This window comes from Grus americana, chromosome 3, assembly GCF_028858705.1.
Source record: "Grus americana isolate bGruAme1 chromosome 3, bGruAme1.mat, whole genome shotgun sequence".
Classification (NCBI taxonomy): domain Eukaryota; kingdom Metazoa; phylum Chordata; class Aves; order Gruiformes; family Gruidae; genus Grus; species Grus americana.
This window is the reverse complement of record NC_072854.1, coordinates 47,342,140-47,414,228: the sequence shown is the minus strand read 5'-3', so window position 1 is coordinate 47,414,228 and position 72,089 is coordinate 47,342,140.

Genomic DNA, 72,089 nt, shown 5'->3' with positions numbered 1-72,089 from the left:
AATTGAGAGTTTTTGTCCAGGGAGCTTAAATTTAAGTTCGAAATGAGAGACAGCAGGTGGATAAGACAGATGGAGAGGAAACACAAAAATAGCAGTAAGACAGCTGTAACCAGTGCAATAAGCAGTGGTCGCACCAGCTGGCTAATCACTGACAAGTGGTTTCTATCATTGCCACAAAGACAAGCTTGAAGGAAGGATTTAAAGTGGAAGTAAGGATTTTTTTTGAGTCGTTTCCACACAGAAATGGCAACATGAGAAAATGACATTGTTTGTGTGAAAAATGCAACAAATAGGCGATCAGAAGCCAGGATTCCAGCCAGCATGTCAATGGGAATTTGCATCCTTGATGTACATATACAGCTGCAGATGAGGTGGGCATTAACCTTGAAGGGTTTTAAAAGTGATGATAAGGAGTTGCATAAAATGAGAGCTCCAATAAGGAGGGTTTGCATTAGCTGTGTTTGAGGCAATGAACAGCACAATGATTTTTAGAAATCCACCTAGAAATATTTCAGATGGGTCTAAAGGATACAAGTTTAAATATTATTAAGAAAGAGGAGGCAAAATTTCCTTCCTCAAAGGGATACAAAAACATCTTGACAGCACTGATTTCAGTAGTGGGGATCAGCAGGCTGAGTGGGACTTAGAAACAGATGTTTTAGAGGATCGGCATGTCTGCCTTTTCCCCTCATAAATCAAAGTCAAAAGGCTTCTTCCTGTTACAGCGCATGGACCTCTGTGGTCTCATGACATGCACCATACATAGGGTGTGTGGAGACTCCTGATGTATGATGTGCCTTCCCCAGACAGCAGAGACAGCCAGCTCTGTCACCAGGGAGTATTCACTGTTTCTTTCTATCAGCATCCAAAAAGTGTTCTTAGTTAAGAACTTATTTGGAGCAGATTTGCTATTTAAGAACGTAGTTTTTCAGTTTTGGTACTTTATGCTGGTCTCTGAAACCTGTTTTTCTGTCTCTCTGTATCTCTCTCTTCTTCACAGATGGTTTCAACAGCTTGAGCTCGCCTCTTGCAGGTGATGCCAGATGCTCCCTCTCTACCAGGCAGTTTTAGTTCTCTCTCACCCACATACACACAATCGGGTGATACCAGGTGCCCCCCTCAACTTCAGGCCTCAGCCAAGTCAGTGCAAACACGCATACATGAGCAGTACAGTAGATCTGCATATACTAAACAAACGAAGCCAGGTATGTTTTCATGAGTTAAGGCTTGCTGGAAGAACTTCACCTTTCAGTGGCTCCTCCAATGTCCAATGAATATTTACTCTTCTCTTGCTTTGCACTTATTTTTTCCCTCCTTCTAAAAGAGCTGTAAATAGATTACAATTTAATACTTAAAGGGCTAATATAAGGTAGTTTAGTTTACACACAGATCACAGATTTACAATAAGGTAAACATTTATCCCATTTCTTTTTGGATCTGTTAAATGTGTTTATTCAACAGTTATTGGAAAACTACTAAACCCACCTTTTGTTTTAATGAAACAAATCATGTATATACAGCATTTCCTGTGGAAAAATATATATATTACCCCCAAAAGCTGTAAAAACATTTTATGCTCTACTGCAGGAATACTGCAAAGTTAAAAATGTATTTCTAACTGACATTTAGTACCCACTAAACAGTACCTACATCGTATCTGCTATTATTGTAAAAAATGTATAACTGTAAGTGAAGGGTGTTAGGGAAAGAGGATTTTCCTCTGCTGCCAATTTGTTTATTTTATATCCTTTCAACATTTTGCAGATATCAGTCGAACCTTTGATGCCAGTTGGTCTCAAACTGGTAGACAGAGACAAGTGACAGTTTGAAACACATTAAACGATGACAAACGTTGTCTTGTCATCTTGTTCCATCTTGTTCTGCAGGTGGTCCTACTTCTCCTGAGGTTCCCCTATATAACAAAATCCAAAGAGCTAGATCTGATGACTAGAAGAAGCCTATTAGGCTCTGCACAGCTGCAAGGGTCCAAGCATTGACATCAAATTGCAGGACTGATGGATTTATGTTCTGATATCAATAGCTTCTGATATCCAATAGCTTCAAAGGACTCAGATCTATCAGTGCAGTGCTCACTACAGGACTGGTTTTGCTGCTTAAATGATTCAGCTGGCACACCCAGAATATTATAGAATATAGAATATACAGAATTCTATAGGAATGTAGAACAATACCTTGAAAATTTTGAGGGTCTGCACTGTTTAAAAGGCAACCCCCAAAAATTTATCTTGGGATGGTATATAATGAGTAATTAACCCTGTATTAGTATCCTAGAAAATATAAAGAGTCAAGTAAAAGCAAGTGAGAGGCTTGTATAGTCTCTAATATTCATATTATAAGATGCAGGTTTTCCTTTATAATTTTCTGCATTTTATCCTCTCTTTAAAATATATTGTGTGGCCTATAAAGTGTTATTTCAAGGGAAAATTATTTACTTGAGGAGCACTGGATGTTTTCTCAAATACTATGAATAAATTAGCTAATGTTCTGTGAAACTTCTTGCAGATAATCCTATAATTCAATTCAGAAAGATGTGAACAAGATGTTTTATATTGTCTGGCTTTGTTGAGAAAATAGATTTTTTCATCTCTCCAGTATTCTGGACACTTTTTAGCATGATTGGTGGGTTAGTCTTAGAAGATCATTAGGCATTTCTGGTAGTCGCTCTGAGTAAGCTGATCAGCACCAGTAAAAAAGTCTAGGACGAAGCACCTTCAGAATACAAAAAGTAGTACTGAAGCAGAAGAAACAAAATGAGAGAGAAGAAAGAATATTACAGTGCCCAGGAACAGATATAAAGTTAGAAGTGGCTCAAATCAAAATAGCAAATTATTACTATGACTGCCCAAATGGTTGGTGGTTTTCAATATTTCCTTCTTGCTCTATGATGACAGTGGTTCTGATTTATTTTTCTTTATTATACCTGTCCATATGGAGTGGAAGTGAGACACTCAGTGCAGGAAAGCAGCATTCTCAGAGACTTTTGCTTTGACTTAATCCATATGGGTATATTTTAGTCACAGATTTGCCAGACCATGAAAAGAGCCATCTGGAACACATCTAATTAGAACTCTTGAACCTAGATAAAGAGAAATCTAAAAGTTGTATGCTGTTTGAATCGGTTCTTCTGTCAGAGCAAAGTGTTGGCTTAGAAAGTTTCCTAGAGCTTTCTTGAAAGCATTGGAGTGTCTGAGCATCCACCTGGTTAGGCATGTCATCAGAGACTTGATGCTATACATGTACAGAATTCTTTGTGTATATTTTAAACACATTCAGAATGCCTAGATCTAGGTTTGCTGGGCTTTTGCAGACCACGTGAAGATATGCCATAGGTCCAACATGTCTAGTGTCAGACCTTTAAACACACAGTTTATGAGATGTCTTTCAAAGCAGGGCTTTTTGATCTAGTTATTTTGGCTTATACGGTAAGGTTGTAGTGAGGTCAGAAACACTCCAAGTGATCGCTTTAGCACTGGGATATTCTAAACAGAATATCTTCCTGACAGAGATTGTAGACTTAACTCAATCTTTTAAAAAATAAAATAAAATTTTAAAAAAATATCATAACTCCTGTCTAAATTCTTCACATTAGATTCCAGGACCAAGGGATTCAGGTTACAGTTTAAATATCTGAATTCTTCTTTAGTCTATTCCACACACATCAAATTCAAAACTATTATACACAATTATCTCTTCTTGAATGAGTCATACCTCAGTGCTGTTGTTCCCTTGAGATTTTGAAAATAACAATTTCAGTGCCCAGTAACATGAAAGTGTCCAGAAATGATCCAAAACGTAAGCATCAACTTAATGGCAAAAATACAGACCCTTGATCACTGGGGATGTTTTAGAGCAGGCTGGATAGCTGGCTTCCTTTCTGTTCTAAAAAAGCTTATATCTTGTTTTAATAATCTCATTTCTCCTGCAAGTGAACTTGTCTCAAAATGCTAAGACTGTTATTGTGGGACTTAGTTGGTTTTTTTGTTTTTCTGGTTTTGGATTTTTTTTACTGTTGATGAAGCTTTTATTTGTAAATCATTAACCTGAGGATGATCTTGCACAATAAATATTGCACCTTTTTTTTTTTTTTTTTTTTTTAAATCTGCTCGCTTTTCAGTGACTGGAGTATGAAACACAGTAGCAATACTGACCAGATATGATAAATTTTGCATTGAAAAAATTATAAAAAAATAATTGTGCACGACATAAGGCTTCTTGGAAACAATAAGTGTTTAAAACTTGCTTCTGGTTACTCATTATGTAAGAAAACTGTCTTTAGACAGCAATGAATCCAAGTAATCTTAATAGCACAGATGTTGGTCATTGGATAAAAATTGTACACCAATATTCAAAGAAGACTCATAATTGTCCTCCTGGAATGACTATATAAAACTTGCCAGTGGTGATGTGTGGAAGAAAGAGGAGAGGGTAGTAAGAGTAATCTTATATGAGAAAACAGCAAATGGAGGAAAGCTGCAAATGTGGGCTGCTGCTCACAGAAAAGATATAGATAAAACCAAGTTAATACCTACAAATATGGGGAAAGGGAAATTACAAAAGGGAGAAAAAAAAAGGAGAAAAAAAAAAAAGAAAATTATATCTGAATCACCTAGGGCTGAACATTCAGAGTAAATTTTTGCAGTTTTGTATGGTCTGAAACATTTGAACAGAAGTGACTGCTGTCTTTACAGAAACATCATGTATGGAAATACAGAAAAAGTGATGTTTCTCAATGACTATCATACTGTTGTCTCTCACATGTTTTTTTTGCTAGAGACTCAGTCTATTTTGGATTAGTTTGCCTCAATTTTTAGTCCTTTGTAGAGCTGTGCCTAACAGTCAGAGCCTGTCTAGAGCAGGAAATCAATGAAGTGCTTAGAACAATGACAATGTCTAGCGTTTGTTTCTAATGAGTATGACAGTGCAACCTCCTTTAGCTTGTGTTCTTTTTGGGCAACATGTGGCTAAAACGTTCCCAATTACACTATTGGCTTTTGAAAAATGGAGAGAGTGACTCTAAGACTCATGTCAAAAGGTAATACTGCAAAAGAAATCCCAGTTCTCTGTTCAACTTTTTCAAGTCTATTTTCTTAGGAAATGTAGTTGAAAACTTGATGAAATGTCAAGTCTTCACAGGTTTGCCCTTAATGAGCAAAACTTCAATTATACTTCAAGGCATTCTATTTCTTTGAGGCTTTTTTTTTTTTTTTTTACTTGAAACTCTCTGTCTCCAACAGTTAAAGTCATGTTTCAGACACCTAGATATTTTTGATTTTTCTTTGCCAAAAGAAGATCACTACCTTTAGGCAAGGTATGAATACTAGCTTACTGCATTTTTTGCTTCCAGTTTCTAATTATTTTGTGTCCTAAATCTATGTGACATTATTTACTATCATATGTTCAGTACAAATATTAAAAAATTATAAATTCTACCTTCCTTCTAATGTCACAGTTATGCATCACAAATAACACTAACAAAGCTAAGGGGTTTATCCAGGTTTATTTTGATGCAAAGGACAAGAGGGCTTGTCTATGGTCCAATTCACTGATTGTATAGAATTAAACATCTAGTTTATATTTTTTATTAAACTTGAAATTTCTCTGAGACAATAATAGGCAAGTACAAATTAGTCTTTTATTCAAAATAATACATAATAATTTCCTTACTATGTCAGATGCATAACCTTAGCTCCAGAACTTCATATAGATTTTTAGAAGTTTTTTCTTTCAATTTCAATTTTTAAAATACTGACATAATATTTTATCATACACAGGAAAATGCAATGTAGATATTAAATAAGGTTAAGAATTTAGAAACAGTTGCAGCAACTTTTCTTTCCACATTGAGTATATTTGTTCTTAACTGAGGAGCTTTAACTAACTGACTTTTCAAATTATTTCACATGATCATCCAACATCTGAGGAAATGCACAGAAACACTGATATTTGGTCTTGCAGTGTTACAGTGACTGACTGCAAATTTCAAACACTAAAAAGGATCTGAATTCAAGTCAAATCAGTTTTCAATGTTAGAAATATAAGGGTTGGAAGATATGATCTTGGAGTTAGATACTGGAAAAAATGAAAATGATTATTATAAGAAGTTTCAAAAGGAGAGAGATAAAAATGTTTGGTGGGGTTTTTTGTTGTTGCTTTGGTTGCTTGATGTTTGTTTTTTCTGGAGAAGACATTGGAGGCAGTTCCCTTTTTGATAATTACCTTGTGAAAATGTAGACATGTTAGGAACACTGTCAGAAGATTTGGGGGTTGGTTCGTTGGTTATTTTCCCCACTTTTTTCTAAATTGCATTGTTAATGCTTACACAAGAGCCAAGAATCTAGCAGGAAACAAGGCAAATGTACAAGATGACAGATGTATGATTTTAAGAAATTAAATAATACTTACTTTATTTGAATACAAAAGATGATGTACATAACCTTCCTTACAAAACACTAATGATAATTTTATTATTTATTTAGATTTTGTTCTCTAGCCCAGATCATGATTCCTTTACTTGGAGAGTAAAGGAATCAACCATGTGTAACGTACAGACAGAGTGCAGAATAAAAGAAGCATAATTGCCCAGTTTTATAGGTCTGAAATTTTGGGACCAAGTGAATAAGGTCCAGATATTCAAAACTATTTATGAAACTAAATGGAAAACATTAGTCTCACCTAAATATGGCTATCTAAGGGATAAGTGTCTAAAACTAATGGCTTAGGCTCTAAACTATTTGAGCTTGTTTCAGGCTCGGTTAAATTCACACAAGACTCCATAAAATCATGTGTGAGAACTAGGGACAGAGATAAGTATTCCAAGGCCCTCGTAATGCACCCTGGTTGCAAGGCTAACCACAGATACGTAGTGTGACAAACGAGGGACTCTCTGGTGCACAACATTAATTAGATGGTGCACTTACTTAAACACAAGTGTGTTCTACTAATATATGAAAATTTTTCTGCCTTCTCACACCATAAAGACACTGGTAGAAAATCTGAATGTGTGTACAAATTCAAAGGGAAAAAAAAACAAGAGTAAATTATCTCCCCTGTCCAAAGCACCCCAAACATTTTCTCACAAGAGCTATTCATGTTTAAGTGAAGAAATGCAAAGCAAGTCATAACACAAAACTAAATCTGCAAAGATTGCTTAAAATTTAGTTGCATAACAAAGAATATTTAAATCTCACCAGTGAAAGAGACTAAAGGATGCAAAATAGATGTAATCTAAAAAATTTCTTTATTGGTGTTAACTGTTATTACATTTCATTGCTGTTCAAGTATCTTAATAGCATTATATTCACATTATTAAATATGCCTAGAAACATTTATTCATTGATATCTGTGGTTATAATCTATATCGTTAATACACTGGATAAATTTGGTAGCAGGAAAGGACCAGGCTTATCCTCCAGATAAAGAATATTTTAAATAGTCCATCCATTTAAATAGTCCATCCTCAGGTTGGATGAGCCTTTGGGCAACGTGGTCTAGTGGAGGGTGTCCCTGCCCATGGCAGGGGGGTTGGAACTAGATGGTCTTTGAGGTTCCTTCCAACCCAAACCATTCTATGATTCTATGATTTTTGTGCAGGAAGGAGGGCATCCCCTTAGTGGTTACAATGTGTGCAAGAGGTCTGCAAGTCTTTTTACTCTGACTGGAATTACAGATTCAGAGGAAGGCAAAACAATTAGAAAACTACACACAAAATTCTTGCAATTTTAGACGCTGATAGGTGTTGTTATTTTTTTTAATGGACTTTACAGGTAGAGTATGGCAATTTACATATGTTATAATTCTCTTCCTCTTTCTGTAGAGAACTTATAAAAATATTACCTTGTACATTCCAGAAAGATGTTTTGATTATCAGGGTTGGTAGATGAGACATTCCAAGAGGCAAAACTAAACATCTCATCAGGAGAAAAAGGAATCAAAAGTTTGGATAGCACAGGAAGAGATGCAAGATTCACAGAATATTAACTTGACTGTAAATGTATTAGGTAGGATACCTGCAACAGGCTACCCTTCTATAAGGTTTGGTTGAAGCAGAACTAAGGTAATGAGTTTTTGGAGAACTATGGAGCCAAGAAGACCTGTCTTCTATTGTGTCTTCCAAAACTCCTGTCAGGCAAAATACTTGACTTCAGTTGCAACTGTGGAAATTTTCAATTTTGTAGAACAAACATTTGCTGATAGTCTTCTGTAATAAAACAATCATCAGATGTAATAAGTAGACATAAATTAACATATTCAAAGACATTTTCCGCATGAGGACAGTCAATGAGACAGGTTATCCAGAGATGCTATGCAGTCCCCTTCATCAATAGTTACCCAACTGGATAAAGCCTTGAGCAACCTGGTCTGATCCCATAGCTGCACAGGCATGGACTAGAGACTTGCTGAGGTCACTTCCAACTTATATTCTCCTATGATTCTTAGATTCTTTAAAATGCAACTGCAACTTACAGGTACATATGCATATTTTTGGTCCCAGAAAACACAGATATGTCTGATTCTTGCAGACTCAACCCCATATATCAATATCTGCCCACTTTTTGCTTCAAAATATCTTGGAGAATAACAACATGGAGTACTTTAGGACTATTGCTTGAAAATTCTCTTGCTCCTGAGTTAAGAGCCACTGACATAAAATGGCTAGGGAGGGCCTCCTGATTTTGATGCTTCTCAGTTTCTTTCGGTACTTGGAAATGGAAACACAAGACAAAACCATCCAAATTATTGTGCAACTTAGCTCTGAAATGAAGTACTTCTTTCACAGAATGTTTTCTTATTATCATTACTTCAGTAATTGCTTATAAATTAAATTCTTCATTTCATAGAATCATAGAATCATAGAATGGTTTGGGTTGGAAGGGACCTCAAAGATCATCTAGTTCCAACCCCCCTGCTGCAGGCGGGGACACCCTCCACAACACCACGTTGCCCAAAGCCTCATCCAACCTGGTCTTAAACACTTCCAGGGATGGGGACATCCACAACCTCTCTGGGCAACCTGTGCCAGTGCCTCACCACCCTCACAGTGAAGAATTTCTTTCTAACATCTAGTCTAAACGGACACTCCTTCAGCTTAAACCCATCACCCCTTGTGCTATCACCACATGCCCTTGTAACCAGTCCCTCTCCAGCTTTCCTGTAGGCCCCTTCAGGTACTGGGAGGCTGCTATAAGGTCTCCCCAGAGCCTTCTCTTCTCCAGGTTGAACAACCCCAACTGTCTCAGCCTGTCTTCACAGGAGAGGTGCTCCAGCCCTCTGATCATCTTCGTGGCCCTTCTCTGGACTCGCTCCAACAGCTCCATGTCTTTCTTGTACTGGGGACCCCAGAGCTGGACGCAATACTCCAGGTGTGGTCTCACAAGAGCAGAGTAGAGGGGCAGGATCACCTCCCTCGACCTGCTGGTCACGCCTCTCTTGATGCAGCCCAGGACACGGTTGGCTTTCTGGGCTGCAAGCGCACACTGCCGGCTCATGTTGAGCTTCTCATCAATCAATACCCCCAAGTCTTTCTCCTCGGGGCTACTTTCAATCCATTCCTTGCCCAGCCTATAGTCGTGCTTGGGATTGCGTCAACCCACATGCAGGACCTTGCATTTGGCCTTGTTGAACTTCATGCGGTTCGCACGGGCCCACCTCTCCAGCCTGTCAAGGTCCCTCTGGATGGCATCCCTTCCCTCCAGTGTGTTGACCACACCATGCAGCTTGGTGTCACTGGCAAACTTGCTGAGGGTGCGCTCAATCCCATTGTCCATGTTGCTGACAAAGATGTTGAACAGTGCTGGTCCCAGTACCGACCCCTGAGGAACGCCACTCGTCACCGTTCTCCACTTGGACATTGAGCCGTTGACCACAACTCTTTGAATGTGACCATCCAGCCAATTTCTTATCCACCGAGTGGTCCATCCATCGAATCCATGTCTCTCCAATTTAGAGACAAGGGTGCCGTGTGGGACAGTGTCAAATGCCTTGCACAAGTCCAGGTAGATGACATCAGTTGCCCTTCCCTTATCCACCGACGCTGTAACCCCATCATAGAAGGCCACCAAATTTGTCAGGCACGATTTGCCCTTAGTGAAGCCGTGTTGGCTGTCACCAATCACTTCCTTATTTTCCATGTGCCTGAGCATAGTCTCCAGGAGGGTCCACTCCACAATCTTGCCAGGCACGGAGGTGAGACTGACCGGCCTGTAGTTCCCTGGGTCTTCCTTTTTACCCTTCTTAAAAATGGGGGTTATGTTTCCCCTCTTCCAGTCAGTGGGAACTTCACCGGATTGCCAGGACTTCTCAAATGTGATGGCGAGTGGCCTGGCCACTTCATCTGCCAGTTCCCTCAAGACCCGCGGATGCATCTAATCAGGTCCCATGGACTTGTGCACATTCAGGTTCCTTAGATATTCTTGAACCTGATCTTCTCCTACAGTGGGAGGTTCTGCATTCTCCCAGTCCCTGCCTTTGCCTTCTGCGACCTGGGCAGTGTGGCTCAAGCATTTGCCAGTGAAGACTGAGGCAAAGAAGTAATTGAGTACTTCAGCCTTCTCTATATCCTGGGTGACCAGGTTACCCATCTCATTCCGGAGGGGACCCACATTTTCCCTCATCCTCCTTTTCTCACTGATATACCTATAGAAGCTTTTCTTTTAACCTCCCTGGCCAGACTAATTTCTATCAGGGCTTTGGCTTTCCTAACCTGATCCCTGGCTGCTTGGACAGTTTCTCTGTATTCTTCCCAGGCTACCTGCCCTTGCTTCCACCCTCTGTAGGCTTCCTTTTTTTGTTTGACTTTGCCCAGGAGCTCCTTGTTCATCCATGGGGGCCTCTTGGTGTTTTTGCCTGACTTCCTCTTTCTTGGGATGCATCGCTCCTGAGCTTGGAGGAGGTGATGCTTGAATATTAGCCAGCTGTCTTGGGCCCCTCTTCCTTCCAGGGCTTTGTCCCACAGTATTTTACCAAGCAGATCCCTGAAGAGGCCAAAGTCTGCTCTCCCGAAGTCCAAGGTAGTGAGCTTGCTGTGTGCCCTCCTCGCTGCCCTGAGGATCTTGAACTCCACCATTTCGTGGTCACTGCAGCCAAGGCTGCCCTTGAGCTTGACATCCCCTACCAGGCCCTCCTTATTGGTGAGAATAAGGTCCAGCATGGCACCTCTCCCTGTGGGCTCCTCTATCACTTGGAGGAGAAAGTTGTCATCGACACATTCCAGGAACTTCCTGGATTGCTTGTGCTCTGCTGCATTGTCCCTCCAGCAGATGTCAGGGTGGTTGAAGTCCCCCATAAGGACATGGGCTTGTGAACATGAGGCTGCTCCTATCTGCCTATAGAGGGCTTCATCTGCTTGGTCTCCCTGTAGCAGACCCCCCACTATGATGTCCCCTGCCCCAGCGCTCCCTTTAATCCTGACCCATAAGATCTTGGTGGGCTCCTCATCCATCCCCAGGTGGAGATCCATGCACTCCAGCTGGTCATTGACATAGAGGGTGACACCCCCTCCTCATCTGCCCTGCCTGTCCTTCCTAAAGAGCCTGTACCCTTCCATCCCAACACTCCATTCATAGGAGCTATCCCACCACATCTCTGTAATGCCAATAAGGTCATAGCCTTGCAGGCACACACACACATCTCCAGCTCCTCTTGTTTATTCCCCGTGCTCCGTACGTTCACATAGAGGCATTTCAGTTGTGCCCCCAATGAGGCTGACTTACTGGCTGAAGTGGCTGGGATTCTTTTGATGTATCTTCCCAGTGTTTCCCCATTTGTCCCTGTTTTCCTAATTAGACTTCGCTGGGCTGACTATGACTTAAGTGTCTGTCCTCCAAACCCCTGCCTAGATACATCTCTAAAGATATGAAATTAAAGACTGCCAGATGCTACTACAAGTAAAGCTGTCTTCTTCAATGTCCCAGGCTTTTTGGACAGTTCCCAAATCTTGTCAACTTATTAGCAGCAGAGGATACCTGCCTCTTTACGTAACTCAAATTCCAGTCAATATAGACCATTGAAGAAAGCATTTGACTTTGAACTGGCAGCTGTCCTAACCTAATGGTTGAAGTGAAGACAAACCTTATATTGCCTCTTCAAGCCGAGCCCTTCAGCCAAGATGGCGGTGCCTTTGGGAAAACTTATTTAAGAAAGGGGAAAACACTACCTGGCAGTGAAGCATGAGGTGGGAGAGAAGTGAGAAAAGAAGGAGTTAGGTTGATTCTGGGAAAAAGGGGTGGAGGTTGGGGGAATGTGTTTTAGGTTTTGGTTTTGTTTCTTACTATCCAAATCTATTTTAATCAGGAATTAATTACATTAATTTTCCCCAAGTCAAGTTCATTTTGACCATGATGGTAATTCGTAAGCGATCTCCCTGTCTTTATCTTGACTCATGAGTTTTTCATCTTATTTTCTATCCCTCTGCTGTTGAGGAAGGGGAGAGAGCAGCTGGGTGAGTGTCTGGCAGCCGGCCAAAGTCAACCAACCACAGCTCCATCACTCAATTATGAAAACACTTTTTTACTTTCAGTGGTCAAACACTGGAACACTTTTCCCAGAGAAGTTGTGAAATCTCCATCCTTGGAGACATTCAAAACCTCTCTGGACATGATCCTGGACAACCAGCTCTATCTGACCCTGCTTGAGCAGCAACATTGGACTAGAAGATCTCAAGAAGTCTCTTCCAATATAAACAATTCTGTGATTTTGTGAATAGTTAAATATTGTAGCCAGGAATTACTGAAAATTCTTCAGCAGTTCCTTCTTCGAGATGTACTGGTTTGGGCTGGGATAGAGTTAATTTTCTTCATAGTAGCTTGTATGTTGCTATGTTTTGGATTTCTGGACTAAGTTTTGAAAGACAATAAGGGAGTAGGACCCTCAGATCATATTCTTCAAAGAGTTTGGGGAATACAGTTCTCTAAGACATTTTTAGAAAATTCCAACTTACATATATTTGTGACCAAATTGAGAAGGCTCATTAAAGTACCAGTGAGAAGACTTTATCTTCCTGCTTGCTCTTTGAGAAAATAGTTCTGATAAAGATGTTAAAAATACTTTTCACAAATTTCATCAACTGTGGCTGAAAGGAAAACCTGATAGGCGGAAGAGGAAAACCTGTCTCTACAAAGATATTATAAATAAGTTCATTGCATTGTAAAACATGAAGAGACAATAAAGCTTGTACATCACTACATTTTGAGCAATTTATCACATTAAAAAGGATCAACAGGTGACATTGTCCCCAGTTACTCTACTGAGACACAAATAAAGAGGAGAGAAGGAGAGAAATAAGGTGTTTGGGAGGTTTGGGATTTGGGGTTTGGGGGGGTGTTTGGGGGGTTTTGTTTGTTTGGGTTTTTTGTAATATTTTTATTAGAGCTTAACAAACATACATATAACTTTCAACTGCTGTAATACAAGCAGTTGACAGGTAATTGCAAGGCAAATCCTAGGAATAATTCATCATATTTATGTCATCTTTGTTTACTAAATTCCCAGAAAATCATCTGTGAAGGTGGAACCTCACTGACTGAAGGTTTTAATTTTTGGTGATTGTTCAAATAATTAAAACCAGCTGTAAATGTAAATGAAGCATTAGGTTAACATTAATATAAATTTCTCAGTCATATTTCAGGCTAATTGATATTCAGCTAATTATGAGCTATAGCAACATCGGTAACAATTATTGTAAGGAATTAGCACATTGGTTTACTCCAACCAAAGAAGTAATTTTTCATGACTTCTGTTGAGTATGAGCAAAGCAATGTGTTAAGTCAGTTTTTAAGATCTTCATTGATGATGTGGGAAAAACAGAATCAGTGTATTAATTAAACTTATGTACACAGTTAAGCCAACAGCCTATAGTTAACATTTAGAAGGAAAGTAAGGAAATAAAAGATGACACAAAGTTAAAAGAGACTGTTTTATAGAAAATTATTTCTGATGTTAATAATATTTTTAAATAATATGGAGAATTAGTCAAAATTCAACAGTTACTGTTGAATTCTTGCAGAGCAACCAGACTGGGGCATAAAAAAGACCTGGCTTCATAAGATAATTATTCATTCAGCTAATAATGAGCTATAGCAACACTGATAATAATTACTGTAAGGAATTAGCACATTGGGTTACTGCTACCAAAGAAATAATCTTTCATGACTTCTGTGGAGTATGAGCTGAGACATAAAAAAGACCTGGTTTCATAATATAATTCAGGGAGGGAGGGACCTCAGGACATCTCTAGTCCAACTCCTTGCTCATATGAAGGTCAGCTCTGATATCAGACCAGGTTGCTCAGGGCTGTATCCAATCAAGCTTTACTAACCACAGGGTCACAGACTGTAAAGCCTCTAGGAAACTTGTTTCCATGTTTGTCTGTCCTCATGATGAAAAGATTTTTCCTTAATTCCAGGATGAACCCCTCTTTTTTTCAACTTATTCCCATAGTCTCTTGTCCTGCTCTGCACCTCAAGTCTCTTGTCTCTTGGTAGTCTTCATTAATTGTAAAGTGAGGAAATGGGAAAGGAACATTCTTCTTGTATTAATTAATACACAGAGATTCAAAGTAAGATTTTGTAATAAGTACTGAATTGAGTTTGCTGAGTGAAGCAAGAACAGAAAGGTAAGGAGAGTAAGCCAGAACATCTTCAGGTTTCTAGTTAAAATGCTTTTTCAACTTAGTTCCCAAGATAGATGATTTAGATGAGTGTGGGTGGAAGACTGAAAAAGTTAAGGAAGAAGAACATGGGCTTTGGCAAGAAAGGGTCAGAAAGGACCTCCCTTGACCAAATGTGAGCAATAGTATCTCTTCTCCTTCCGACAGCTCTTAGGGCACTCTCTGTGAAGCCCTACTTCTCATAGGGAAGTGTTCTCGTACAACTGGAGTAAGGAGAATGAGACATTTTAAGATCCCTCCTACATGTACACACCCTCTTGCCCCATGCACTTTCTCATGTGAGGACCTACAAAGAGGAGTTGGGCTTGCTATTTTGCTTTTATGGGATCTGGAAGGGCAGCTTCAAACACATCTGTGCCCTTCCTGCATAGATGTACCAAAAGCCCGCTGCATGTACAAGGACATCTGGGATTCATTTTCAAATCAAGCTAAAATGTGCTAGTTAAGGAGAACTAAGCCAGGGCTAAGCAGGGAAAAACTCTCTGAAAGCACACGGCAAAATTATGTTTTATACTGGAAGCTAGTTTAAACGTTTATGTTGTCCAATATATTTTTTTTTCTTGACAATTGAATGGAAAAATAATGCGTGATAATGTAGTTAAGGAAGCACGTGTAAAAGGAGATAAAATAAAGAAAAATTCTTTGCACAACAAGTAATTTCTTCTCTTTAGAATTCCGCCTTTGACAAATAAACAATGATCTTTTTATTTAGTACTATCAGTCATTTGTTCTAATATGGAATGACTTTTCTGAAAACATGCTTATAGTTAGGAGTGATTTGCTGGCACGTGGTTATTGGAATAACTGATTTTTCAGCTCAATGAACAAAAGTATGTGTTCAGAGACAAGATTTTCAGATAGACATCTTTTAGATCACTTGGGAGAAAGACAACTTGTTTCACTTTAAATAAAACCAATGTTCTGTATTTAGAAGAGACTTCAAATCCATCTGTCATCCAAAACAAGAAAATGAATTGTCTTTCATCATTCCTTTCACCTCCTTGAACCCCAGACAAATCCATTGAAATTTCTTTGCTTTTTGCCATCTTCTCTTTTTAGCCGTTTAAAATAAGTTTATTAGTCATTCAATGCCATCAATGCACAGGTAGTTTGTAAAGCTTGTAGTCTTGACCTGACAAACCATTCACTGAGACTGTTCTAGTTCAAAGCATTCACTGTCCCTGGGTCTGTGAGACCCATGAGTGAGCCCTGAATATCCCTGTCTCATCCTCATGAGTTCTTTCCTTCAACAATTTTTCTTAATTAGTTTACATTTAATTATTTTAAATACATTACACAATTAGTAACTTCAATCAAAGGTCCTAATTAGCAACTGTCCACGAGCACCATGGTTAGGACAGTTAGCTGATGCTTGTGTTCAGATTCTTGCTCTAATGAGAAGCTGTCCTAAGGGCAACAGCTCAAAACAAAGGGACTGAGAAGGAAGTGCACTTGACTACTGCATAGGACATCATTCAATCTCCGGACACCAAACAGCCAGGAGACTTGCTGAAGGAGAACCTGAGGGGTGGAAAGCACACACGCTTAAGAAAAGAAAGACTTAGCTATTAGAGAGGAGGAAAAGGCCTCTATACCCATGAAGAGGGCCGAGACTAGCAGGGTTTTGTCCTTCCAGGCTTCCCATTTTGAAATGAGACAACATGGGGAGAGGATGCCTCACAAGAGCCTGGTTCACCAGGTTCATGGGCTGCAGAGGAATCTGGCAGAGTTAACATTCACCTGCCAGAAGTCAGATGACCTCTTGATGGAACTTCTAGTAATGTCAGGCGATGGTTTAATAAATAACTCATCCCCAATTTAAGACAAAAGCTGAAAAAGGAGAAAGGAAAATTATGAAAGTTTAAAACAAAAGGAGAGAGAGAATTTTACAATCAGATGGGAAGAAGAGGAGAAAAATGTATATTAAAAGGCCAGAGATAAGTCATTAGCATCCTTACATGATTGGTGACCATGATTTGGGAGTAAAGGTGAACTGCTACTGTGTCATGCTTACTCATTGAACTGTAAGGATAGAAAAGTAGGCAGCATCATCTACTGTCTTTGTTTCCATCTCTTCTAGAATGAATCTAAAACCCTCTTGTAGTCATGGGAGGTGGATGATGGCTCTGAGAGACATTGTACTGTGGCAAGAGGTAGACCTTGGTCATCAGTCAAAGGTCCTCAGTTCTTGTTCTTGCCAGAAACAGTAGTGACTGAACTAATACATCTACATCTAGCTCTAAGAATTTGGTGTTTTTGCAGGGCACTGATATTTCAGGAGACAACAGAAACTTCGGAGGAGAGAGCACTTCTTTTTGTGGTGTCAGAGCAGAGAACAGTGAGTGTCATTTGCTGCAAGCAGGTACTACCCCATACTATGTAGGGAGGTATGCCATTTCTTATAACCCTCTGGCATGCTTGTGAGTGCTAGAGTGTGCACCACAAATTTGTCACAGTCTTCATGCTCCTTAAACTGCTGATCTAGCTGATCAAGCACTCAGTTTGCTCATCAAAGGTAGACTTCTCAGCAGCCACTTCTACCTGCTTTTCCAATGAAGCAAAAAAGAGAATACTCTGAACTGTCTCTCATCATTGGCATAGGCTCAGCTGAAATTTTTGTGTTCACACATAAAATAGTAGCCCTAGTGAAAGAAATCACTTGTCTTTAGTCAATAGTGCACCCTAACTCCCTCCAAAACAGGAAAAACAGTGGCCATTCAGCAAGAATCACCTATGTACAAGTATTACACATTTTATTCCCCTTTGGCAGAAATTATTCATTAATTCAGCCTAAATTAAATAAACTTCAGTGTAACTTCTGATTGCATTTTCTTTTAGTAATTACAGTATTCACATTTTTTTCTTAAAATACTTCTAATTTTTATTTAAAAAAAAAATAAATCCCAGAACTATACAGTTGAACTGTACTAGTAAGTTTGTCAAATATGAGTGTAGCTCATGATCTCCCAGTTACTAGAATTAGTAACAAGTTACTTTTGTCTGATTTACTCATGGCTTCAGAATATCACAGGGAATTAAAATTTAACCACTATGAGGTGAGCACTGATAAAATAGAAGGAAGGGATTACAAGCTCAAGGAAAGATGTTCACTTTAAGGGATACTGAATATGTGAATAATCAGGTGTAAAGATTACAGAGGGCAGAGACAAGTATCTAATGTATATCAATGTTTTAAAAGAGAGGATCTGTAAAGTATTTTTGAGGAGAAGTACTGCTGTAAAGCTGAACGTAAGGAAGTTCAACACAGCATGAATATTTTTCTTCAGCTTAAGCCAATTAAGGTTGCTTCAGCAAAGGAATGAATTGGATATGGCTTCTTCAGTTTTCTGTCTCAAATGTTTGATGTGTGTGCTAATCAGTTTTGCCTAAATACAACTGTCATCACCATGCCCATAGATATCATATATTGACCAATCCATTCAAGATACTTTGTTTTCTGAAATCTCACTGGGAAAATTAAATAAACATCAAAAGAATAGCATCACTTCCAACAATGCCTATCTGCTTCTTAGAAGTGTTGGAATTGGGTTATTCCAATGTCATTTCAATTCTTCTTTCTTTGTAACAGAACTATCCCTAACAATTTGCTTAGAAAGTGAAAGCTTCTTATTGCATTAAATTGTCTTTCCACATTATGTTGCTGTCAAAAAATGATGATTTATATAAGCCATCAAACATGGCAAATTTGTTTTCATTAGGAAGATTTTCAATTGTGTCTGTGTGTTGTTTCCTAATCTTCTTATATGTAACCTCTAGGAATTGCAGGGAGATGAGAGACGCACAGATTGCCTGCTCGCTTTTTATTTCTCCTCCTGAGATTTCACTACTGTTTCCAGCAAGTTTAACATAATCTTTATGCAAACAAATCTTGTCTTTTGTCTTACTTAGCCTTATTTATCCAGCCCATTTCAAGAGTGTGGATATGAGCAATATAATGATATGCACTTTGAGATGTTATAAGCTATATGGAGGACAAGAATACTAATGCGTCTTATAGGAACATATAGAAAATGGGTGCCATACTGATATTTCATATCCTGCTTTAAAACTATATTAATGCATATTTGTGATCTGATAAATCCTTTAATTTATACAGAAATCAGAATAATGGTTGTATTTTATGAATACAAAACAGGGACAAAACATTTAAGGAAAATCTAAACTGATAAACATGAAAATAATAAACATAGGTTTTCTTTTAAAAATCTTTTGTGAAAAAATGTGGAGCAAAAATATTTATGAAGGGAATATACAGGTTCTTAACCTATCCAGTTCTGAAATCTTACTGAGTTTGGATTCATATCAAACCAGATATTTTTCTTCTCTCATATGTACTATTTTTGTATTATTTTATTAGCAGATAATCTTAAAAAAACATGCCCCTGGGGGTGGTAAAGCAAATTTACCCATTACTTTATAGTGGAGATCCTCAAGGGGACTTCAAAGTTTTTCAGAACCAGCACACTGTATTTCAGAAGCCTTAGAAAATGGTTTATGTTCATATTTAAGTTTTTTTTTTTTTTTTTTTTTTTTTTCCAAAAGGACCTTGCATATATTCTAGCTATGATTTACTCAACTCCTGACAGGTCCCTAGTTTAAAAGTATACTCAAAGAAGCACATGTATATTCATAAAGAATAAACTGTATTTGGGCTGGGGAAAATATTTTTTATTGCATTTATATTTCTTTGTAAGTTTGGGGGATTTTACTGTTCATGAAAATGAGAGATTTATAGTACATGCTGGTTCAAGGCACAGTGGTGACAGGTGCTGTGCATTAACATCTCTATACATCTCTGCAAAAGGCACTCCGCTCCTGACTTACAACACCTCTGCTGCTCTAATACCGGTTGCCTACATTTTCCCTGTGCCAAGGCTGTCAGATTTGTGTTGTGTGGTGGATTTCAAACCAGCCAGCCTTCCACTGAGGACTACAATAAGATCACCAAACCTAATTCACTTTTTCTCTAACTTGGAAGTAAAAGTAACGTAAACCAAACGTATTAGTCCTCCCTTTGGCTACTTCAGTGACCCTACCACTCACGCTCATTTCAAAGTGAAGATGTGACTACTGCACTTTCACACCTTCCTGAGTGTCAGTCAAACCTCCTCTGAATGAAGCACCTAAAGTTGCTGCAGAAGGATGTAGAGTTTAGGAGATTTTTTTAACTTTCTGTAATAAAATAAGCGTGTACATAGGAAATCTGGAATTCTTTGGAGACCTCATTATCTACTTTGTTATGCCAACAAAAAAGTTGTATTGTTTAACTACAGTACGATATCCTTGCTTAAGTGTAATATAAGTGCTATTAAAAAATCTTTGAGAGTAAAGCTCTCTGGAGCTGAAGGTATGGGGCAAGAAGAACTGAGAGAGTTTGGCATTTCAGGCCCATGAAAGCCTTTGACACTGAAACTTAGCTATAGTTGTTGTTTCTTATTATTTCCATGTGACAGAGTCCAGTTTCACACCAGGTAAATAGACAATCAGTTTGTATGTCTTGATGTTCCACTTCACCTTATGCAACACATTTGTGGAAAATTTAACCCTTTTCTTCTTTTGTAGTTATCATTTGAGGATCTGATTTCTGATCCTGCTTGATACCTGAACCACATAACCTAAAATGACAGCAAATATTTGAATACTCCAGATTATAAGTTTCAGTCAATCAGAGCAGAACAACTTTTTCAGAATTTATAAACCATTCATACAGAGATTAGAAAATTCCCTCTACTCAAAAGTTCCTACAACTTAGCTTCTCAATGTCCTTCCTATACCCTATTTTCAGTGATACACACTAGAAGACATTTGGATAAGTGGGAAAAAAGAAAAAAAAAGGTAATATTTTTTCCAGATCTGCAACCTTTTGATTTCTAGAGTAAAAAGCTGGAAAAAAAAGTACGTATACATACACATAAGTCAGTATAATGGAATTCCAGCCTCCCCTTCCATTTTAAAATATGCAAGTTAAAATTTTGTGTATGAGCTGATGGTTTCACAATGTTCACTCATTTTATTTTTATTTTTCTGCTCAACAAGATGATATTTAATACTCTGTTTTGAGAATGGAGTTACATTTCCTTATTCCTCTTATTTTGGAAGAATCTAAAGTAGCCAATTGCACAGCTCTGGCTCCTTCACTCTGACTCAAACTTGTTTATTTCAGCACAGTTTATTTCTAGCAATGACTATAAACTTTTCTTTGACACCTTAAATTGCACCCAGTTTCATTCTCTTCAAAACCCTTAAATTTTCACCTGGTTCATCATAAAGTGAATCAGTTTTATTCATTTTGCCCTACAGTCTCATAACTCTTTCATTTCTTTTAAGATTCAGCTTTACTGGAGGGGAAGAGAGAAATCCAGTTGATTTCCCATAAATGGTTCCCTTGGTTTGTAAAATGCATTGAGTATGCATTTAACTAAGGTACACATTTATGGAATAAAAATTTAGCAGAAGTACACACAGTTGGCCTGTTAAATGCCAAATATAAAGCAATTTAGATTCTATGAATTGCTTTTATTTGAGGGTCTATATATTTTTTTTTTCTGTGATCAATGGGAATGAAGAATGTTAGCCCATCATACTTACTTGTTTTACTGTGTTCAAGTAAAGAAAGATTATGAACACAAAAGGCAGACTTTTTTAATTAAGATACCAAAAATATTTTTCCTTGACTTTTAGAAAATTTACATACATCTTTTCTTATTTTATACATGCAAATATATATCCCTTTCCATACCCATATCCATATCCATACATTCCTGGGTTTAGAAGTTAGAAAGTTTGATAGAAAATAACAACATGATGTCATCAATGAAATTGGCATTTAGGGATTTTCATTTTATTAATTCTACATAAATATAAAGTCATATTGTATAAGCAAGCATTTAATTTACTCATATGGTCAGCATTCCTGCTGCCAGGCTACATGTCAAACTCAGAATCTACAATTCATTTCAGATTATTGCAGGGAATATTTTTTCACTCACATTTGTTGGATAGCCAACAGACTAAGTTCATCTAGTTTAAAGCTTAAAAAAATTCTTCTCTTTAAGGCTCTGTTCAGACAGTTTCCTGCCACCAACTTGAGATTTGACATTTTGCTGGCACTCCAAGCTGCACACCAAAGCCGTCTGTGTGAGAGTTCCTGGCACTTCACTGTGTGGATCAGTTCCTGTGCAATCTAACAGCATGGTGTAATCCTTCATGAAGTATTTCTGGGAGAGAAAAGGATTGATTTACAGCAATAACTGCATCCTTCCCACTTCTTCTCTCCTGCAAGGTCTGAATGTCAAAGGCACTAAGAAGAGTATCATGGATGTTAAGATTAGCTTAATAGAGATGAACTGGAGTCTCCTTAATGCCTTTTATTTTCATCTATACAGTAATAACTGGGTAATTTTTAATGTAAATTACCTTTAGAAATCATAACATATACTTTTGAAACAAATATTTTTAAAACTAAATATATAAATGTTTAATGATAAATAGTAAAGGTTGAAATATAAGATTATATAAGAAATTATAGATACAAAGCTTTATTGAAAAGTATTTGTTCAATTACATGAATTTGAAAAACACAGAACATGGCCACCTGCTTTTAAGAAAATGGATGAACATTGCATTCTCAGATGTTGTTCTATTTGAGAGGTAATGATTTAGTTAAATAAGCTCCAGAAAACAGATTTCATTTATTGTAAGACAACTCTTAACACTATCTAAACTATGAAAAGCTTTGCAGGTTATCATATACTTAATCTAATCTGCAATTTAAAAAAACCCAACCTAGTAAGTATTGCACTTATATACATATATTGAAAGGTTGAACGTTGAAAATAAGATATTTTTTGTAGTAGCATATTCTGTATAATACCTCAAGTGCTGCAAACTATTTGAAAGTATCTACAGAGATAAGAAATTAATTTGTTATGATACAATAGAAAATGGTCTTCTAAAACTTTTCTCAATATTAATATGAGAAACAAAAAAATTAGACTTCACATGTTATGCTTTTTTCTTAAATTGCTGCCAGCCAGATGCAACTCTTCGCATGTAGTTTCTGCCATGAATGAATTTTCTCTTACTCTTGGGACTGAGGCTAGCTTGTTCTACATATAAGAAGAACTGGCAAGTTTACAAATGTTCCCGTTACAGAAGACAGATGTCACGCTATGTTCAAGTGTTGTAACTCAGAAGGAGGTAGACTGCAAGAGCGGGAGCCATTGCATGATGCAGACTATGCTTTTGCCATTGGTACTTGAAAGGACAGACCTCTACTGGAATAGAAAAGTTAAGTTCTTGACACAAACTGGTAAATTAGTTATTTTGAAAGTATTTAAATAAAATTGTCTTGCATACTTGTTTATTCAGTAAGTAGTCTGACTAGATAATTTTTAAATTCACTAGGAAAAAAGAAAAAAAAGATGCTATTAAAAACCCCTTTGATAAATGTATGTGGTTTTTTCTCCCCTATAGATTACAGGAATTAATTAATCAAAATTCTGATTTTCCCTTTTTCTTCCGTACAAGACCATTTCATAGTTTGCTAGGGATATATTTTAGTGTCTGTAATGTGCCTGAAGGAAGTACTATGTATAGTTAAGGCACACTGCAAGTAACAATCATAGCATTAATTTACCAGTCCAAAATTCATATAGTACCTGTCTTAATCTCGTCCCAACACACTATCTAGGATAGAGAACTTATTTTAATGATCCAAGCTGCAAGCTAATTGAACATCTAACCTGAAGCACAGTGGCTATATATGTATGACCATATTAAACAGTTCTTATTCACTGGTATATAATTACCTACACTGTTAAACTGTTAAAACAGAATTTAATTTACTGGCAAGATTCAGATTCAGATAATCAACTAGTTATCTATAACATAAGTGTCTACAAGTGAGATGGGTGTCTAAGCTCCTATTATACTCAGTAAAGATTTAGTAGATGTCATTGCTGGAGCCTACAAAGCAATTTTGCTCTCTTTAAATTAGGTAACTAGTAGAAAATATCAGTTTCCTATACACAGGAATCTAGTGTCATTTGAATTGCCCTAAGATGTCCACTGGCTGGTAAGACAAAGAAATGAACAGGAGATCATTGCTTGGTGGACTGACAGCTAGAGACCAAACACCTTGTGCACAGGCCACTGAATTCCTCTAGGGAGAGATCTGAATCCCCCTAGGGAGACATTCAGATGTCTGAAAATAGGCATTTAGTGCTATTTGTATTGCTATATTTGCCTCAATCTCTTGCTGGAGAAAGTTTCAGATCTCTTTTATGTCTGATATCTGTAATCCCTTTGTAATCCTAACTTGGGATTCTTAGGGAGTCACAGAGAGGACTAGATGCCCATGTGTAGGCAAGTAATTGAATTAGCTGAGTCAGTCTCTAGATTCCCTTAAATACATAGTTAAACTCTGCTGACTATAAAGAGAGTGTAGGTATTTAGCAAATATTCAGGCACATTGATATCAAAATGTAGGTGTGTATCTCAAATTGAACCCTAAGCCCTACACTGTAAACACCTAGATGTGATAAATTTAAAAAAAAAAAAGTCAACGTTTCTGCATCTGGAGAAGACTATTCCTCTCTTATTCCTGTCTTTCACACAACACCCTTCTATGGACGGCCTTGGAGATATTTATCTGACAATATTTCAATGACTACAGTAAGCCGTGTTATGCTGTAGAGCACACATGTGCTGCATGGAGGTCTTTCTGCCTAAGAAAAAATAAGATCCATTCATATGTTTTTAAGAATTCAAAACAAAATATGTGTATTTTGTTGAACCATCATTTTGATTCATAATAATCAAAGAAATTTTGAAGGTTCACAAACAACTAAGAATTCAAGGCTAAATCTTGTGGGGATAGAGTTTGAGCTGTGGATGAGACATAAGTTCTTTCACTTAAAAAAAATAATACTTTCTGTGTAAGTGCTTCCTGTGACTCATGCTAAAGCTCTGACAACTTTTGTTGAAAGATATGAGTCAAGAAATAAAAGTAATTCAACACATCAACATTTAATAGAAAAAAAAATCTTCAGTTTAGAGTTATTTTCTAGAGGAAGCTTTCTCATTTAAAAATGTAGCTGGGATATAACTATCGTTATAGGTCTAGAGATGAAATGCTCTTGGTATTTTAACAAATGTGTGTAATACAAAGAATTTACAGTGCTGAATCCACAACCTTTTCTCCAACACTCTGTGAAAACCAACAAAACAAGCAAAACCAAAACAAAACAGAATAACCCCGTCACCTGTGTTAGTTGTTTCTTGTCTAATAATAGAATCATAGAATGATGTAATGGTTTGGGTTGGAAGGGACCTCAAAGACCATCTAGTTCCAACCCCCCTGCCATGGGCAGGGACACCCTCCACTAGACCAGGCTGCCCAAAGCCCCATCCAACCTGGCCTTGAACACTTCCAGGGAGGGGGCATCCACAACTTCTCTGGCAACCTGTTCCAGTGCCTCATCACCCTCATAGATGATTCCTCATAGGAATTTCTTCCTAATATCTAATCTAAATCTACCCTCCTTCAGCTTAAGGCCATGACCCCTTGTCCTATCACCACATGCCCTTGTACCCAGTCCCTCTTCAGCCTTCCTGTAGGCCTCCGTCAGGTTCTTGAAGGCTGTTATAAGGTCTCCCTGGAGCCTTCTCTTCTCTAGGCTGAACAAGCCCAACTCTCTCAGCTTGTCTTCACAGAAGAGGTGCTCCAGCCCTCTGATCATCTTTGTGGCCCTCCTCTGGACTCCCTCCAACAGCTCCATGTCTGTCTTGTACTGGGGCACCCAGAGCTGGATGCAGTACTCCAGGTGGGGTCTCACAAGAGCAGAGTAGAGTGGGAGAATCACTGCTGGTCATGCTTTTTTTGATGCAGCCTAGTTATTACATTACAGCAATATGATTATCAAATGAAACAACATTCACCAGTGAAATAAACAAGAGTATTCACAAATTGAATGAACTTGCTAGTATCATCTTACAGAGTTAAACTTTTGTATTCTACTTTGAGGAAATAGAGTCCTAATTTGTAGTTCATGGGAATTATGAATATTTTATGCAGGTGGAAAGCAAGATAACGAATATTCAGATAAGAACTGATTTCCACCCTACACTATTTTTAGGGGGTTTTTGTCCTCTATTTCAGCAGCACTATAGTATTATGCCTTTGTTACGCTTCCCATTCTCCTTTTATAGTTTCTGCCTTGGCCCATTTGTGGGTTTGAATGGGGTTTTTTGGTGGGGAATGTCTGAAATGCTACCCTAAATTCACTAATTATCAGAATTACTCTGAGGCTATTGAAAAAATAAATGTTTCAAAATTAAAACAAACAAATAAATAAACAAAAAGCAATGAAAAAATGACACCATAATGGTTCTTTACTTCCTAGCCATCCAGAAAGCCTAAACTCTTGGCTCCAAAGTGTCCTTTCTCTTCCTCCTCAAGTACTGAGTCATGCAGTAATTTCCACCTGAATTTCAGCCTGTTGCAGGCACGTCAGAGGTACATCTAGCTTCACTCAGAGGTTTTAAGTTCATTACTGCATAAAAGCTGAGACAGGCAAGTTTGTCTCTATGTTCAGAGAATAGGATTACCCATTAGAAGTTCCTAAGGTGACTTACAGATCCTCTACCTTCATGAAGTAAAGGTGTTTCAATCATGCTTGCTTACCAGAATTAGCTGCTTACGACAGAAAATTCTTCAGTGTTCATTAAGAAGCAAGTTCAGATGCTAGGAAAAAATTTAGCTGGAATAAGGAGAAAAGGCAGTTGAAAAATGGGCCATTTCTTCCAATCCAGGCAGCGCTGTAATGTTGAAAAACATATTTAATTTCCAATGTATTGCAAAGAAGCTTCCCATTCCATAAATAAAGATGGATAGGCATTTGTTTCTGCTTCTTGTGAAGTGATTCTGGAAAGTTTATTAAGATGAGTTAAAAAATGGCACCAAATGGGAACCTCAACAGTGAATAAAGTAAATAGAAACTCAACTGTGCAGGAGACTATCAAATAGGCATATTTCCTTTAATTTATGAAGAATACAAAATGTATTTTTAAGACTTCTGTCAATTTCACTAACTGTTGTGAATTACCTGTTTCTTCTTTAAACCATTTATTTACCATTTGGCATACCTGTGATGCATATTACCTTATTTTGTAGCTCACTGGTTTTGGTCCACAGCTTTCTGAATCTCTGAATCTAACATAAGTGATTTTATTTTATTGATCCCTCTCTTTCAGAGAAGAGAGAATTAATGTTTTGTGTTGTGGGTTTTGGTTTTGGTTGGGGTTGTTTTGTTTTGTTTTGTTTTGTTTTGTTTTGTTTTCCCCCCGAGATTTCAGCAATGTGTTAACTATAATCTGGAATGCAAAGTATTAATATGTGGCAGAATTTCATTGCGGTCTTAATTAAAATGTTCTAAATGATGGATAAAGCTCCCACACTCCTGGAGCCTCTTATTCGGTTAATCGGCTTCTAATGCATAGCTCTGTTTGTTTCCAGCCAAAGATTAGATGTATAAACACTTCTCTGAGTTTTATTTAAAGTCGTGCAAGGTCATTTTGGATATGTTTCAGATTGTTTTTAGCTGAACCACAACTCAGTGCATCAGCTTTTTGTGACACAAGAAAATGTAGCTGCATGTTCAGAGCCTTAAAAATGGGATATATAATTGGACTGAGTTTCTCTAACTGATTTCTCCATTTAATGTTTCCAATTAGCATATGCTTTAGTTTTCCTTTGTAGTATAAATGAAGCAGAGGGAGCAGGAGCAATCTAATTTGAGTTTATCTGAGATACTCAGGCCAGATAGTGAGTTCCTACCAATAGCCATCCTTGCAGTGAGCTCCGCTGCCTTTCTAGTTGATGCCAACGCAGGTTTTCATCCTTATCTGCTTCCATAAACTGATATGCATGTTTCTGCACAGTGCAGCATACAGCCATGAAGGTTTTGCCATCCAGCCCATAAATGGAAATAGCTCCCATGACTAAACACATCCTTCTCAGCAGAATTTAGAAGTACTTGGTATTTAAACCCATATTACCTGTGAAAATACAGTATCCGTAAAAAAAATTAAATAAAAAAATAGATAATTAAGAAACTTGATTATTAATGTAAAATACTAAGTCCCTGGTCTCTTCCAAGCTAATTAGTACAGCTAACACAGACTGTAACAAAATAGACAGGCAATGTAGGTCCTTTCCTTTCTTACTCTGGAGGCCATGTAGTGAAGAGAGATTTATTACCCGCAGCTTTAAATCTTCGATTCCCTTTGCTCTCTCATCCCCTGCTGCAGTACTGGCTTCATATCCATTTCTGGCACCTCACCACATCTTCTCTGTGTTTCTCCAAAATTGCTGTGAGTGTGACTTAGGAGTTTTAGAGGAGCTGGAGGTGTACTGGCCTAAGAAAATGAGTGATTTAATTGTCATGGCAAGAAAGTAAGAGATAGAGATCAACTTGAGATAGTCCTGATAAATCTGTTCCTCACAGGAGTAAATTGTTACAAGATGTGGTGGGTTGACCCTGGCTTGAGGCCAGGTGCCCACCAGAGCCGCTCTCTCACTCCCCTCATTCACCAAACAGGGGAGAAAAGGTATAACGAAATGCTTGTAGGTCGAGATAAGGACAGGGAGAGATCACTCACTAATTATCGTCACAAGCAAAACAGACCGAACTTAGAGAGGGAATTCATCTAATTTATTACTAGGCAAAACAGAGTAGAGGAATGAGAAATAAAATCAACTCTTAAAACACTTCCCCCCACCCCTCCCATCTTCCCGGGCTCAACCTCACTCCCGGCTTCAACCTTCCCCCCCTCAGCGGCACAGGGGGACGGGGAATGGGGGTTACGGTCAGTTCATCTCACGGTGTTTCTGCCGCTTCTTCATCCTCAGGGGGAGGACTCCTCTCATCGTTCCCCTGCTCCAGCATGGAGTCCCTCTCACGGGGTGCAGACCTTCAGGAGCAAACTGCTCCAGCGTGGGGTCCCCCACGGGGTCACAAGTCCTGCCAGCAAACCTGTCCTGGAGTGGGCTCCCCTCTGCACGGGTCCACTGGTCCAGCCAGGGACTTGCTCCAGCGTGGGCTTCCCATGGGCCACAGCCTCCTTCAGGTGCCTCCACCTGCTCCGGCGTGGGGTCCTCCACGGGCTGCAGGTGGAATCTCTACACCCCCTCATCCTTCCTCCATGGGCTGCGGGGGGACAGCCTGCTTCACCATGGCCTTCACCACGGGCTGCAGGGGGATCTCTGCTCTGGTGTCTGGAGCGCCTCCTCCCCCTCCTTCTGCACTGACCTTGGTGTCTGCAGAGTTTCTTACATCTTCTCACTCCTCTCTCCGGCTGCAAAAGCTCTCTCTCTAAGTGTTTTTCTTCTTCTTAAATATGTTATCACAGAGGCGCTGATTGGCTTGGCCTAGGCCAGCGGCAGATCCGTCTTGGAGCTGGCTGGCATTGGCTCTATCAGACACAAGGGGAGCTTCTAGCAGCTTCTCACAGAAGCCACCCCTGTAGCCCCCCCACTACCAAAACCTTGCCACGCAAACCCAACACACAAGAGTATAACAAAACACAACTTATTTTTATGCTTACTTATTCTTCCTATTAATGGGTTAATATCTACATTTTGCAGAGCCAGTAGAGCACTAGATACCATTTTTTTCCAATATTAAATTATAATTATGACCCTATTTTAAGAACAGGGACAAAAGTTAAGCAATTAGGAAACTACACTATATTAAACTTTACCTCAGGGACTTTGTTGTTGTGGTGGATTGACTCTGACTGGCAGCCAAACACCCACCCAGCCTCACGCTCATTCCCCTATCCTGTAGGATGGGGAGAAAATTAAAAAAAAGGCAAGAATACTCATGGATCAAGATAATGACAGTTTAATAGGGAAAGCAAAAGCTGTGTGCGCAAGCAAAGAAAAAGAGGAATTAATGCACTACTTTCCATCAATAGGCAGATGTCCAGCCACTTTCTGGAAAGCAGGGCCTCAGTGCACGTAACAGTTAGGAAGACAAATGCCATAATCACAAACATTGCCTCTTCCTCCTCCTCCCCTTGAGCTTTCCTCGCAGGGCATGATATCATAGGGCATGGAATACCTCTTCAGTTAGTTAGGGCCAGCTGTCCAGGTTGCGTCCCCTCCCAAACTCACACTCCCAGCCTACTCACTTTGGGGCAGGGAAGGGGGAAAGAATAAAAGTCTTGATGCTGTACAAGAACGGTTCAGCAAAATCCAAAACATTGTCATGTTATCAACACCAGTTTAGCCACAAATACACTGCACAGCACCATATGGGCTGCTATGAAGGACGGTAACGTAATCCCAGCCAGTCCTAGTACATTTGCTAAATTACAGCTTTAGCAAATGCACATACCGGTATGTGCAGACTATGTTTGTTGGTTTGTTGGGGTTTTTTTCAATTTTTAAGTATTATAGTTATTCCTGGGAAAAATATATCCCTACATGTGCATACACAAACAGAAATCTTACTGAGCACTGAGAAGAAAAGACCATTTGTTTTACCCAATTTGAAAAGAAGATACATTAAAAGTTTCCATTTACAGTTTAATTTTATCTAATGCATCATCTTGCAGAAAATTTTTACTGGTTATTCCTTGATCTTTGGAGGCAAATAGGTTTCAGGAACAAATTACATCAATAATTACCACGCACTTTTAAATGTTATAGAAATATCTTAGAATCAGACAAATCAGGAAATCAGAAAACAAAGGATATATACAGCTTTAATCAATTTAAAGCTTATGTTTTGGTTATAGAAGTAGAAATAAATGCTTCATTAAGCAAATGACCTTGAACTTGGTCCATGATGGATACTGTAGTTAATTAAACTATATATTGAGGTAATATATTTTATTGTATATGAAAGCATTTAGATGAAAAAGTGGGTAATGGATTTTGCTAGTCCAGTTTTTGAAAGCACAGTAATGAAAATAACTCCTCAGACAGATGAGGTTACTGTGCAGAGTTTTGCATGTATACACATATCAGGGTAAATTCTCAGGGGGGCTGGGGGTGGGGGTGGTTCAGTGGCTTCAATGGTATTAGTCAGATAAGCATGTATATATATTTTTACAGGAAAACTTCAGAGAAAACTTTTTTACTCCTATGCAAATTTTAAATTATTTTTAAGTCTATAATTAAAGAAAATAATGATCAATTAATTAATAATACCTATATATTAAATTGCATTTCTTTTCACTTCCTCTTTCAGTATCCATTTTCTCTCTGAATACATTACAGTCATCTCAGCTACTTTTTGTTTTGTTTTGTTTTTGTCTCACTACTATAATTTTCTTTTCAGTTAGTATTTCATTTCAGAATCTTTAATTTTTGAGAAAGACATGTTTTATTTATTTTAAATTACAATAGAGAAATGTAAAAATTAAAGGGGGATACAGAAAAAGTGAGAAGAATCGTAAATATGAAACCTCTTGTTGCTTAGGGTGGCAGATGCATCAATGCAGATAAAGAAAAAATCTTAAAATGAAAAGTAATAGAAAGTTAAAGAAAAAAAAAGAAGAAAGTTAAATAAACATGAACTTCATTTACCATGCATCATGATCTGCAAATGCATCAAATATGTATTTGATCTCATTTCAGAATTATATCTGTTCATATTCAAAAGCTCTTTTCACAATTAAAATACAAAATTAAAAGTGTTTACAATCTCTGAACATTATATCTTGTCTATCTATCTAGATAAATTAACAGCTAAACATGCATTTGTATAAAAGTAACCTCCATTCTTAAATACAGCTTGCCTAACCAGGTGCTAATTATGATAAATTATTGATCTTGAACCTGGTCCAAGACATATAACATAATTAATTAATCTGTATGGCCTTGTAACGTGCTTTATTCTATAATGTAAGTAAGAATTATAGGAACTAGAACTATAATTCAAATAACATAAAAAAGTAAATAAACTTCAACCCAGTTACTGAATGGAGAATATCAAGGAGGTATGAAGACATCAAGGAAAACACAATGCTGGGAGGAGTAAAAAAACAGCTGCTTTCAAATTATGTTAGGAACACAAGAAATCTTAGAAATAACATAGTCTTATAATAAGAGAGAGGTGGTAACAGTTTTCACAATGATTAAGAAAGTGCTGATAGAACAGCTAGAATTTTTCAATAAATAATTTATGTATTTGGAAGGAAACAGGAATATATCACATAAAAATGATAAAGTGCTTTATATTCCATTAGTAAAGGAATGTAATATTCCAAGGGGGATTTATAGGGGATAAACAATTTTAAATCATCAGAACTTGATAACTTGCATGTGGGACTTATAAAAGAGCTGAATGAGAAGATATGTGGCTTGCTGAAATCTATTTTTAATGAATGTTGATATACTATGGAAATTTTGTTAAACAGACATAGAGCTAATGTTGTACAAAATACTCAGGAAGGGCAAACAGGCTGATTCAGGTAGTGATAGCTATTATATGTTTCCATTAACTGCAGAGAAATATTAATATCAGATTTGTTAAAAATAATTAAAGAATGGTATACAATAGATTACTGTCAATGTAATTTTAAAAGACTGTTGTAGAATAAATTATTATAAATGTAATTTATGTATCAGAAAACTTGATACAACTTTTCTCTAAGAATATACAGCAATATATAAAAAAAAAGTTGGCGGTGTGAAATCTTCACTGAATTATAGGAATTTTAAAAATGCTGTATGGTCTAGAGAGACCGGTGCCACTCATAGTTTCATAAGTGATGAGAAAGTTAATGTAACTTCACTGTACATGATTTCTGGATAACAATAAGAAGGTAAGGAATAATTCAGCAGTCATATTGAAGAAATTGAGACAACCTAAGCAAACAGCATTTTAATGAAGGTAAAAAAAATGTAATGACCTATGAAAAAGAAATCAGGGTCATACAGATGAAATGGAGATGGTTTCTTTTAGAGAGGGAAAAAAAGAAAAAATTGATGACTAATAATGTTGTTACCAGTGCAATGTTATTGTAAAAAAGAGCTGATGTTGTCATTGGCCGAGTACAAACAACAAAGTACTAAGTAGACTGAGAAAGCAACATTACTTATGCTGAAAAATTATCATGGAAACTGTTATCAGTTCCTGAAATGTAAGCAATATACCTTGCAATTGTGAGGGAAAATAATATTTTTAATTACAACAGAACTTCATATCTTTTTGTTTTTGAGGAATTTTTTACTTACAATCCATTTTACAAAGCTTGAAAGTAGTATTATCAGTAGATCAGCAGTAATTGAACAAAGTTGTAGAAGTATTTTCTTAAAATATTATGTGTATGATAAGCTGAAGTTTCCCAATGTCATTTAGCAGATACATGAAAAACACTAGTGTTATGTGCTCATCTTTATACGAGAACAAATTAAAAGTTATGTAACTACAAATATATATATATTGCTGAGAACAAAAGAGAATTCTTAGAGGATTGGTGACATGAGTTATTGACTGTTCTTTGGTCGTAGTGACAATATGAGTTGACTTACATCAAGATAAAAATAATACCAACATGAAAAAGAGATTAATTTCAAGGTACTGGTCTGTATCACCTTACTTTTGTTCAATGACATCTGAAGGCAGCTTTTAAGATGAAGTTAAATGACAATGCATGGCAAGACAAGCAGCTAAATGTTCTCACACTTCTGGTCCCCTGCTAGACATCAGCCATTGAAGATATTGATTACAAAGGAGAATGATGCATATTGCTAGCAAATCTGACCGCAACATTCTCACGCATCATTCAGTATTGAATAGCATAGAGCTACTTGTCAAAGCATAAAATGTCTCATCTAAGTTTCTGTCCACAATGTCTTGCCAATTATTATCTGTTTCATGAATTTTAATACTGTAAAGAATAGTGAATATCTTAAAGTTCTGTCAGAAATACTATTGTGGGAAACGAAGCATGTTTAAGGATAGATTGATCTAGAAGAAAAGTGCTTTGCATGTGTTATGTGAAATTGCCCTAGTGTTTATTTTTTCCCAATCCTTTCTTCATGTGTTGTATGTAAAAGGACATCCTTTCTTTCTGAAATATGCCTAATGTTTCTGACCACAGCAGCTTTCAGATCATTTTAAGGATTGAATAAAGACAATTTTCTGTCTTCGTCACTGCGGCATATTAATTTGTCTTTTGTAAATCATCATAAAAAATGACTTAGAAATGGCCTTACTTAATGTCCAGTGGGTGTTTAATCCAATTAGTGTTATCCCTTGTCCTTTTCATAATGAAATGAGTTTTACTTTCAATACAACCCATAGATTATTTCTTTGGATTTTTTTTAATATCAGTTTTTTAATTGCCATTTACTCTTGCTATTATTATATTATCAGGAGATTTAAATAAAACAAACTGCTCTCAACATTGTTTCACTGTCAGGCAAAAAAGACAATATTGAAGACACAGAGTGCTGCACTCAGAACACTGTAGAACTACTCGACCCTGCTTATTATCTTAGCATTATTTCAGATACCATTAAATCAGGGTAAGGTTAGCAGGTTAACAATGCATTGCCATTACTTCAATTTTCAGTGAACAGAAAAATACTTTCCAACTTCTAATGGAGCTCTTTCTTTTCTATTTTCAAAACATATGAAAACCATGATCACATTGACCACTGAACTATTTACTGAAAAATAAAAATTAAACTAACCTTTTAGCATCCTGATGCTCTCCTGAAACCTTTTTTTTTTTTTTTTTAATTGGGGGGGAGAGATTTATTTCTATTGCATGATAACCTGTATCACTTTAAAAATAAAAAAACAAACAACACAAAACCAAAAAAAACAACTCTTGTGTTAAATACATTCTCATTATACTCCTTAAGCAGATAAGTTTTCAATGCCTATTGCTTTACAAAATAGAAGTAAGGGGAGAGATAAAATGAAGATATATTATTTGTCAAACCTTTTTGTTTGGGGTTTGGGTTTTTTTGTGATGAAAATGTCTCCTTCCAGGAAAAATAAAAAAAAAGTTCATTATTTGAGAAACAGAAAATATGTATGCATTACTACAATGCAGCATCCAGAGATGAATTAATGGTGCTAAAGGGTGTGGGTGTGTTAGGAATCTAGCAGCACTTTAAGTAATGGAAATATTAAATACAGTAACACAGTAATTATGCAATGTACTTACCTCAAGTCAATAGCTTGTTTCATTAGACCAGAATAGACAACTCCACAAAGTAATAGCCAGTCATAAATCTATTAATTAATCACATCAATGTCACAAAAAATATTCCTTTTTTTCCCCTTTCACTCATCTTCCAACCACAGTCCTAGGGCAAAACATGTGAAAAGCAGCAACAGATAAAAAAATCTGGTATGTAGGTGGTTTATTCCTAATAATATAGACAGATAATTTGCAGGGACAATGAAGAACTCACTACCTACCTGACTAAGATTTTTTTTTTTAAAGAGTGACAAAATATAGGTACCTTGGATAAATAAATTGGGAAATTTAAGTTCAAAACACATTGTGACATTGTTATAGCAAACCTGGTTTTGCTTTCTTAGAAAGCAAAAAATGTAGAAATTTGTGGGAAACATCTACAGTGACGTCTTTTCAGAAAAAAAGATACACTGAAGAGTCAGTGTTATACCTCATGACAGTCTATTCCAGTTCCCAAATACTTTTAAGGAATTGACTTTAACCTCTGAAAGAGATAAGTAGGGAAGAGCTAATGGAAGTCATGAAACAGATCTACCTTACATTAGTTATGTCATTTGTTCTTTTAATGGTGAAATTGGTGTAATTTCTTTACTAGACTTATCCTATTTGTGTGATCTCGACACTGGGCACAAAGAGAATAAGCACTGTTGTTGTAGTTTGTTTAGCCTCAGAAAAGAGAAGTCAAAAGCTAAAATTAACTTCTCTTTAGTAATACTGTGTGTTGTTTCCCTAAAGCTAACACAGCTATTAGTATTATTTAAAGTTCAAAAAGAGTCCTTATTAACTACAAAAGGGACAAGGTGCTCCTGAAACATTAAGAATAAATAATACATGATTTACATCACAAGAGCTTTACTTAATATTATTATAAACAGTAAGGCAGGTGATAAGAGCAAAGTAGGCATGGATAGATTCCCCATATGCTTTGTTTTTGTCTTCTGATGTAGCATTACCATAAGAATAATAATAGCATAAATTGTCTGCCAAGATGAATTAATATGTAGAGAGCCAATTTAATAAAAGCTCCCAGTGGTTCAAGAATTAAATTGTAGAAAGGAATTTGTTCTACTTAAAAGTAAATTTATGAATAACACCTATTAACTGCAATGCAATGCATTATTAACTTTAATGGTGTGGGTGGAAAAAAACCTGCCCATTGCAAAAAAAAAAAAAAAAAAAAAGTCAATTTGAAGCAGTAAGACTTGTTATGTATTTGAAATTTTGGTGGAAAAATAGTTAGGTACTATAGACATGTTCTTGCAGTAGCCATACTGATGGTTCAAGGCACTGCCTTAATTTTTTAGTGAAGGTTACTGTTTTATTATGTCTGGTTGATTTTCTGGTTATTGAAGACTAGAAATGGTAGGTCAATAAAAGCAATGACTGTATAATCTGTCTGTTTTCTAAGAAGACTTAGGGATGATCTTAGAAATGTTCATTTTAGCTTGAAATTATTTGGTAAGTTGTTTGCAGCACCGGTGTCTATTTATTCATCATCATATTATTATTAGTGTTCTTGTTTATATTTGTGTTATGTCTTGTTATTATTAATTCATAACAAAATAGGTATAATCAGAGGATGCAGAGCAAATACAGAGCAAAGCAAGATTAAATAATTTAAATAAACTTGGTAATTGAAAAGCTCTGAAGAACACTACATTTGCGTGAGCTGCTTTCTTTTGGGCTGTGCAGATCTATGTGGCATAGCATGCAAGGCTGCAGTTAAATGTCACAATATAACAATATCTGAAAGATCTTAATGTTTACCCAATAAATCAATAAAATCATGCAGTGCATGACTAAACATTTCTTAAATGTTCATTTGCTATGGTTCTGGGAGCTATAATAACAATGGATGGAATTGCCTTTTAAGGAAATGAGTGTTTTCATCAAAAACATTTTTTCAGGCTGGCTTAGGTTTTCATTAGCAAGACCTGTCAGTCCTTTACCTGTGCTCTCCTTTAGCTAGTTACAGAAACAGACAGAAACTCACATACGGAATACCCACAGCAGCGCGCTCTGCGCTCGGGGAAGCGTGAGCGAATTGATAGCTTGCTCCCTCAAAGACAGGACCATATCTGCCTATCTGCGAATAACCACTGAAGTCCTCCATTGACACAGTAAGGAGAACACGCTGCAATACATAAGTAGATCTAAACCACTGTGTACAACTCTGTCTGTTGGTAAGTTGCACAGGACATTTTTGCCCTGTTCTCATCATCCTCCAAATGGTGCAGTGAAACAATTTTTTTTTTTTTTTTTTTTAATATATCTAGGTAAACTCTTCTGGTGTTTGAGCTAATTAAGTTCTCTGTGTTTTCTTTTATCTTTAGTCCTCTGAGGTATAATAGAGCATTGTATCATTGTTTTTTCTATAACTACATTTTTATACACCTAGAACATTATGTGTTTTTCCATCACATTTAATTACTTTTCATGTAATAGCTTTACAGGCTTGGATTTCTTTTTTTTTTTTTTTTTTAATTTTTTATCAAGAGCACACACTGACTCCCAAATAAGGCTGTAGAACTTATTTGCCATAAAATTAAAGACATTTGAAATGTGCAAATTTCCAAGTTCATTGAACTGGTATGATCAGGCTGTTTCATGGAAAATGGTGCTTTCTTACCACTGAAAAAAACAAAAGTCATATTGATTTTAAAAGGTATTGTTCTGCCTTCTTGATCAGGAAAATGTAAGATTACACTCTTTGCGATCAAATGAATATAGATGTAGCTGTCTCTGGTACTGTTCAGGGATGTAAGATCACCGGTTTACTAGATGATCAGATATAAGCTTCTAGATTATAGAATTGTGTTTAAATCTTGTGAAACAAGTGAAGTGGAAGATGGTTGCTTTTCAGAGAAGTCTTTGGTGGAAAGCAGTGATAAAAGTCAACTCTCCTTTTATCTTTTATTAACAGTGGCAAACACTGGCCTTTTTATTTTAAGGAGCTAAATCACAGGAAGCTACTCATATTTTCTTGGAAATGTGATTATCTTATTATTCTGTGCAGGCAAGGTATGATGCTTTCAGGATAACTGGATTTATCAGTACTAGATCTAAGTACTAGCTCTTCAATACCAGGTTAGAGATGAAGGATCAAGTGTCTATTGCAAAATCTTACACTTCAGTCCATAAGTGTGTCTATGTTTATGTATTTATTTTAGAGTCAGGCTATGGAAGAGTATGGAATGTATTACGTATCAAATGATGGCTCAGTTTCACTGCTGTCACCTCTAACAATAAGAACAATGACAAAGAATTTATCCACCTTTAGCAATCCTCTTACTTTCATGTAGGTTTTATTTTTGTATTTTGAATGAAGACTCATTACTGCAATTGTACGTAGCATTACTGTGACAGGCATGATTTGGGGCAATGCATGCTGTCCCCAGCTCCAATGGGCATTTAAAAAGTTCAAGTAATCATGTGAAGTGATGAAGAAAATGCAGCTATGTTGCATAGATCTACTAATGTCATGTCAATCTACAGGGCCAAGAAAGCTGCATTTTACAAAATTTTACAAAACAGGAAAACATTTTGTTGTCTTCTCACCTTTAGGCTTAATTATCCATTACCCTGCTCTCACTCTCTAAAGAGAAACTGAACCTCTAGCATACTTATCTGATTACAGAGGCAACAGTTTCTGATGAAAACACCTAACATCTCAGGACTGGATAATATTTCGACAGAATGTAACAAGTGGGGAAACTTGTAGAAGCTAGAAAATAAAAAAAAAAATATATATATAACTTTGGAGCAATATTATATTTATGATGCAGAAAGCTAGTATGCTTTGAACTTTTCTATCTCAATATTTATCTATCCCACTGGAAAATCACATTATTATTCTATGTTTCAGTTAATACAGCATAGTAAACATTAACTTAATTGATGGAGGAAGAATTATACTCAAGGACATTCCACAATGTCAATTGATTGTAGTTTCTTTGGAAAAAGAACTCAAAATCGTGGAGCTTGCATAGACTTTCAAGGCATGAAATATGACCCTCTGTATAATTTTACGTTTTTAGACGAACAATAGTGCTCAGAATGTGCTTTTTCAAAAACTGTGGTTAGGGCAAATAAAACCCAGCAAAAATAAATTGTGTTCGCTTCTTTTTTGTAGTTCTTAGGGTAGATATTTAACATTATGTAATGAGGCCTGTATACAGCTGTATTGGGTTTGCGTGGCAAGGTTTTGGTAGCAGGGGGGGCTACAGGGGTGGCTTCTGTGAGAAGCTGCTAGAAGCTCCCCCTGTGTCTGATAGAGCCAATGCCAGCCGGCTCTAAGACGGGCCCGCTGCTGGCCAAGGCCAAGCCAATCAGCGCCTCTGTGATAACACATTTAAGAAGGGAAAAAAACAAGTTAGAGAGAGCTGTTGCAGCTGGGGAGAGGAGTGAGGAGATGTAAGAAACTCTGCAGACACCAAGGTCAGCGCAGAAGGAGGGGGAGGAGGTATTCCAGGTGCCGGAGCAGAGATCCCCCTGCAGCCCATGGTGAAGACCATGGTGAAGCAGGCTGTCCCCCTGCAGCCCATGGAGGAAGGATGAGGGGGTGTAGAGATTCCACCTGCAGCCCGTGGAGGACCCCACGCCGGAGCAGGTGGAGGCACCTGAAGGAGGCTGCGGCCCATGGGAAGCCCACGCTGGAGCAAGTTCCAGGCCGGACCGGTGGACCCATGGAGAGAGGAGCCCACACCAGGGCAGGTTTGCTGGCAGGACTTGTGACCCCGTGGGGGACCCCACGCTGGAGCAGTTTGCTCCTGAAGGTCTGCACCCCGTGAGAGGGACTCCATGCTGGAGCAGGGGAACGATGAGAGGAGTCCTCCCCCTGAGGAGGAAGAAGCGGCAGAAACACCGTGAGGTGAACTGACCGTAACCCCCATTCCCCGTCCCCCTGTGCCGCTGAGGGGGGGAAGGTTGAAGCCGGGAGCGAAGTTGAGCCCGGGAAGATGGGAGGGGTGGGGGGAGGTGTTTTAAGATTTGATTTTATTTTCTCATTCCTCTACTCTGTTTTGCCTAGTAATAAATTAGATGAATTCCCTCTCTAAGTTTGGTCTGTTTTGCTCGTGACAACAATTAGTGAGTGATCTCTCCCTGTCCTTATCTCGACCTACAAGCCTTTCGTTATGCCTTTTCTCCCCCGTCTAGTGAATGAGGGGAGCGAGAGAGCGGCTCTGGTGGGCACCTGGCCTTCAGCCAGGGTCAACCCACCACAACAGTTCACGTATTGGAACAAGTGGACCTTATGAGACCTAAGAAAGAAAAATAAGCCCCAGTTAGCACACCTTTAATCTTAACAGGAATGTGAGTTAGTAGAGGTAAGAGAAAACTGCAGTTCAGAAAGAGACAGATCCTTCTCTTCAGAAGTGACATAACTGAACAATCACAGCCAACACTTGAATGAAACTCCTTTAGGCAGAAAGAAGAAGCTATGGAAGAAGAACTAATGCTTCTCAGTTACACTTCTGCAAAGGCTATCCAGTAGAAACAGATTGCAGAATAGTACAGAGTGCACCTGCTACTTGGCAATATTTCAGCTTTCTTTGTGTGGGGCAGTGCCAGTGTTTAGAACTAAGGGTAACTTGCCACAGATAATTTTTCTTATTTTTGTGCAATAAATTTGTTCCTTTGGGTGTTAATTCCTTGTAGTGAAGGGGAATTCTTGGCTCAAATTGTGCATCTATTCATATTCAGTAATTCAAATCCTTTCAGAAACTCAAATCCAACTGCTTTTCCCTCAGATTTAGAAAATAAGTCATTTTCACACTTTGAGACTGAGGATAGAGTAACCTTCCTCCCAAAGGCATCTTTTTCAGATTACAAACACATGAAACAAAACAGGGACATGACAGGGAGTGCTTGGCCAATTACATTTACCTGTGCAAATTCAGTGATTAATAATAGATTGGAATGCTTTGGCTTTATTTCTTTTGCTTTCTCAAATGAAATGAGACCCACAGCACAAAGAAAGAAGCAGCATCTTTTAACTGCAGCATACATTGTTTGCAGACGTTTTTCACAAAATAATCAGACATGGCATAAAATGAAATTTAGATAAAATGCAGATGCATAAATAGAAGCTTTGGAATTTTGCTAAATTTTGCTGAAACATCTGCATGAGCCTAAGAAAAATATATCCCTCCTGTTCCTGTGAAGGCTACTTGGCATAGCACAAAGCCCTCTGGGCTCCACAGCCTGGTGCTTCAGTCCCTAATGAGTGGCAGTGTGATCCCTCTGCAAAAGCCAGAGCGGTATGAATTTTGAACTAGCTGAGCCAGTGTCTGAGCTTATTTAAGCTCTGAGATTGCTGTGAGAACGACCAGCAAAGCCTGCAGATACCATGGCTACCAGCAGACAGTCAGCAGGTATAATTGGCTACTCTGAACTGTAGGGTCTCATATGTTAGCTCATGTCAGTACATTATAGAATAAGCTTTGGGACTCTAGCTCTGTTAATTACAGGGGGAAGGGAAATGCTGGTTGATTCTACATACATATGGCAGAGCCTTCTCCCCCTTACCAGTAAGGTAGTACATGCTAAAGTATTAGACCTTTTTCATATAAATGATATTTAAATGAGAAGGGCTATATTTAAGATGAGCTGACAAAGCAGGGCCTAAAACACAACTGAAAGCAAGCTCTGAAAAATATTATCCCTGTCTTCTCAGTCTTGTTTTAAAATAGAAAATACTGAAAATGATCCTCTTAAGTTTTTCTTTTCAGTTCTTTTATACACATTTTTCCAGTTGCAACCCGATGCCCAACCCTTCCTTCCCCCGTCCCAAAAAATCAAGCTGATTCACTTTTTTTTTTTTTTTTTTTTACTGACCAGCTCAAATCTCCTGTGAAGAGAAAAGAGATTCTGTGTCCTCATGTGTCAAAATATGCATCTGGGCAAAGGTAGCAACAAACCACCTATCACATGGGGAAGGCAGTTCCATTGTCGATCGCTTCTCAGTCAGGGATAAAACGTCTAACCCTGAAACTGTATCTTGTCTCATACCTAGAAAAATGGTAGACAAAAACCACACGAAACCTCCCACAACAGGTGGCTTCCATGTGTGATATCTCCTGGAAATAACAATTTCTTTTGTAATGTTAGCACCCCCCTATATTCAGTGACTGTATTAGAACTGAAATTAGCAACTTTTCTTCCATTTCAATTTTTATTAGTACACAAAACAATTTCTAAAGGATTATCATAAAAGTTTATCAAAAGAACAGCATAAAAAGCCCTTATGGGCCAGCTGAAAATTTAGAGATATTTTCTTAAGCCTTTAGAATTCTTACATTATGTAATTCTTTTGAATTAAAAGAATAATTTCTCATGGTTGATGCTCCTAAACCACCTCTGTTAGATTCTCATACTCCCTCTTGCCAGGTTCCTGTGGAAATGGTAAATCTTGTCTCCCTGTAGATGTAACCTTTCCCAGAGGGTTTCGGAGAACAGATCTCCTGAAGTGGTCTTCAATAGCATTTGAATACAAATAATTATTTTAAACTATAAAATGCATGTAATTTTAAAACTGTGTCTGTTGTTTTGGGGTTTTGTTCTGTTTAGGTTTTTGGTTGGGGGTGGTGGTTATTTGTTTGGTTGGGGTTTTTTTAAGGAAACAGAAAAAAAACCCCAACTTTCCTTCAACTGGTACTTTACTTTTGCCTGCGCTTTTTGTTGTCGTTTCACTTCATCCTTGTATGTTGATTTTCTTATTTTGACACTGTTTATTTGAAACTGTTCCTCATATTTTTCAGTATAGATAATTTCCTTCAGGTTAAAGAGCAAATATTAAAAAAAACCCCCAAAACATGTTGTCTTGGTATTTAATATGCTCTAGCTACAATGAAACATACGAAACATATAGTAGTAGTAGCAGTAGCAGGAGTAGTAGGAGTAGTAGTAGTATTCAGGTATGAAAGTGTGTGCTGGTTTGAAACCTTACTTTGCATTTAAGAACAGATGACAATTTTCTAGATTCCATGTACAAAATATGTTTATAATTGTAAGTCAAATCCTTAACATTGATTTTGGTTATATTACAGTTCTCGATAACTTCAACAACAGACTGAATTTTTATATGAAACCATTTATTTTTAGATTAGAACTTAAAGAAACAAAATTAATGCATTTGCCATTAATTGTTTAGCTTTTCTTAATTCAAACTTTGTGACAAGGAGCAGTAAGATAAATGTGTTTCTGTTTGCTCTCATACATCAAACTGATGGAACTATTCTTGCCTGAGTAGTCTAAAATTATCCAGCTTTCAAATTATTAATAACAATATTTATGTTTTTAAAAAGCCAACTGTAGCATTCACTCAATATATACTAATCTTGTATTCTAAGGCAACAATATCTCAATGAGAAACTAACTTGGGCATTAACTTTATATAAAAAAATTAAAAGTATATAAGTAAAAAATAAAATATATAAATTATAATTAAAATATAAATAAAATACATTTTAACTGGTCATAAAATTAAAAAGTCATAATTAAAACTTATAATTAAAAATTAATCTTAGCATTTCTCCTTTCTCTTGCCTGAAGCTGTGATCAGATGGAAAAAAAAACAGTGTGCAATTTTTCGCAACAATAGTTCTGGAAAATCAAAATTTCCATTCTATAAGAATTTTTCATTATTTGATACTGCTTTAATTCTCCATGGATAAACCATAAGTCTGAATCTTTCTATAGAGAGAGAAGTTGATATATTATTTAAAACCAAATTTCCATTGTCTGAACATCTTTTTACGGATAAAAATCAACATTGTTACAGAATATTTTTCTCTCTGATAAGAAAGAAAAAATATAAAAAGGAGAAAACATACATGGATACCACCTATTCCTCAGAGTATGGCACTTAAGAGAAATACGGTCTGAGAACAGCCCTTGATTTTACCTGTGTGTGTGTATTTTATACAGAGTCCTTTCAGATTCTTTTGGAATTGTTAAAGTTCATCCTATCAAGTCCTACTTGGATTAGCAATCTTGTGGTTTATTGCTCCCTCTGCAAGAAAAGCTAATGGCAAATATTAGAAAAACGTAACTCAGATGCTTAAAAATGCTTTACGTTTTTCTTGTAACAAAGAGCTCGGCTTTATTCCTTGTCACACTCCAGAGAGCATTGGTCTATTTGCACCAGCAGACACCTGGTTTTAACAACCTCCTCCCATGGTTTTGTCAGTGGCTCTGACATTTGGTGTTTAAGAAGGAGGAAGGATTCATTTACTATAAATCTTTGGATAGTACAGGATATTTCTATTCACAATAAAAATACAGTGAATTCAAACACATATCAGAATACTATATCCGCCAAAGTGGCAGTGAGTATATTCTGTGAAGCACTAGCACGGCAAAGTAGTATTACATTGTAACCATGAAAGTAATTGTTTGAAATCCAGGTGAGATTCTTACTTCACCTTGTCTATGAAGCTTTGTTTTAATTAGACATTACTGCCCTAAGGAAATCATTCACAGAGCAAGAAATGTAAACATGCAGATACATTTTTGGTGACAAAATTTTGTAGCTAGATGTTGGGAATTACAATTGAAAGATCTATGTAAATGTCAGAGACATTCTCTTTTGGGCATATCTGCTTACACCCAAACTTTTTGAAGACCTCACTCAAGTTGTGTGTGTTTACTGTGATTTTCTTATAAATAACCATAAAAAGAGAGTGCAAATAAAATAATAATAAAAATTCCAAGATTTCTGATAATGACTGTTGCAACATCTAGTTTTCAGGCTCCTGTGGAAACCAAAATCTCTGAGTACAAGTGTGGAGGGGAAATGATGGAGGTGAAAATAGAAAGGGGGGGAAAAAAAAAAAAAGCAGCATTCTGCTTGTAGTTTTGCCAAATAGAAAAGTATAGCACAGGGGCATTCCTGAAATCTTGTCCCAACCGAGAATTTATATGCTAGTCTATTACAAAATGCAGGATGCTGCTATCTTGAAGTGCTCAGAGTCTGCAAGTGTGAACAGTTAACCCTTTGCAGGTCTGTAAATGTGAGTTGTCTGTCTCAAGCAGAGATCAGTAAACCTTCCTGATTAATTTTCTAGATTAAAAGACTAATCACAGTGATATTACATAAAGAGGTAACATCACCCACCATTTCTGGCAACTTTGTTTTTAAAGGAAAGGGGTTAACACAGCTTATTTGGAGTTTTTAAGGGGATGTAGGGATCACTATAGAGACTTCAGTATAATGTAAAGTAGATTCCTTATAGATAGTTCTGACGGATTTTGTTCCAGTCTAGGCAGAAAATAGACAATAGGCAATTAAAGGCACTTTTGGAGATGCATAGAAGTGAAGCTTTTTGGACAAATTGACACACAGGTATGTCCAAGAAAACAGGTATGACTCTTTCCCTTGCCTCCAACTGTTTGTACGGCAGGAACTTCCTCAGCCACTGTAGAATGGCATCTTCCTCCACACCCAAAGCGTTCTGTTTGCCAGAATTCAACTATACTCAAAAAAACCCAATCAACCAAACACAACCCAAACCAAAACCAAAAATACCCACCACAACTAACCAACCACAGCAACCTCTAACCTTGAATGAATTTGGAATTTCTGATACAATGCCCCATGCCTTTTCCCCATGACCTCCAATTGAAAATGGCCTTGGACAAAGAATGGATAAGATCTTCAGGAACGGCTTGTCTCCTCACATTTTTATTGATTACAAGGAGATAAACTAAGTCATGCACTTCACTTATGCCTTTCTCATTATTTACAAGGCTGTAAATTACATTTCAGCCAAAATAGCTCTGCAGACTTGGGTGTATTACAGTCTTCAGAGTGGGAAATATTTCTGAGGTAAATCGGGTTACCTGAATAAGATTCCACAATGCAGGTGTAATTTGTGGATCATATATCTTGTATCATGATATGAGGCAAGAAAAAAATAGTGCTGCAGGACAACTATTCATCTAAGTGATAATGCTTCAAAAGACAAACTAATTTAGATTGTAAGTATCTTACCATATTTTCCACTGTTAGGTCATTAATACATTATTGTAATATTTTCAGGCATACTACCCATAGGTTGTCTGTTAAATATAATTTTACTCAGTATTGCTGGTGGTTATACTACAGTTACTGCTAGTGGTACGAGGAAAAATTTACACAAGATCTTAATTTTACTATTTCTTCTCAATTCTCTATTACTGGTTCTACATATTTTCTTCCCCTAGTCCGCCATCCTTGAGCTTCAGTTTTGATTTTTTTCTTCAGGTTATTTGATAGTATAATTTACCTGGGAGTACAGGTGGTCTAAGGTAATTCAGATAGAAGTGAGCGAATACTGTGCTCACTGCATACAAATAGGGTAAAGAAGGGGTTACAGCTTTGGCTGCTTTTCCTTCTATGGTTCCTCTACTACATCAGCATACAAACTACAGTTTACCTGCAGGCGACAGATTTGGCACTGTTTTATGGCATATGTTTATAGATAAACACGTGCAGTGTGTACCAAACAGTACAGTAAAGTGGCCTGCCAGGTCCAATCAATTTGCGCTGGATAATGATGCTCTGTTTCCACGGTGGGTCTCCCACAGGCTTTATGCTGAGGGATGTCAGGGTGGCACAGGAGCCATGCTGGCGGGGTGGCTCCTGTGGAAGACTCCCATCCTGCTCTTCAACGTTATGTTCTTGTACGCATTATCTGTAGGGACTGGACTGTAGGAATGACTGCCAGTAAATATTTCCTCTTAGGTATTGGAGCTACCTCTTTTCTTTCTATTTCTTTTCTCTCAAAATTAATATCCTTTTTTACTGTACTATTTTCCTGTCTCTAGTTTTATATTCTTATTGTCACTTTTCTTACTGGGCAATTCTCTAGCCTGCTTTTCTACTAACATGGCTATTCCCTGAAAATAACAGTCCCTTTGACCTCTGCATTAGTGTCATGGGGATTAAATAAAATCACTGAACTGTTTAACTTTGTAAATTCTAGCTAAAGTGCTGTGGAGTGTGACCATTTTACTAACTAAACCCCTGAGCGTATTATTATGTTTACTTCTTTCACACGCTGTTACTCACTACTGATGAAAGAGTAACTTTGTATACATTTAATATAAAATAAAAGCCCATTGCCATGAGGAACTTATCATTTAAGTTCAACAGACAGTATGGGAAAATGCAAGAGATTTCTCTGGTTTTGGTCAGTGATTTCACTGCAGTTAACATTTCACCATGGGAACCTAAACCTATCTACAAGATACCTTCTGCTGACATTATTTGTTCTAAATTTCTGATAGTTCTATTCTTACTTCCATTCTTAGAAGTGTATTAATGATAGCAGAAGGACAGAGAAAGGTTTGATATATTAAGCACAACAGAACCATCATTATGGACCATACAATTATTGATGTTTTAAGGGGTACTTAAAGAAGGCCTAGACAAAGGCAATATGCAGACTAATCTCCTAAAATTTTCTATAATAAGAAAGTTTCTGTCTCTGTATTCTAATCAGAGAAGAACCAAAATCACCGACAGTGAAGTAGGCTTAATTTTCTTAAGGAAAATTTCTGTCTGTTTACGCTCATGAGAAAGTGTCTTAAATGAAAGCTACATTCTATTTACATTGAAAACTGGACCAGAATTAGGCTTGATTTTAATAGCCTTAAGCCCATACATTTCATTAAAAGTTATACGCTTATTGTTAAATTAACCTACCTATCCACCTCCACTCTTACTTTTCTTCACATTTTGTTATGAAATTGTCTCACCCTACTGCTTATTTTATCCCCAGCTCCCTCTTCGTTCGCTGGGTTGTAAAGGCAGCAGTCATCCCCCTCTGCAGATGGAGCAACGCAAGCTCCTTTTGAACTCCTGTCATCTTTCCCTTAACTGTTCTTGTAGCCCTCTATCGTAAACAGCTCTGTCAGGAGAACATGCACATGCTTTCTAAATATTAGCAGCAAGATTTACGACAGACATATCTTTTTATTAGTAGTACGACATATACACAATAACAAAAGATTCCTCAGCTATCCAAATTGAAAAAGACAGTGGAAATAGGAAGTATGGCTGCAGTGCAATTAAAATTGGGTAGAGAAAGATACCATTACAATACACAAGTGTCTAGTGTCATTTGAGAGCTACCTCTTTTTTATTGTGTTTGTAGAATCTTTACTAACTCTTAATATAATTTTTGTGATGTTTGTTCATTCAGCTGGATGTAGCACTCCAACCAAGTTTGTTATGATTACTTCCTCTGCAGATAGGTAAAAAACCCTTGATTTTACAGAAAAAGAAGTCCAGAAAGCCCTGACATTTGAATCCCCATCTCCTCAGTCTATTGAACTGATTAATGAACTCTCTTGCTTGACCAGTGTCTTTTGTTTTTTGAGCTCCAAGCTTTAGAGATTCCCTTTGAATACAAAATTTTTCTCTGTGACTAACTCTTCCATAAATTCTGCAACCACCCCATCTAAAATTATCAGTACTTCTTAAAATAAGTTAAAAACCACTTTTTGGTTATTTTCATTACAGTTGTGGCTATCTTATTCAGTAGTATATGGAATACAGTTATTACTACCATTTGGTTTCCAATTGATAGCTAGGTGTCATGAAATCATAGAATCATGGGTTGGAAGGGACCTCAAAGACCATCTAGTTCCAACCCTCCTGCTGTGGGCAGGGACACCCTGCACTAGACCACGTTGCCCAAAGCCCCATCCAACCTGGCCTTGAACACTTCCAGGGATGGGGCATTCACAACCTCTCTGGGCAACCTGTTCCAGTGCCTCACCACCCTCATAGTGAAGAATTTCTTCCTAATATCTAACCTAAATCTACCCTCTTTCATCTTCAAGCCATTACCCCTCATCCTGTCATTACATGCCTTTGTAACCAGTCCCTCTCCAGCTTTCCTGGAGGCCCCCTTTAGGTACTGGAAGGCTGCTATAAGGTCTCTAGGGAGCCTTCTCTTCTCCAGGCTGAACAACCCCAACTATCTCAGCCTGTCTTCACAGGAGAGGTGCTCCAGCCCTCTGATCATCTTCATGGCTCTCCTCCAGACCTGCTTGAGCAGGTCCATGTCTTATTCTGGACCCAGAGCTGAACACAGAACTCTGGGTGTGGTCTCACAAGAGCAGAGTAGAGGGGCAGAACCACCTCCCTCGACCTCCTGGTCACATTTCTTTTGATGTAGGACAGGATACAATTGGCTTTCTGGGCTGCAAGTGCATATTGCCAAGAGTTTCATTCTAATATAGTTTCAATTGTATGTACCTCTTTAACACTTTTTTTTTTTTTGGTTGCTAACAGATACAAGTCTGACCACATTTAAATCTCTTTATTGTGAAATCTCCAGCATTATACCAGGTTATATTATCTTATTTTCCTAAACTTGTTTTGACCCAAATGAATTTTACTGTAGTTCTTATACTAGAAATAATGTTAATAACACTAGCATACATGGCTAATCCATGCCTTTTCTTTCTTTATTATTTTTCTCAACACCTCACACCATTGCTATATTATCATGATTCTATTACTTCAGAAAATTCTCCATTTTCTTTACTTGGCTACTTGCTTTAGTGTACAACTTCATAGTTATTCCTAAATGACCTCACCCATTGTTGTGGTTTTGCCCCAGCTGGCAGCTAAGCACCACACAGCCGCTCGCTCACTCCCACCCATGATGGGATGGGGGAGAGAATTGGAAGAGTGAAAGTAAGAAAACTTGTGGGTTGAGATAAAGACAGTTTAATAGGTAAAGCAAAAGCCACACATACAAGCAAAGAAAAACAAGGAATTTATTCACCACTTCCCATGGGCAGGCAGGTGTTCAGCCATCTCCAGGAAAGCAGGGCTCCGTCACATGTCATGGTTACTTGGGAAGACAAATACCATCATCCTGAATGTCCTCTCCTCTTCTTCCCCCAGCTTTATCTGCTGAGCATGGCGTCATATGATATGGAATATCCCTTTGGTGAGTTGGGGTCAGCTGTTCTAGCTGTATACCCTCCCAACTTCTTGTGCACCCTGTGGCAGATGCACCCACTCTAACAAAGCCTATGGGAAAACCTTCCCACCACAGTTTGAATTACACCCCCAGGGCATTGGCAGTTTCAGTTGACAAGAGACAAAGCTGAGGGCTTTGGCCAATAGGGACCTACATGACCATATATGACCACAGGTCAGATTCAAATTGGGTATAAATGGAGTCCCGCGAGGAGGCTATCTTGAGTTGTCTCCCTCAGGGCAGCAGGTCTGTGGTTGGAGGCACTCCCTGTGGGTTGGGATGCTACCTGTGCCTCATCTTCTGTACAGACTGAGAGACCTCATCTTACACAGGTGAGTGATTTTGCACATTTTGGGTCATCAACCATAAACCCGAGGAGCTCTTAAGTCAGCAGTGTAGTACTAATTTCCCGACTGACATCCTGAACCTGTGGATTGTTAATGTCTGTTGGAGCCAGAGTGGTTTCAGTTAGAACAAAACTTAGTTTTTCCCCTTCTATCTTGTAAAATAAATATTTTTTTGTTTGATTGTTTGTTAACTGGACTGGCCTAGTTTGTGTGGTTCTGTGACAAACCCTCAGCCTACTCACTGGTAGGGTGATGTGAAAAGTAGAAAAGGCCTTGGCTCTGTGTAAGCACTGCTCAGAAATAACAAACATGTGCTAGAATTATCAACACTGTTTTCAGCACAATTCCAAACCATAGCCCCATACTAGCTACTATGAAGAAAATTAACTCTATCCCAATCAAAACCAGCACACCCATATTGTCATTAAACTAGATAAAGGTTTGGTTTGGGGGGTTTTTTTGTTTGTTTGTTTTTTAATTAAATTCATCATATATCTGACTTTATTCACAAATCAGGGTTGTTGTTCTTCTTGCTGTCATCATCATCTAGATGCTCTGTTCTCTTTTCTGTCTTTTTTGTATAGTAAGAAAAAAGATTTCTTCCTCTCCCCAAAATTTACACTGAGACATAAAACTTTTTTCCTGTAAATACCATACAGTTTCTATAAGGCACAAACAGCAAAATACAGACCTGAAGTACTAGAAATTACATCATTAAAAACACATGTGAGCACAAAAATAAATTCTCTTACTCCACAGGAGTTGAGTCCCTTGTTCTCAGAAAAAGAAGTCTCATACAGACTGCTCTGCTTACATCTTTCTGGTCTCTAGGTGTCTGCTTTCAGGTGCCTTTTACGTAATTATGTGCTTGAGTAAGCCAGAGAACACTTCAAATAAAACTAACTGTCCCATTATTATTCAAATAAAATAATTTGCATGAAGAAAGTACTGAAAGTAAGGCTTCTTTAGCCTTCTTATTCTAAGTATTAGACTTGGTTAAATACTTCTAAAATTGCTATTCAAAATGGCTGAATATATGTAAGCTGAACAGGACTGTGCACTGAATGTAAAACAGAGGCCATCTGAGATCATTACACAATAACGTACTTTCCTGTGACATTTCAACAGGAATTTGGTTATTGTACAGGAAGCTTCTATATTTAAAATTTCTCTTGGATCTTTGTTTTTGTTTTGTAGGTGCTTTTTAATTTACTCTCACTTCACACATCATTTTTTTTTCCATTCAGAATAGCACAGAAAAAAATTCTTGTTCCTTTATTAAAGATGTGAAATATTTGGACTCATATTTACAGCAAAGTCTGACAGCAATTAAAATACAGCACTCACACAACTTATTTCTTACTGCACAGATTTATAGTATTCTATTAAGAGATTCTGTACATAGTAAAGGGCAGTTCTCATAGCAAAATTTTATTTTAGTTGGTTTTACCTTGACAAAATACAATAACTTTTTCTGAAATGCTCCAAGTGTCTGGTTTAGACTTCCACTTCATTCAGGCTTTTTATTACCTCTTTGCTGAATTTTTCTTCTTAATGTCAGCTTCAGTGAATTAGTTGCTTTCAAGAATGAGAAATCCAGAGCAATGTATTGCTTCGTTCTCATGGAAAATAACCAATTATTTGTTTCTCTGTGAAATCTCATCTCACCTCACTGCTTTGGATCAGAGTCCTAACTTATTTAGTGAGTTACCCTGTGACCGACGTTTGCCTTTTCAGTGAAAATCTGCAAGAACCTGGCTAAGTTATAGGCCTTTGCAAAATCTGAACTTACAGGTGTTAAGTAGAGACTGTCTGGTCCCTAGAGTACCTGACAACTGATTTGAAAAAAAAAAAAAAAAAATCTGCTCTCCATCTTAGATTATTTTCTCTTCAATTTTTGTGTCCACTGTTCTTCTGGATACAAAATATGATAGAAGGAACAAGAAATTATCTCAGTCCTGTTGCTGTTTGGTTGTAGAAATACAGAGCAAACCTATAAAAAAAAAAGAGAAGAACTTGGAATGCATAATTTGGAAGGAAAAAACAAATCAGGAGACTAGTAAGAAGACATAGGATTGGCTTAAAGGGGAGACAAGCACTGAAATTCAACCTTTTAGGCTGGGACTGCCAAGTAAATACAGGAACCGTTGTAAAGGAAATATCTGAATGGGTTAAAGACATCATGCTACGCTAAAGTCCAAAATTTTAGCAGAATTAGGCTAGGGATAATGTGCTGGGGACTATGGATGGAACAGCAAGTAAAGTATTGTTTTGGAGACTGATCAATACATACTGCTAAAGAATCTGGGATACACTTGTGGTGGGTTGACCCTGGCTGGGCTCCAAGTGCCTGCTGAAGCCGCTTTGTCACTCCCTTCCTCAGCTGGACAGGGGAGAGAAAATATAATGGGTTGAGATAAGGACAGAGATCATTCCCTAATTATCATCACAGGCAAAACAGACTCAACTTGGCAAAATTAATTTAATTCATTACTAATCAAATCAGAGTAGGATAATGAGAAATAAAACCAAGTCTTAAAAACACCTTTCCCCCACCCCATTCTACTTCCTGGGCTTATCTTTACCCCTGGTTTCTCTACCTCCTGCCCACCAGCAGCACAGGGGGATGGGGAATGGGGATTGTGGTTAATTCATCACATGCTGTCTCTGCCGCTCCTTCTTGCTCAGGGGGAGGATTCCTCCCACTCTTCCCATGCTCCAGCATGGGGTCCTTGCCATGGGAGACAGTCCTCCACCAACTTCTCCAATGTGAGTCCTTCCCACAGGCTGCAGTTCTTCATGAACTGCTCCAGCGTGGGTGCCTTCCACAGGGTGCAGACCTTCAGGAGCAGACTGCTCCAGCATGGGTCCCCCATGGGGTCACAAGTCCTGCCAGCAAACCTGCTCCAACGTGGGCTCCTCTCTTCACAGGGCCACAGGTCCTGTCAGGAGCCTGCTCCAGCCTGGGCTTCCCACGGGGTCACAGCCTCCTTTGGGTGCATCCACCTGCTCTGGCATGGGGCCCTCCATGGGCTGCAGGTGGATATCTGCTCCACCATCAACCTCCATGGGCTGCAGGGGGACAGCCTGCTTCACCATGGTTCGTTCATGGGCTGCAGGGGGATCTTTGTTCTGGTGCCTGGAGCACCTCCTCCCCTTCCTTCTTCACTGAACTGGGTGTCTGCAGAGTTGTTCCTCTCACATATTCTCACTCCTCTTTCTGGTTGCAATTGCTCTTGGTGGTTTTTCTTTGCCTTCTTAACTATGCTATCCCAGAGGTGCTACCACCATCACTGATGGGCTTGGCCTCGGCCAGTGGTGGGTCCACCTTGGAGCTGGCTGACGTTGGCTCTGTTGGACATGGGGGAAGCTTCTAGCAGCTTCTCACAGAAGCCACCCCCCCCACCCCCCAAAAAAACCTTGCCACACAAACTCATTATTACACTAGAGAGTCTAGACTGCTATTTTTTTCCCCTTTCATGAATATCCATGAAACTAATTGATAAACCTGTTTCAAGTATGACAAAAGTGGAAGACAACTGTTTAGTATCTTACTTATTATTTGGCATAGGAAAGGTTCCAACAGTTTCTAATTCCTGGATTCTGGAATCAGGGACAGAGGGTTTTGAAGTACATAGTTTAAAGACAGCAGAAACTGCACAGAATTTTGGCTAGGAGAATGAGAAACTTCGGGTCTCGAACACGAGGTACTCTGCCTAAAATTTCTGCTATAAGGAGTAATGTCAAGTGCTTTTTTCTCAGTGTGGAGATGAAATACTTTTAAAATAATACCAATATAGTGAGCAATGTTCTGCTTTCCACTCTGATTTAAGGTTCATAGCAGTGGTGCATTATTGCCAGGAATTAATGGAACAGAAGAAATGTTATAATTGCCTTGTATTAGTGACTTTTCTTCATCTTTTGCTGCACCAGCTAATATCATTCAGGTATTGTCACTGAATGAACAGAATAATTAATATTTTCAGAGCCAGGGGTTAATTCAGCAGCCCCATTATAAGACATTAAAGAAAGCATGAAAAAATGCAATTTCAAGCTAATACATTATTTCAGAGGTTACTACTGAAGGCATACTTTTAACCCTTTTTCTTTCTTTTTTTTTTTTTTTTTTGCAGAGCTATATTTTAACTCTGTGTAAATCTATGTAAAATTATATTTCAATTTAGTAATCTTGCAACAACAGATTTTGGTGTAAAGTACTGGAGTATGTAGATCAGCGACTTCTCCCACACTTGGTCCACAAAAACCTTTCGGGCAGCTCACAAAGGTAGTTCATCACACAGTGTCCTTTCCAACTAACAGAAGGAGATGTGAAAAGGAATTTAGTGAAGAGTGAACAGGATGATCAACTAGCTTTCAGAAGAGACTTATTGCATTAAAGGTGACTAAGATAAATCACATTCCATGAAGCACATCTGTTTCATATGCAAGGAATTGCCACCTTTCACATAACAAAAGGAACCAAACACCACAGACAAAGAAGATAACAGGGACTCCAGACAACGGACAGTTCCTCATCAAGTGAATAGGAAGGACGAGGGGACCAGAGCAGTAGTAAAACAATCCATCAGAGGCCTGTACCTTGAAACCTGTGGCATCATTCTTGCACAAATCACAGTGAAAAAAAGTGGGGAATAGAGGATAACAGCCACTGGTTGTAATGTTCTGTGAAGTGGTTCCGATGTCTGTCCTCTATTCTTCAGATGACCTAGTCCAGAAAGACTGTTTACTCTCAAAGAATGCTCTTAACTGTGACACCTATGATTTCTCAGACTCTGCAAGAGTCACCTTCCCAGCTGTCTTCCATATCTCAAATCTCACAACTCCTGTGGGACAAAGTGTCCCATAAGACCATTTGTCTCTTTACAATCACTTTGAAGAAGACTTTCTCTGAGGAGGCAGATAGTACCTCTGCATAGCAAGATACTGTTATTCTCACTTTCAGAGACAATGGTGACTCCACCAATCATAACAAATGCAAAAAAACCCCACAGAACCCTTATGAAAGTCCATTTCTGCTACCATACTGCCAAATTAATATAGGAGTTTTCATTAAAAGAAGTATTTATTCCACTCAAAACAAGGTTTTCCCTTCCTGAAACCATTACCATTCTCTGTCTTTTGAAGAATTAAAAGAGGTATCTCATTTTCTTCAATAAGTTCCCTATTATGAGATATATACTGTACTGAGAAGTGGGCAACAGGAAAGCACCTCATTAGTGCATTTTGATGGAGTAGGAGAAACTGGAAAAATGCATACAACATACTGCTTGAATGGCAGAAGTGCTGTGTGCAACCTCTCCATGTTGCCTGTTAACTAGATGGCAAATCTAATCAAGATGATGATAAAAAAGGATGAATACTCACAGTTCTCAGAGGGTCTTATTATTTTGCCAGTACACATCCCATGCAAATTCTGCTTTTTAACACAGAACAGATGTAAAAGTATCTTCCTGCTTTCCTTAGTATCATGAAGAAAAAATAAGTACACAGTTTCCTGCATGATACATTTAACTCTTGATCCCATTGTAATCTCAGAAGTTAATTTTAGGATAATAATGTTATTCTGAACCAGATAGCCATGGCTTCTGGGGACTTTTGAAGTAGAAATGCTACTAGGCTAATACATTACTCAAAGGAGGAATTCTGTAATTTGTTACAGTAAGCCATGCCATTGGGCCTTCCAGTGTTAACATGAATGGCAATCAGATAAATTGATTGATCCATGTGAAAAATGTTATTTCATACTGACATACTAAATTAATCAAAAGTGTAATTCAGACAGGGATATGGACTCTGACTGTACAGCATGAATAAATCACTTGTGTTTGAGTGTCAGAGAGCAACTGAACTGCCCTGTGAGGGGAACAAGCCAGGAGCTGAGGGGGATGCTAGTGCAGACCATGCCTTCATGGGCAGGTGCAGTCCCATGGGGACTGACAACAGTGGGCAGAACCAGGGACTGGCAAAGGTGTACAACAGCACCAGACAAGGCTAAGGGACTAACTAGGTCAAAAGTCCATTTAGTACAAGGAGGAAGGTGTAAGCAGAAGTGAAAGGAGACAGGATTTCTGTCCAGATGGACTCCAGGTCTATTCAGAAACAAGGACTGCAGACCAGTAAAATTATGACATAACCCAAGCCATGACTAATGGCCGCTGGCTGACCTTAAATGGAGCCCCTGGGCCCATGAAAGGAAGGGGGAAGCCCCAGGTGAGGTTGGTCAGGGTCATTAAGGTATTCAGAACCCTGACACTCAGACCCTTTGATTTACAATCAGCTCAGAATTGAAAGGTCCAGGGTACATAATTACCATTTTCGTTTGTTGGGAATCATATCTCAATGTTTAAGTCCTTTTGAGAAGCTATGAGAAATATTTCAACTTCCCAACACTTTCAAAATTGTGTGTCTTTAATGAAATGTTGCCCAGAAAATACAGGAACCAAAAATTATGTTGAGTAAACAAGACCAAATTTGTGAAACATGTCTAGTCAATTAATACCCAAGGCAAGATGATGATAATGTTTACCTACTAATGCTGTATTATGATTAAATATTTAGAGATACTGTGCATGAAAAAAACAGATGTTACAAGGAAAGTGTGTATCTCTGTATACAATCCAAGAGATCAAAGTTCAGATATCTTCAATCAGCCATGAGATCTTTATATTCATGTTTCAATTTGCCTGCTGAAGTGTGTTATTGCTTTCTTGAGTGAGAGAAAAACAATTTCTATTTGTATAGTACCTTCTTTATAGCAGCAATTTGGGTAAAATACCTGTAAGTGCAATGATAAAATGAACCTATCAGACTCATTAGAGCAGTAAAATCCTTCTACTTCAAGCTGGCAACAGACTCCATTTTGGGGATTTGTTAGTGATATCTAGAAGCAATTGTAGGGAAAAATCTAAGTATTTTTACCCCAGGCAAAATGTTGATCAGATAACCTACTGAGACTTCTTTCTAGGGAATCATTTGTATGCCTCATGCTACTTTCCTCCTAGTCCTTGTTCAAGCAGATTTCAAGCACCAGTGATGCCTTCTCAAAATAGTATGTGAAGAACAAAATCATGATGCAAGGTGAGATACTGGCTCATGGTATTGAGATCTCAGATGAAAATAAGTTACTTGATAAACCTGCATTACCTGGGAATTCTGCTGGAGATAGTGACAAGCCAATATCAGAGCAAGGAACTAAGAGGAAAGAGGAGACAACATGCCCTCTCTCTGCAATTTTTGCCTTTTTCTGGAATGTTAATGACATTCCTCTTATTGGAACAATCTGATGCTTCTGTGGTAACACATGCTCCAATTGCATTAACAAAATTATTAAAACCCTTTGAGCAGTCCATTTGAGGGAATTACCTGCCATCAGCTTGCCTGAAAAGGCAAACCAGAGCAGGCGGAAGGACTGTAATTGCAACTCACCTCTCTTGACTTTCTAGTGAGACCAGATTAATGAAATTTCTGGAGCTAGTTCAAATACAAGACAAAGACAACAATAGAGAAATTTGATCTTTGGGACCATGTACAAAGTTTTCTTCAAGGGTAGTATATTTACTGTGAAATCAATGTTTACATTCATGTTGGAAGAGAGTAGATTTTAATGTGGTTATTTCCTTAGCTGTAGAGAACCCCTGGCGGGATTAACACACTCTAATATATCTTTATTTCTGGATTTGGTACACTGTATGCATGCATTTGGCTGCATAAAGACTTGGAAACAGTGGTAAGAGAAGAACCAGAGATGATACCTAATGTGAGAATATAGTTTGTAGGCCTCTACATTCCTGAGTTACACGACAGCATTAAGGAAGATTTCAGAGGCAGGGTATAGACCTTAAAGACTCTTATTTGTTGAGAAAAAATTGAGTGTCATGCAGATTTAGTACTGCAGCTAACTGACACAAACAGAATAATAGCTTTGAAAAATGTTATTGATACAAAAATTGTGAATCCGGGTGTTTGAAGAGAAAGGTTACCTAAGCATATAGTGAGTGAAAAATTTACTGGGGAAAATCCCCAAAGAGATTTACAGTGAAGATTCAAGACTGCTCTGAACAACTTGTTTAGCCTTCATGGAAACCCCATTTTGTCAGCTCCTATGACCAGAACTTGCTTTTACATGTTAGTCTGGAGAAGGTTCATCAGTAGGATGAATGCATTTGATTTGTCCATACACCTGCAAGGTGGTCTTCATACCATGCTGGGAAGAAAAGGGCATGATGAGTTAACAACGTATTCTTCACCTCAGTAAATTTTTTTTTGTAATCTCAAGTAATATCATTTGGTTTCTATTCTGAGATTTTAAATAATTTATCCTTTCCAACACTCTCGGTTGTTGTTTAAATGATTCCTAGTTCTGATTGTTGTTATACATATAAATTTTCATTCCTTTTTAGAATCCAGATAAATTCTATTCTTCAGTTATACATTGTACAAATGAGTTGCACGTGCTAACTGTTCATAATATGAAACAATATTTTCTTTTTTATTCCAGAATATGGAAGGAAATTTTTTCTTGTGCACTGGAAAGGGAGAAGTGAATGTTTCTGTTCTAATCCTGTAATATTTTTGTGACTTTCCCTGCTTTCTAAGAGAGAAGTGGTTTCAATGTTATACAAAAATATATTCATATGAATATTCTTCCTCATCTTTCCATGAACTTTCAAGACTTTAGTTGACTTCTAAACTCCACAGAATTTATGAAAAAATAATGTGGTTAGATACCTTAAAAGAAAATACTAGAAATAATGATAATTTCACAATCCAAATCTCTGAAGAAAAAGACTAAATGTCACCATTTACTCAACTGAGCTTCATCTTCAGTTTTAGTTGGTGCATTCAAAACTGATTTTTTTAAAATTTAATTTATAGAAAGTATCTACTCCTTTATTTTGGCTTTACCTAATTAAACTAAATAGAGGAAAGCATTCTCAATATGATATTAAAAATAAAATAATAAAGTATCAAAGATATAATTATTGTTATTATTAATAATAATATAATAAAACACATTAAAAAAACTTAAAAAAAAAACCCAACAAAACAATCCATGATTTGGACATGAGAGAATTTTGAAATCCCTGATCAAAGATGATAAATGTGGTGCTTGATTTATCAGGGGTCCAATATGCTAGTGAAAAGGTTGTAAATAAGTAATGTGGTCTAAAGAATACATGTACGAGACTTAAAAGATGCTGAACAAGTCACTTCACCTCTTGTGTTTCAATTACTTTCTCTGCAAAATTGGGATTATGAAGATAATTATCTCATTTGTAAGCCATTTGAGATCTGCAGGTAAAGAGCAATATACAAATGCAAGGTGTTACTCTCAACATCAATGGCAATTAGATTTGATCTCAAGAAATGTAAATTAGGAGTAGCTCTACTGATTTTAATAGAATTATAGTAGTTTGTAGTTATCTGCTATTTAGAAAAGACTGACAAAGATGCTGTGATAATTGAAATGGGCAAAGAAATAGGATCATTGTTAAATAAAAACAGACAAACAAATATTTGTCAGATTACCTGTAATGCTCATGCTAGAGTGTCTTTTAATAACACCTCTCTCAGTCTTTCTCCCTGCACAATGTGGTAGAGCTGGAAGAACAGTGGAAAAGACTGAAATATTGTGATCTGCTATGTATATGTTATTTTACTTTCTAGTAAAATTAACAAAACATAATAATTACTGAAGAAATTTTCAATGGAAAGAAACAGGAATCACAGTGACCATGAAGACTGAAATGTTTTTCTAGATCTTCCTTTATCTCAGTTGTGAGCTTCATTGATTTGCATAATATGTCAGGTAAACTGGTATATTTGCCACAATATTACTATGACGTATTATGTTCTTTTTTTTTTTTTTTTTTTTTAAAAAAAGTATGACCGAAAACCTAAAACCTTATAAAATGGAAATGCTATCAATATTATTCTAGAAATACTGGTGCAAATTTACTTTCTAGAATTTCAAATTATGGCATAACTTTTTTCTGGAAGATACATTAAAGTTAGTTTGATTAGAAAAGGTCACATGTAGCTGTCTAACTCATAGCATGAGCCTTTTCCACCATGGAGACAAGATACTACTGCTATTCCTCTAAAGTCTTTCTTCGGATCTGAGATCATCACAGACAGAAGGTCAGGAAGCTGTCTAGTATATGGCTCACTTTTACTTACAAGAGCAATTTTTATATTTAGGGGTAAAATATTTTGTTGCTGTTTCTTGGTTTTCTAGCAGATTCTGACTAAATAACTTTCTTGACTTGATAAACTAACTTGGAAAAAACAGGTCTCAGATCAAAGCCATGGTTCAGCTGAGATTAGGTCTGTACTTTTTAACAAAGGAGCCTTTAACATGACGTCAAGGAGAAAACAGTATTTTCATAACAATTTGTGGTTAACCTTCAAAACAAATCTTACTTGGTGTTGCTGGTGTTCACAGGTCATAGTGATCGTGTGATGTCATGTCTTTAAACAGATTGCTTGCAAATTTCCAACTATAGAAAGTACAAAAGTCCTAAAGTGAACAACACAGCTGAACAATTTTGAATCATCTATGATAGGTGACATTACTGACCTCAGTTTAGTGGTTAGTTCAGATCATGCTCTCACGCACACAGAACTATGATCCTACAGATAAAAATTACTTTTACAAGAGTTAAATGAAAAATTGGGAAAATACGCATAATTTCCATTAAAAATACTTTATTATGGCACAATTTTTCATTACTGCAATCAACAGCCATTTTTACCATTGAGTTCTGAAAACAGAAATTGAGATCTAATTAAAATGGATTGTTATCTATGACATACAATGTGCCACAGGGCTTCACTACAAGACTTTTAGGCTGAGGTGTTCTAGAATGATTTAAATAATACTTTTCCCTTTTGATATTTAAGTATTTCCCTTGAGACAAGCACAAAGTCTATAGAGACATAGAATGTTTTTTTTTTTCTTTTCCATTGAGTAGGGGAAAAAATGTTTTCCTTAAGTTTTTGTTGTTGGTTGGTTTTTGTTTGGTTTTTTTTTGTTTAAAAAAAAAAAGAAAATAAGCTAATAGTCTAACTATGTAGGGCTTAAATGAGCCAGTGTAATTATAGCTTTACTCATGATTAAGTTAAACTGCTTTGAAGAAGATCCCTGTGTGCAGCTTTTCTCTTTCATAATATAATAAAAGCTAGCCTTTCAAATTCTATTAAGATGTAAGTACTAGCAATGACACAATACCAAATACTAGCACAGAGTTCTAATAATTGTTAGTAAGAATTACACACATTCATTAAGAGACTATTCCCCTCATACCTCTTCATATTTATGCTTCACCAGACAGACAAAAATATCTTCTTTTTTTTTTTCCAAAAAAAATGTTGCAAGACTCTTCAATGTATGGCCTAACGGTCCACACAGCTTTATGAGCAGAGACCATGACCCTCACAAAATGCTAAGGAGGGCCACGTTAAAGACATCCCCTAAGCTGTAATTGCCCAGGGTGATTACAGAGCCATTTCAAGTCAGACCGCTGTGGTTTCCAGAGTTGTCAGCTCTCTCATAGTGGCTGGTATGTAGCCTTGATTCACACTACAGCTACTTTCTATTCCTATTCTGAAAAATTTAAACCTGTTGCAGATTTAGTCACTAAAACAATTTCATTTAGACAAAGAAAGTGCAGATCTCTTGCAGACTGGCATTCACTCCTTACTGGGTTTTTTACACCAGTGCGTACCAGTACTGGATGTTTCAGAGGAAGCTACGCAGAACCCCAACAGTGTGCATTATAAACTTTCTGTTATTCATCGCAACAATACTTGTAGCTTTGTTGTTTCACAGAGGGTTTATATGAAATTCCCAGTTTTGTAGATTTGGATGCTTTTTCATTCCTTGGGAACCAGTGATGGATTGATCTCACTAAACTTCCAGCTTCTATTCTCAGGCTCTTTGCCTAAGCTAGTCTCCTGTTCTCCTGTGGGGAAGAAAAAGAAAAAAAGAAAAAGAAAAACAGTTCAATATCTAACATGTGGATGCAAAACCTGCTGTGAACCTTTAAAAAAACAGGTTTTGAGAATGCTGCAGTCACAGCAATCAAAACATCACTTGTACAGGCATTTTCAGACTGTGTCAATGAGCAACAAGGGAAGGGAATGGGTGGGAAGAGGAGGGAAAACATTTTCAGGAGGAAAGGCTGCAGGTAGTAAGGTTAGTAAATTATTGAGTTCAAGGTTTTAAGAGGCTGTTATTGGTAAAGTAACTTTCTAATGGAAAATATTTTAGAGTGTGAAAGAATGTCTGAAAAATACCAATTTAAAAAATATATACATTAGCAAGGTTGTTCTAACAACCTGTTAAAAGAGGACTAGAAACATTCTAATAATTTATTCTGAATTCAGCCAAAAAGTAAAAAGGCAACTTAGAGATATTTGAAGCCTCTTTTTTTTTTTTTTTGTTAGCTTAACTTGGACAATTGCTACAAGTCTAAGCATAATAAATAGGGTCAATATATGTACATTTCATAGACTATTTGCTACTCAGACAAGAATAATCACCAGGAGGAAGACAAATCCCTAGTGACAAGTTGGGAAGTCAGGCCAACCAGGGAAGGTGAGTTCCAGCAGGGCAGGGGGCCAGATATGGCACACCTACAGCACTGCTCAACATGGACTAAAGGAGGGAACTCGAACAGTAGCTCTCCAGTTAGGAAGGGAGACTCCTGACGAGGCTCCTTGTAGCTCTTTCTTACAACTTTGTTGTTGCTACAGCAGTCTGGTCCGTGGTTACAAAACTGTGATACAGCAGAGCAGACTTTGAACATAAGGAGCTAGAACACTGTGAAAGGGTAAGTGGTTGCAGAGCTATTGGTGTACTCAGGGCCCCAACAGTAGTTTCAATAGCAAGACTTGTGTAGTAGACTCCTACCAACCTTGAAAATGTCAGTGGTAGTATTCAGACTATATCCCATTCTAATGATTATTTTTCTATAATTTAAAAATCATTTCCTTCTATGTAATCATAGCTGACATCTGACTAGAACACAAACAAGTTTAAATGAGAGAAAATCATATCACAGGAAAAATCAAGTTTTTAGTGCCATTCTTGAGCCATGCAAAAGGGCATATGCAAGTCTTCTGCACTGGGATTAATGTCATCATTCCTGGGGTATATTTATTCATGGAAGGCATCTACCTTTGAGTAAACACAGGTTTTTGATGCTGCCATTTAGACAGGAAACTTCATGCTTTGAAAAGCAAGACCTTTTCTCTGTTGCATTTTTTGGGAAAATGAAATAGATCCAGTGAATTAGCTTATCCTTAGGGGATGTTTGAAAGGTGGTCATGGAGCCTATAAAAGAACAGTGCATTTGCTTCCTCTGAACACTATTTTTTTTTTTTTTTTCAGATTATATACAAACCTGACAAAATTGATCTATTGGTATGTGCAAGATTTCAGATACATATTCCTAAGAAAATATCAAACAATTTTAAAATCAGCTGGGGATATAGGAATATATTATATCAATTTCTGTGCAGGTAAAATATAAGAATGAAATATTAAACAATTTATCACAGTGTAAACATTTATTTTTTTATCTTAATAGAACAAAATCATTATTTGGTCAATGGATTTAAAATCCAAATCTCCACAGTTTTAAAGAGGTTCTTCTAAAAAAAAATTAGGCACTTTTTTCAGAATGTTAAGGTCCATAATTTCTATTAATTTCTCCAAATATCTAGACTGGAATATTTGCTGTCATCTACTGTGTTTCTAAAATAAGATTTATCAGATTTTCACTATAAAAAATTTCTTTTTGCATACCAAAGAAATATCAGGCATAGTAATTTAAGTTGTGGTCAACTCAAACAAATTGTGCATTCCAAATGGACTTCTACAAGTACTGAATAAAACAGTGTCACAAGTTTTCCATCTCTTAATTTGTATTTCTTGTTTCAGGCAATAAAGTACTGTAAAGAGAATTTTGCAACAAACTGTAAAATTCTGAAGGTATGCAGTATTACATAACAGCACAATTGTTGGGATAAATTTTGAACTACTTTTTTCCCTTTTATGGAATTATTCTTTACTTTTAAAATAATTAAAGTAAAAAAAAAAATCCTCCCTCTAACTGTAATCCAGAATACCAGTGACATTGCATATCCCCGTAACTAGTGACCAAATAGCTCAAGGAACTGGTGGAAGCAGAAACAGTAACAGAATAGTTGAAGTTGGAAAGCAGCTCTGGCAACCATCCAGTCCAAGTCCCCTTGCTCAAAGCAGAGTCAGCTATGTCTGGTTGCTCAGAGCCACATCCTGTTGGGTTTTGACTATTTCCAAGAGTGAATACTCCACAGCCTTTCTGGGTAACCTCTTCCAGTCTTTGACCACCCTCACAGAAAAACAAAGTGTTTTCCTATGTTTAAATCTAATTTCTGGTGTTTCAGTTTGTGCCCTTTGCCTCTTGTCCTCTCACTGGGCAACCACTGAGAGGAGTCTGCTCCTTCTGCTTTACTGCTGCCATCAGTTATTTATATGCATTGATCAGACGCCCCTGAACCTTCTCTTCTCCCGGATAAACAACCCCAGATCTCTCAGCTTTTCCTTGTACACCAGATGCTCCAGTCCATTCATCATCTTTGTGGCTCTTTGCTGGACTTGCTCCAGTATGTGTCCATCTATCTTCTACTGGGGAGGCCAGAATGGAACCCAGCACTCCAGATGTGTCTCACCAGGGCTGAGCTTAAAACTGACCTGCTGCTTAAAACTGAATGCTATTTACATTTAATCATTTATAATTCAAATATTAATCATTTCCATGGTTAGAATGTGTTCAATATTAAACACCACTATTGCAGCTCTGTTGAGCTAAAGTCTTGCATAATTTAATGCTGAAATACTCATGCTTGGATGATACGAATCAAGGAAGTTCTGGTATCTAGTTTGGAAAAAGTAGGTAGTTATACAAGCTATCAACAAACATTTGGAGTTTATTACAATAATCACAATGCTGGTTTTGTAATTGGTTTATGTTTGAAGCTGGATTTTTCATGGTAACTGAGAAATTTGCTAAAGCTTGTCTAGGTAGTGAAAGACTTGGTCTTCAGAAAACATGGAATTTTCTTTGCTTGTGTACCTGTCATTTAAAAAGAGAATACAATTTCACACCAAACATTTACTTATTTATTTATTTATTTAAACTAGAATGGAATGGATGGAATATGAAACACAAGTTTTTTACTACTCTTGAAAAGTCTTTTATCTCGGACAGTCCTAGGAAGACAAGCGTTGCTTAACATGAAGAGTATCAGAATCTATATTTTGCAGGAAACACAAAGGTTTTTTTGTTTCATAGAATCATAGAATACCCTGAGTTGGAAGGGACCCATAAGGATCATCGAGTCCAACTCCTGGCCCCACACAGGACCAGCTGAATCAGAGCATATGACTGAGAGCGTCGTCCAGATGCTTCTTGAACTTAGTCAAGCTCGGTGCTGTGACCACTTCCCAGTGCCCAACCACCCTCTCAGTGAAGAACTTTTCCTGATATCCAGCCTAAACCTTCCCCGTTGCAGCTTCATTCCGTTCCCTCGGGTTCTATCACTGGTGTTTGATAGCAACTTCTTACTTGGTCTTGTAATTATCAAGAATAGGAAAAGAAGGGAAAATAAAAGAAAAATAAACAAACAAAACCTTTCAGAAGACAGCTCTTGCCAACACTCAGGAAACCTAATATTCTTGAACTCCAGATTCCTATAATTTTTAATTCGATTTTAGATCAAGCAATCTGAATTTTCTCAACGCTAAGTGAACCTTTTTATGTCATGAACTGCACAGTTACTTTGACATAATTGACTCTACCTGAATACATGATACCGTAGAGTCATGCAGTTTTTCATCCTGATGGCACATACGAGAAACAAAAAATATATAGGTAGCAATAACACCACCATTCCTAATGGTGCTTTATTGCTAGGAAGATCTCAGTTCAACAGCTGCCTTCCAAGTCTACTTACTGTCATGATTTATGTTCTCTGTCACTTTCAACTAACTTAGCACAGACCTACTCTGTTCAGGATATGACTACCTGCTGAGGAAGAATAAGGCAAACAGCATTCTCAGTGTTATATCTTTACTGTACTTGTTTTTTGTTACAATATGTCATAAATGTTGGATTCAATGAGGATATCGCTTCCAGAAACTTTTTGCAGAAAGTTTTTTGCCTGTCATAGGTCTTTGTGAAGTGTGAATCAAAATACTTAGTTGCAAACCTTGAACCCAATGTGATTAAAAAGTGAAACTTATAATCAACTTGTTTTCCTCTTGGTTAAGAATCAATCAAATGTCATCTTGATATAAAAGCTGTAAAATGCATATTTCTATGAAAATAGAATGAAGATTTTGGATAACCATATGACAGGGTATTCAGACCTGTTCAATGCACGAGATATGCATGCAACGCATGAGATATTTGTTCACATTTTTAAGAAGAGAGAAAGAAACAAAAAAAAATCTGTACTTGACAGTAAGCTGTGTCTGAAAGTCAAGTTTTAATTTTTCTGTGTAGGTAGAGCTGATAGGATTCACAACGAATTATGTTTTCTTACAAAGTGAAAAGAGGAGTACTATGAATTTTAATCAATAAATGTTCTCTAAATCTTAGCTGCACTTGTTGGGAAATATTCAGTTGTTTGGTACAGTGACAGTGGTGAGTAAATGAAAGGCAGAAAATAGTACACTTTTGTGGTGTGATCAGGATTCAGCTCTTAAATTTGAAGGTGGGAGCCAGGAAACCTGACCACTCCAGCTGGCACACATACAATTCTTCCACACTTTCTAGAGCCGGATGCTCCAGTTAAATAACCTACATGCACTGCCTCTGCTGCTTCATGCAATTGTCTTATTAATTTCACTGGTCATCTTAGCTATGGTCAAACTAGAAAAACCATTTCAAACTTAGGAAAGAAACTGCAGCAGCTGAAGGGTAGATGGAGGTAAATTTGGGAAAGCTTTAAAAAATGTCAACAGTCACATTTGGAGGAACCCAAAACCTAATGAACCTGAACCCCACTCTTCATCCAGCTGGATTTTGTAGTGGTGTGCAAATTCTTTGAATGTCTTTGGCAAAGCATAGCAATAAATTTGAGTAAATGAGGTATGGGATTTATAATTTACTAGAGCAAGAGTTTCCTACCAGATGCCCTAAGAAACCCCAATGGGATCCCTGAGGAATCCCCAGCATTCCCTAAGTCACTGGTCCCAATACTGAGCCTTGGGAAACACCACTTGTGACCAGCCACCAACTGGATGTAACTCCACCACAACTCTTCAGGCTCTGCCATTCAGCCAGTCTTTTACCCAGTGAAGAATGCACCCATCTAGGCCATGAGCAGCCAGTTGCTCCTGGAGAATGCTGTGGGAAATGGTGTCAAAGGCTTTGCTAAAGTCTAGGTGCACAATATCCACAGCATTTCCCTCACCCACTAAGTGAGTCACCTTGTCATAGAAGGAGATCTGGTTAGTCAAGCAGGATCTACCTTTCATAAATTCATGCTGATTGGACCTGATCACCTGGTTTTCTAGTACATGCTGTGTGATAGCACTCAAGATGATCTGCTCCATAACCTTTCTTGGCATCAAGGTCTGATTGACAGGCCTGTAGTTCCCTGGATCCTCTTTCTGGCCCTTCTTGTAGATGGGTGTCACATTTGCTAAGTTCCAGTCAACTGGGACCTCCCCGGTTAGCTGGGACCACTGATAAACATCTATGAAGTGTCAAAAATGAACAAGTAATAGGAAAGTATTTTTAAAAATAGATAATAATTTTATTGAAATACAGGTATTTCTGCAGTTTTTAAATGCTTTCCTTTATTATTATTATTTACAGACATATTGAGTTTTTAGATATACAGCTGGAAAGGTTCACTAGCTTCCTACTTCACTCACAGTATATAGTAACTGTGGTTTTGTTAATAAGTAATGTCTCCCAGTTTAAGTTTTGCTGGTGTTTTTTTTACACTTGGTAACTAGCTGTGGATTATTTTTTCCTTTGTTTTTCATAATTACGATGGCTTTTAAAGAAAAAGGTGGATTTCACATCAAGGTGAAATTCAGCCTCTTGTGGGGGTTCTAATAAGGCCCTGTAACCTTTGTTCAAATATGGTATATGGAAACTGTATTGAATGTCATACAGAAATCTGAATAGTTTTAAAGCTTTCAACATAGCTTTCTTTCTGTGAGATCTGAACTGATCATAAAGTCTTACAGTTCAATATATTTGAATATTAATACTTAGGCAAATCAGGAATAGACTAGAGTAGGAGTAGTCTTAGTAATCTCAACATATGTCTGATAAATTTCTTACCCTTTCAGACTAAGAGCTAGACTGCAGACTAGAAAGCAAGACCGAAACTTTAATGATCTTTCATGGTTTGAGGGACAAATATACATCCAAATGCATTCTCTTGTTTTGGTGAAATATGGTGAATTTCATCTTAAGAAGTTAAGACCGAAAGAACATTTCAGTATGATGCCAAAAAAACTAATTTTTTTTTTTTTTACTTCTCCCTTAAAGCAATTGTTCTGTCTTTTCAAATTCTGATTAGTTCTTAAGGAACTGCAATTTTTTTCTTCCTTTCCTTTTATTCTCTGATCTCCTTTGGCATGGACCAGAGAAACGTTGCCACTGTTACTTTGCTAATTGACATGTCAACCTCCAGTGAAACTGCCTCATAATATTAAAATATGCTAAGTGTTGATATGCTTCATAAGAAAAGAACAACTCTACAGAGCTGGACTTCCTAGGCTGAGATCTCACCTCTAACAGCCAGCAGTAGGATACATTCAGAGACAAAATACAGGCAAGCCTGTAACAGTGTCTCCCTAAGACATCTTCTGGGCTCCTTAAATCTGAAACTAATGGACATCCTGAATAGCAGGTTCTGTCTTTCTATTCAATAACTCTTGATGAACATTTCTTCTATCAATTTGTGTGACAAGTCATTTAAACTACAGCTTAATTTCACTAAAAAGAGAATCATGTCATAAGAAAGACACTGGGAAACATAGAGTATGTCCTCATTTTCACAAAAGGCTAATCTATACATTTCCATTGGTTTTGTTTCTTTATTAATATACTATGTTAAAAGAACAAAAATATTTATTTTCAGACTCTCAGCTGGCATAAGGCAGTGTAATTCTAGTGATGTTAATGGTTTACAGTTTCACCCATTAGTAAGAAATGTATGTACTCTGGATCTTGCTCTCTCTTCTTTTATACGTATAGGATTTGTGTGTGTGTGTGTGTGTTTTCTACCGGTTGTGAAAGATCTACTTCAAATGCCTACCCATTTAGTTAAAACATATTCATATATTCTTGGTCTCTTGTGCTCTTGAATGAATAGTGTCAGAGACATTTCTAATGATCAGCATTTCACATTTCTACACTATTTCACTTCATCCTTAAGTGAGTCTTTTGACTCAAACCCAGAAACAGCCAACCTGAAACTGTAAAGAAAGCGAGAAAGCAAGGATATTTACGTTAAGCTTGCTTTTTTTTTTTTTTTTTTAAGCTTAACATGAACCAGATCTATCAAAGGAAACTCTCATTTGGATATATTTCTTTGTATATTACTCTGCTCTAATGTTTTGGATGCTCAGTTATAGGTCTGTTGAAGCACATTCAAAAACTTACACTATCAAAAAATTTTTATTGAATGGGTTATATTTAGAACAATATAAATTGTGTTAGTGAAGTTCCATATAGCTTTTTCTGATGATGTGGAGTGCAGAGTAACCATGACTGGGTCAGGTACATATAGTAGAGGAAGCCAACTTGTATGCAAATGGCAATATTAGGACTCTCCTAGCACTAAAAGACAAAAATATAGTTTCTTAGCAAAGTCTATCTTATAACATGATTGAATAATTGTACTTATGTTAGAACATGTTGTTCGCCGATCTATTTGTATTTGATTCTGGTGCTCCTTGCTTTTTTTCTCTACCTAATGCCCATACATGTATGGGTAAGGTTTGCTTTGAACATTTTCCCTTAACAACCCCTTTGAGTGACATCATGACTTAGCAAGAAATAATTCCTTTATCCAGTTGGTTTGACTTGTTGTTGAAAGTAGTTTTTACAATAGTATTTTGATTCAAGTGTAATAAATATAGTTATCTAAGAAAGAACTGAATATGAAACAATATACAAAGAATGACTTTGACAGGCTTGAGTTCTGATGAAGTTTGTTTTCTAGAAGTTTAATCTTCCTCTAACCTATCTTTTCTTATTCAGTTTCTACCCTAATCTAGCAGGTAGTTTGTTATCCACTGCTTTAATGAAGAGGGTCCGTGCAGATTTTATAGAGAAAAAGATGTACAAAATTAGTTTACATACATCAAAAAGATTCTTTTTAAAGTAAGTTGTAAATGTTCCTTTTCAACCTTATATTTAAAAATTCCTTGTTAATCTATGCTGAAATCAACAGAGGTTTCAATGACTGTATAAACAATCATTTACCACACTATAATTTTTTGGTCTCACATGACAACATTTTTTGTTTGTTCATATGCTTTTAGTGAAATATTTCATAAAATAAAACCTTTAAAAATGCATCATTTGCAAGGAAAATCTTCAGAGACAGCTGGTCTCAACTAAGGTTAATCTTGCTTGTCTGATGATATTAAAACAGACCTCATTAAATTTGTTTCATTTTTTCTTTAAATAGCAAGACAAAGATTTGACTGAAGCTATTCAAACTTGAAGTAGATGATGGTTTGGGCTTTTACTGTTAGAGTGCTATGTAGTTTGAGGATGCAGAAACTCATCATGTGATATATAATCTCATAACCCAAGAAAGAGATTTGTTGGAAAATTTCCACACATAAAACACATTCATTTTTCTGAAAAAAACCCAACCTATATGATCTGTATACATAAATCATGGGTGTGGATTACTTTAATGGTTTTTATGAGGGGGTACACGAAATAGATATGATCTGTTGTGTTTGGGCTTTTTAAAGATATTTTTCTTTTTCCAGGACTTTCTATGTGTATTCTTATTGAAATGGCTTTATTATCTGAGGTTTGTTTATGAAGATATTCTTTAAGGAGGTTATGGGAATTTTCAAAGCTTATTATGGGATGTTTATAGGAAGAGTGGAAGGCAAGGAAAGACAGGGATCAAGACAGATCAGAGAGAAACCAGAGTGGAAAAACGGAGAGGGGATGCTGGTCAGAGCATTTTTATGCCCAAGTCTCAGGTCTGACCACAACCTCTCTCTTACCATCTTGTTAAACTCCACTCCTGTGTATTTTCATGTGTGTTATGTAGTGCATGAATGCATGCGTGTGTGTGCGCATGTGTGTATATGTTAAATTGCTAGAGAACTTCCAGTGGAACAACTGGAGAGTAAGGATGAGAAGTCAGGAGACCAGCAGCTAGAGGAACTGGGATCTGGGGTCCACCCTTGGATAGATAAAGTGTCTAGGTACAGCTACTGGAACAGTCCATGTGCATCCTGGTTAATGAAATAAGAGGAACAGGAAAGTCTATGTTATTCATTTCTATGTGAGTGTTGTTTGCATTCACATGGGTTTTAGAGATCACCAAAGCCATTTGTAGTGGAGGAAGGAGGAAAACTCTGCTGAGAACTCAAGCTAGCTTATGGGGGCACAGCCATGACAGGGAAGCCAGCTTCCCTAAAAATCACTTCTGTCCTTTACAAAAATCTTGTGAAAAGGCTTACAAATTCTGTACTTGAAATGTTCTTTATACTTAGTTATAAATAAAGGGTTTGTTTATGAAGGAAAACCT